The sequence below is a fragment of the Ranitomeya imitator genome, chromosome 3 (genome assembly GCF_032444005.1).
Source record: "Ranitomeya imitator isolate aRanImi1 chromosome 3, aRanImi1.pri, whole genome shotgun sequence".
In the NCBI taxonomy this organism is placed as follows: Eukaryota; Metazoa; Chordata; class Amphibia; order Anura; family Dendrobatidae; genus Ranitomeya; species Ranitomeya imitator.
The window spans coordinates 766,481,396-766,553,484 of NC_091284.1; the positions used below are offsets into that span (position 1 = coordinate 766,481,396).

The 72,089-nt window shown below is 45.3% G+C and overlaps 1 protein-coding gene across 1 annotated transcript; it reads right to left on the reverse strand.

The window, feature by feature from the left end:
* Positions 1–1,909: 1,909 nt before the first annotated feature.
* POLR1D (RNA polymerase I and III subunit D) lies at positions 1,910–23,575 on the reverse strand. The gene is made up of 3 exons (XM_069759034.1): positions 23,499–23,575; positions 7,648–7,722; positions 1,910–3,993 (listed from the first exon to the last, which is right to left on the reverse strand). The coding sequence occupies exons 1-3, from the start codon at positions 23,519–23,521 to the stop codon at positions 3,726–3,728; spliced, it is 366 nt and encodes a 121-aa protein (XP_069615135.1). The 5' UTR covers positions 23,522–23,575; the 3' UTR covers positions 1,910–3,725.
* Between the last annotated feature and the right edge of the window lie 48,514 nt (positions 23,576–72,089).

Here is a 72,089-nt window from a genome sequence, read left to right on the forward strand (position 1 = left end):
ATTTGCTGGAAAGACAAGTAGGATTCATTGTAAGCCCCAACTCACAGCTTAGGCTGGGTTCACATTGCGTTAAACCCGTCCGTTAGACGGACTACGTTACACCGCGGCATAACACGGTGTAACGCAGTCCGTTAACGCCGCCACTGAATCCAATGTCGGACGCATCGCTAGTGCACGCCCACAGTGATGTGCCGTCATTGAGTGACGGACTCGGAGACGCGGGCTGCAGAGTTTCCAGGTCCGTCACTGCTAGTGCAGATAGAGCTAGCAGATGCTCTATCTGCGCTAGCGCGCTGCCATACTGGCACTTGCGTTAACACAATGTGAGCCTGGCCTTACAGGATCTGCAGGTAACATCTTAGCCTACATTCATGCATCCTTGTGACAGGTCTCAGGAAAAAACAGACCGCACATGGACCCATAGATTGTCATTGATCCATGCACCTGTAGAATGTCATTGATCATCCACACACCAGTTCTAAAAGCGGATCCTTATCTTCGGTCCATGAGTCTTACACCACATCTGTTTTGCAGATCAGACTATGCTATTATAGCTTATATGTATCCCTATCAGTTTTTCATCCGAGTTTTATCCATTTTTAACAGATCCATTGCTAAGAGTCAATAGGTGAAAATAGTTCTGACAGCTTACATACTTCAGTGAAAAAAAAAAAGGATGAGTAAAAAGAAAAAAAAACGGATGCAACTAGGAGGATACCTGAGAAGAAAAAAAAAAAAAAGATTGTTCTGTTTCTCCCGGATGCCGTAATGCAGCCTTAGTGCCACATTCCACAAGCTGTTTTCGGAGGTCTTGTAGGGTTCATGCCTTGAAGGGTAAAGTGCGGCTGGTGCAATCCAAAAACAAAGATAGGAAATGTGCACACATTCAGTTTTTGCAGCAGATGTTTTGAGTTTTTGAGTGAATTTTTCCCAATCAATTGAATGGGTGAAAAACGCTGTAAGAATTGACGATGCAGATTTGAAAAGAAAAAAAAAGAAATAAATGATGGTTCCAATCCACAAGGTAAAAATGAGCGGCTTGTGCATGTGATTTAAGAAATCTCATTTACTTTGCTGATACTATGAAATGCTGGCTTTTTTTCCATGGAAATAAAAAGTGTAAAAAATGTGGCATAAAACACCATCATGTGAACAAGCCCATACATTGTAAACTGACTTATCCATGTCCTTCTCAGGGAGATAGAAATACTGCACACATACAGTACAGACCAAAAGTTTGGACACACCTTCTCATTTAAAGATTTTTCTGTATTTTCATGACTATTCACCAGACCTGAACCCAATCGAGATGGTTTGGGGTGAGCTGGACCGTAGAGTGAAGGCAAAAGGGCCAACAAGTGCTAAGCATCTCTGGGAACGCCTTCAAGATTGTTGAAGCTCATCAAGAGAATGCCAAGAGTGTGCAAAGCAGTCATCAAAGCAAAAGGTGGCTACTTTGAAGAACCTAGAATATAAGACATATTTGTTTCACACTTTTTTGTTAAGTATATAATTCCACATGTGTTAATTCATAGTTTTGATGCCTTCAGTGTGAATTTACAATTCCCATAGTCATGAAAATACAGAAAAATCTGCGTGTCCAAACTTTTGGTCTGTACTGTATATTCTTCAGCTCTTGTTTCTATCTATTTAAAATATTTTTGCTTTGTAAAACATAAAGATGCACTCAGTGCCTGAGGTCTAGGTCCAGAACTGCAGCACCGTCCCACTCATCTGAACAGGACTAAACTGCAGTACCAGACACAGCCCATGCACAACGGGGGCGTCGTTTTCAGAACAGCCCCGTCTCTCCGTTCTCATACATCCCTCTTTATGAACAGTTACACAACTTCTCAGCGTGTTTGAGCAATCCGCAGTTATTCAGAATAAATCACTGCTCATAAAAAGATGGGAAAAGAAAAGGCTTTATTACTATCAGAAGATGGGAAAAGAAAAGGCTTTATTACTGTTATTAGTAAACAACATATAGATAAAAAACAAAGAGAAGCCATATACAAACAAATCATTATTTAATGATTTCCAGAAACAGCGTCACTATGGTTTACGGGCTGTGAGGAGGCAGAGCTGTAATACCAGACACAGCCCAAGGACAGGAGTGGCGCTGTTTCTCCAAGAAAGATCACTAATTTTTTTTTAGATCACTGGACAATACCTTTAAATAAAACACTCCGAAATGTACATTTCTCTTAGACATGGTATAGAATTGCATTTACAAAGAAACTTTAACCCTTTCAACGATATTCCGAGAAAAATAAGATGACACAAGTTGGTCTTGTGCTTTATGGCTCAGTTACACGTGCAGGGTTACGACACACGCAGACCACGTGGGGCCATTTTTCTGTGTTGGGAGTGCAAGCCTTTTGTCCTGATTGCACTGCACTTTGTCAAGTGTCCCCCAACCCGCGGCTCTTCTGTTCGCGGAAAACAACAATTCCCATCGGGCATGTTAGGAGCTGTAATTTTCATTGCACAGGAGAGCCTCAGCTCGGGCAGCACTTCCAGCTCAACGCTCCTTACATCTGCCAGGACATCCCAAGTCATTTTCATTTAACACAACCCTTCGCCCCAAGATCTTGACAATTATGCATTACTCAGGGTGCCTTTACATTGTATTCACACGTAGCGGGTCACGTCGGGGCTCGCGTCCAAACCCCCCCACGGCAAAACGGGATTCGGGCATAGGCACCGACGTGGCCATAGACTATAATGGTGCTGTCAGAGTGAACGTGAATTCTGCTGTGCGGAAAAGTGTACTGGAGGCAGACACTCAGTCACAGTCTACTACGTCTGCGTGTCCTATACGCCCGAAAATTATGCACAGCGGAGGGAACGTTTGCTCTGGCGGCACCATTATCATCTATGGCCTCATTGGCGCATACACCCGAATCCCGTTTTGCCAGAGGAGTTTGGATGCCTCAGCGGGACCCACGAACATGTAACCAAATGCAATGCGAAAGCTCCTTACACCCATTTACTGAGTGGTTTTAGGAGGCCATATAGCTTTGATGGTTATCAGTCACCTGACGATTCCCCCTACCTATGCACGCTCAGACGAGCGTCCATGCATCCATATTGGGGAGAAGGGTACTACACTGATGTCAGATACCACTGATGGCAGCTCATCTCCAGTGAGAATAAAACAAGGATTGGGCATGCTGAAATTCCAACATGCCCAATTAGACAAGAGCAAAAAAGATTCAGACTACCCTGGTCTGGAGTCCAGTTCAGTCCTACATGGCAGCGTTCACGTCAATCCTGCGCCCCCTATATCCAGGGCACCTCTGCCATTTAATAGGCCCCCACGATGTCATATGAGGGCAAATGCCTACGTGTCACGTTATGGGGGCCTAGTAGCGGCAGGAGCGCCCAGGATGCCCGACATAGGTCCGCCAGCATGGAAGTGAACACTGCCGTGGTCTGCCGGCCATGAAAAACCAAACTGCACCCGGAGAATTGTTTTGATTATTATTTGCTGTCAGGATCCCCCATAGCTGGTAAATAATAGCTTAGCCAGACATTCATACAACGTGTATGGCCACCATTACTGTCCCATTATAATCCAGCAGTGTGCGCAGTAATGATTGCAGAGTACGTGTGTAACATATAACAGTCATTGCCGGAGGCAGATGAGACCGAGTATTAACACCCTGCATATTGCAAAACGATAACAGTATGAGCCTTATTGCTGCACCCCTCCCCCGCGGCTATCGTCTCTTGCCCTCGCCCTTGGACTGACTATGTCGTGTGCTCTTGCTTGAAGACTGCGATCCCTTTTTATCTTTTCTGGAGTCGTCGCTCCTCTTATAGGGATGTGCGCTGTGCTTTTCGGAATGCCTCCTTTCCCTGCTGTGGTCCCCGGTCTCCTTTTCATCCTCCGATCTCCTGCTGTGCTTCTCCCTATCGGGGGGCAGCGTGTTTTTAATGGTATTGATCAGAAATCGCTTATTGGTGCTGGCGAGGGGACACTTCATCCTGCAACAGAACAGACAGAGGGGCTGCAGTCAATCAGCGTGTCTTGTGCGCCACCTAGTGGCCAAAGTAAGAACAATGCAAGGAAGGCAAGAACCTGCTTGGATTGAAAACTACTTATTGAGAACGGCTTTTACATCTATTTTATGTTATTCTGGCAATTTCTGCTACTTGTAAATCATGATGACCTTGTAAATGCTGATCTATACGTCACTGGGCAACATACTACGTGGCTGGGCAACATACTACGTGGCTGGGCAACATACTACGTGGCTGGGCAACATACTACGTGGCTGGGCAACATACTACGTGGCTGGGCAACATACTACGTGGCTGGGCAATATACTACGTGGCTGGGCAATATACTACGCGGCTGGGCAATATACTACGTGGACATGCATATTCTAGAACACCCGATGCGTTAGAATCGGGCCACCATCTAGTATATAATATATATGCAATTAATTGTTAAAGGGATGGTGTTCATGACTTTCTAAGCTTCACATGTTTAAGGTACGTTTCCACAGGCAAGGGCAGGGATATATTGCAGAATTGCAAGAATACATGGTATTTTCCTCTGCGAGTTTGATGGGGCAAGTCAGAATCCACAATAGACCCCATTTATCACACTTTATACTATTTGCAAACACGTATATACTCACCTTCCCTCGCCCGGTACCCACCATGCCGGTCTCCTGTGATGATGTTTTGTCCTATACGACTACTGATATCATCATCACAGTGGGCTGCGATGTACAAAGGCCGGCAGAGGACCAGGACAATATTACCTGGGGAGTTAAGCATTTCACCTATGTACATAAGCAGGTCTGTACACCCAAGGTTTCTGCAGCAATTCCGCCCAGTGTGTCAGCTCCAAAATTGATATCAAAGTACATGTAAGTCCAGGTCTTTGTAGGAGACTTCTAAGAAGAGTCACATGATTACCTTAAAAATCTGCTGGATAATTTTAGATAACCCATATAAAAGAAACAATTGCACGTAACAGAGTAAGTGAGTAGTCAGTACAACATGCTGCTCCAAACATCCAAGTGTACATATAATATTATGAATAAATGTCATACCATTTTAGAGTTAAATAAAGCCACTTTTGAACCACACCAAGTAAGTGGTAAGGCGATGAAGGGGCAAGTAAACCAGAAGTATTCAAAAGTTTCCTCAGACCTCCGATGCCACGACCCCTACGCGCGTTTCGGCTTATGTGCCTTCTTCCGGGGGATTTCTGGTTTACTTGCCCACTCATCGCCTTACCACTTACTTGGTGTGGTTCACCAGTGGCTTTATGTAACTCTAAAATGGTATGACATATGTTCATAATATTATATGTACACTTGATGTTTGGAGCAGCATGTTGTATTGACTATTCACTTACTTGCCTCTGATCTGCGGTGCCATTTTCTGGTATTTTTCACTATCTTGGCATTCCCTATTAATATTATGGCTATAGGTTTTTTAATAAATTATCTAATAAAATTATAACTTTTTAAATAATTTTCAGCTTTGTTACGTGCAATTCTTTCTTTACATGGGTCATCAGTCTTTTTTGCACTGAACTTCTTACAGCCAATTCCCTGCATGGGCACAGGTGTTTTCAATTGTATAACACTGCATTGTTGTCTGTATCTGCTTCATGGATCATTTTAGAAAAGACCTTCTTCATGAAGAGGTGCGCTGATGGAAGGCGGTGCGGTAAGAAGCTCCCTTCCTCCAATGGTTTTGCAGGCTGGCTCAGTGATCTCAATGTAACTGTGGGGAGCATGCCAGCTGGAGACATATACTAAAAATGTCTTTACCACTCATAGGGCAAGAACCATACGGATCTTCGGCTAGTTGTGCCCTAAATGTTTGCTCCAGCGTTTGCTGGGTTATCTGGAGGTCACTTTTCAATGTAAGTTTATGAGAGCCACACTGTGGATAGAACGGGGCCAGAACAGGGCCAGGACGCAGAGCTCATAGACTTACAATGAGAGCCCGTGACCGTTATCACTGATTTCCGGTCAGTCAGAGGTTATGGTCACAAGAAGGAGGACTGGGACCGGAGTGGCGCTGGGAAGAGCTGAAGATGGCGGCTAATGGGTATATTACTGGGGGCAGGGAACTTGCATTAGTATCATCACTCCAGCGATAAAATAAAAAAACAAAAAGCTAGAGTAAAAAAAAAAAAGTACAATTTAGTTTCTTAAAAGGGGATGGCCCACTATATCCTCAGTATAGCAGATGCAAAAGCTAGGACCTCTGTTGTGAATTCTGTGGCAGAGTTCACTCCTGTGGTCACAAGTGGTACTTCGGCTGATTCTCTCTGGGAGCTTCCGTTTGTGGAGGAAAGTGGTACTGCAGCTTCTGAGTTTCCTCCCTCAGGTGATCTGGTGAGGTCGTTAGCTGCTTCTCTACTTAACTCCACCTAATGCTTTGATCCATGCTTCCTGTCAATGTTCCAGTGTTGGACTTGCGTTTCTCTGGATCATTCCTGTGGCCTGCTGCTCTGCATAGCTAAGTGCTTCTTTGCTATTTGTTGCTATTTTTTCCGTCCAGCTTGTCTATTTGTTTTGCTGGAAGCTCTGGGACGCAAGGGGTGTACCTCCGTGCCGTTAGTTCGGTACGGAGGGTCTTTTTGCCCCCTTTGCGTGGTTTTCTTTAGGGTTTTGTGTAGACCGCAAAGTTATCTTTCCTATCCTCGTTCTGTCTAGAATATCGGGCCTCACTTTGCTGAATCTATTTCATCCCTACGTTTGTCTTTTCATCTTACTCACAGTCATTATATGTGGGGGTCTGCCTTTTCCTTTGGGGTATTTCTCTGAGGCAAGGTAGGCTTATTTTTCTATCTTCAGGCTAGTTAGTTTCTCAGGCTGTGCCGAGTTGCATAGGGAGCGTTAGGCGCAATCCACAGCTGCCTCTAGTTGTGTTTGGAGAGGATCAGGAATTGCGGTCTACAGAGTTCCCACGTCTCAGAGCTCGTTCTGTTATTTTGGGTTGTTGTCAGATCACTGTGTGTGCTCTGATCGCTATGTACATTGTGTTCCTGAATTGCCTATCATAACAGACCTCCACCAATCCTAAGAACAGGACTCTGGAGTTACCCTGCTGAATAGAGTGAAGGTCACACATGCGCAGCCCCTCCTGTCATTGTCTATTGGACTGATGGAGATAGTGGAGCGCTGTACTCACTAGCTCGGTAACTCCTGCTGCCAATGAACATATCGGTGGTGAACATCGCTCTTTTCAAACAGGTGACTCCAGAGCACCATTTTTAGGCTTGTTCGGGGGGAAGGGGGTTCTTGGTAATAGGAGCCCCATCAATAAGACACTTATCACCTACCTAATAAATAGGGGGTGTATACCAGAATAGAACACTAAAAGATACCATAAGAAAAAGCAGATGCTTCTACGACTGCTGTGTAGAATTGTGAGCCCATATTGGTGGTGTTGTTACAGAGTGCGCCCTGTCTGCCAACTTATCGTCCTGATTAGCCAATCTGTCACAAGACGAATATGAATGGAGGCACATATAAAGGCGATACCCTGATTGGGAATATGTGAGGGATAGAGAAGTGGAAACCCCAAATACCACTGATCTGGCGCTATACTCCTCAGGTATCATTGCCTGCAAAGAAAGTATACTCCCGGCATAGAACAACGTACCAGCCCATTGGCCCCATAGTCTCGGCTCGATCCTTTCCCCTTTTGGCTTCTTTGAGAAGCTCTTCTACTGCTTTCCTGCAAAAAAAAAATGAAATTTTTTTTTATATACAAATGTAATTAGATAAAGGGCCATAAAATGTTGTAGCAGATAGCGAGACGCTGTTGCAGACAGAACAGTGGAGACGGCGGTGATCATTGAGTCTTATCAGCTCCGGCTGCAATCACAGCGGACAGGAGGGCCCAGGCGTCCTGATTACGACTTCTAGACGGAAGAGAACATTGCTGACAACCACAAGTCTGCGAATAAAGGGCACCAGACTGAGCGGCTGCTCCTACTCCGTCCATAGTCACAAGTGCTCTGACACTTCAAGACGACACGCAACCAGATCAAAAGTGCTCAGTTTCCACTACAGTTTTATTCACACTGAGTCCTGTGTTTCTTTTTTGCTTTTTTTTTTTAAATTCGCCATATGGATGCAGATATATGATCATTTTATTTAATGCTAAGTTTATGGTCTTTACCAAGGGGGCGATGATAACGAGCCTCTCTGGAGGCGTTTCTATAGATTGCACTGTATAATTACCCAGCAGCACCGCCCCTCTGTAAGGACCAACAAATAATAAAAAAAAAAGTCCCTATGTCTGAAACCATATAGCAGGTTTTTTTTTAAACAGAATACTTAGGGGAGTAGCGGGAATAAAATAGGAGGATACGGACCAGGGCTGTGGAGTCGGAGACGTGCAGTCGGAGTGGAGTCGGTGGAGTCGGTATAAAATGGACAGACTCCGACTCCTAAAATATATAATGCATTGGGTGCAGTAGTACAATGCAGGATGTGCCGTAAATGTTTTCATAATAATTTGGGAAAGTTCTGAAATATCCGATAAATGTCTGTTCTGTTCCTGATCTGAGGATCTGGGCTTTTAGCTGAGATAAATCTGTGCTGCACTTTATGCACATGCTCAGTAGTGAGGCAGTGCTGTGAGGTCAGAGTTAAGATGAATCTGTGCTGCACTTTATGCACATGCTCAGTAGTGAGGCAGTGCTGTGAGGTCAGAGTTAAGATGAATCTGTGCTGCACTTTATGTACATGCTCAGTAGTGACCAGTGCGTGTGGGGTCGGAGTTGAGATGAATCAGTGCTGCACTTTATGTACATGCTCAGTAGTGACCAGTGCGGTAGGGTCGGAGTTGAGATGAATCTGTGCTGCACTTTATGCACATGCTCAGTAGTGAGACAGTGCTGTGGGGTCAGAGTTGAGATGAATCTGTGCTGCACTTTATGTACACGCTCAGTAGTGACCAGTGCTGTGTGGTCGGAGTTAAGATGACTCTGTGCTGCACTTTAAGCACATGCTCAGTAGTGAGGCAGTGCTGTGGAGTCGGAGTCTGGAAAATTGAGGAGGAGTCGGAGGTTTGGCGCACTAACTCCACAGCCCTGATACTGATACTTCCCGTTCTGTCATCAGAGGCAGGATTACAACTGTATGTAACAATTCTACATAAATAATCCTGGATTTACCATTCACCATAGATGAAGTCACAGCTCACCTCCTCCCCCTCTCTGCACTAATCAGCGATCATGCCCACAATACCGTTGCATTGAAGTCAATGAGTCATCCTATGCATCGCTTCCTGTAGGTGGTTGCTGTAAGACATACAGCTCAGACAAGGTGAAGGCCTCAGTAATCATGTAAATAAAATAGAATAAAAATAATATCTACAATCAAAGTTAAAATAGATTACAAAGAAATAATACACACTCCTCAACACTGAAATTGCAACACCAAGAAGAAAAAGATATGGAATTATGGAAATCACAGGATGGAAAGACATGTTAGTAATATACAAATGATGAAAAAAAAAAAAAAACTCTTTTCAATACTGAGTATGAGGGTCGTGTGCAGAAATCCCGACACTTAAAGCCTTGGTTGCCATCAGTGATGTTATCAATGGCTGTCTGAGGAATGTTCTGCCACGTTGAATGCACTTGGGAAGAAAGTCATCAAGATCTGCTGATGGCAGCTCACTTAGCAATTGCCAACCAATAATTTTTCAGATGTACTTGATGGAGAACAAGTCCGGAGACGCTGCACGCCATGGTAGCACGTTTAGGCCATGCAGGCTGCCCACAGCAGCACAAGCAACATACGGCCTGGTGAGGTCCTGTTGAAAAACGGCTCCTGGGAACATTTGGAAAAATGGCGGTACAAATGGTTCCCCCAATAGAACAATGCGCTATTAGTGTACCTGTGTCCTGTAATCACAGGAGTAGTGTGACATTCCCTTATGAAGTCATCTTCAGTGACCTCACATCACCGCTCTCAAAAGATGCAGAGCAAGACTGCAAAAGAGGTCTAATGATGATGGCCAGAGATTAGTCTGGAGAACAAGTGGGTAATGTCATGAAGAGGACTTCAAAAGGGAGCTGCCAGCAGTGGATCTTGAAGATTGCTGCTATGCACACCTATTTATACGGACCGTGTGTCAGCGTAAACCACACGGAGACATGTCCGTTTTTACCGGCAGCATGGATAGCAAAGGCCAAAACAAGCCTATGGGTTCGTGTAAAACGCGTACAGCACATGGGTGGCATCCGTGTATTATCCGTGTGCTGTACGTGTTTAACATTGCAAAGTATAAGAGAAGCTTTGTCATTCCTTTTATTTAGCCATAATGGAAAAACGGAAAGCGTGCTGATGACACGCAGATCCAAAACGTCTTAATGTTGCAATTTCAATGTTGAAAAATGTATGAGTCAAAAAAATCATGCCACTATAAAAATTACTTGGCCCAAAAAAACATGACCTCATTACAGGAAAATAAAAAATGTCTATTGTAATGTGAATATGCTTAATTCTGTATTGGGAGGTGAGCGGCACCAGCGACATCACATCTACATATCAGGACAAGTATTCTGCAGTCATCCTATCTAATAAGACAGGTGAACTACACCTACCAGTCCTGCCCTTGTCCCGCCAGCTACATGTAGAAATCACGTCCCTGATATTGCTCACCTCCAAAGGGAAAAGTGAGCAGCACCAGAATTACCCTTTAAGCCTGTTACTATGGGGTTAATGCTATTGACCAGCCACAATACAGCACCATTGTACTATTATTAAGTTAGAGACTAAAGGTACCTTCACACTCAGCAACTTTCCAACGATCATGACCAGCGATACGACCTGGCCGTGATCGTTGGAAAGTCCTTGTGTGGTCGCTGGAGAGCTGTCACACAGACAGCTCTCCAGCGACCAACGATGCCGAAGCCCCCGGGTAACCAGGGTAAACATCGGGTTACTAAGAGCAGGGCCGCGCTTAGTAACCCGATGTTTACCCTGGTTACCATTGTAAATGTAAAAAAAAACAAAAAAAAAAAACAGTACATACTCACATTCCGGTGTCTGTCACGTCCATCGCCGTCAGCTTCCCGCACTGACTGTGAGCGCAGAGCACAGCGGTGACGTCACCGCTGTGCTTTACGGCCGGCGCTCACAGTCAGTGCGGGAAGCTGACGGCGAGGGACGTGACAGACATCTGAATGTGAGTATGTAGTGTTTTTTTTTTTTTTTTACATTTACAATGGTAACCAGGGTAAACATCGGGTTACTAAGCGCGGCCCTGCTCTTAGTAACCCGATGTTTACCCTGGTTACAAGTGAAGACATCGCTGAATCGGCGTCACACACGCCGATTCAGCGATGTCAGCGGGTGATCCAGCGACGAAATAAAGTTCTGGCCTTCTAGCTCCGACCAACGATGGCACAGCAGGATCCAGATCGCTGCTGCGTGTCAAACACAACGATATCGCTATCCAGGACGCTGCAACGTCATTCTAAAGTGTGAAGGTACCTTAATAAACGACCCCTATACCTAATCTCCAGGTGGGTGTTACATACATTACTATAGGGGCAAAGCTAGACTAATAAATGACCCCCTATAACGGATCTCCAGGGGGGTGTTACATACATTACTATAGAGACACAGCTAGACTAATAAACTACCCCCTATACCTAATCTCCAGGTGGGTGTTACATACATTACTATAGGGGCAAAGCTAGACTAATAAATGACCCCCTATAACGGATCTCCAGGGGGGTGTTACATGCATTACTATAGGGGCACAGCTAGACTAATAAACGACCCCTATACCTGATCTCCAGGGGGGTCTTACATACATTACTATAGGGGCACAGCTAGACTAATAAACGACCCCTATACCTGATCTCCAGGGGGGTGTTACATACAATACTATAGGGGCACAGCTAGACTAATAAACGACCCCTATACCTGATCTCCAGGGGGGTGTTACATACATTACTATAGAGACACAGCTAGACTAATAAACGACCCCTATACCTGATCTCCAGGGGGGTGTTACATACATTACTATAGGGGCACAGCTAGACTAATAAACGACCCCTATACCTGATCTCCAGGGGGGTGTTACATACATTACTATAGGGGCACAGCTAGACTAATAAACAACCCCTATACCTGATCTCCAGGGGGGTGTTACATACATTACTATAGGGGCACAGCTAGACTAATAAACGACCCCCTATACCTGATCTCCAGGGGGGTGTTACATACATTACTATAGAGACACAGCTAGACTAATAAACAACCCCAATACCTGATCTCCAGGGGGGTGTTACATGCATTACTATAGAGACACAGCTAGACTAATAAACGACCCCTATACCTGATCTCCAGGGGGGTGTTACATACATTACTATAGAGACACAGCTAGACTAATAAACGACCCCTATACCTGATCTCCAGGGGGGTGTTACATGCATTACTATAGAGACACAGCTAGACTAATAAACAACCCCTATACCTGATCTCCAGGGGGGTGTTACATACATTACTATAGGGGCACAGCTAGACTAATAAACGACCCCTATACCTGATCTCCAGGGGGGTGTTACATACATTACTATAGGGGCAAAGCTAGACTAATAAACGACCCCCTATACCTGATTTCCAGGGGGGTGTTACATGCATTACTATAGAGACACAGCTAGACTAATAAACAACCCCTATACCTGATCTCCAGGGGGGTGTTACATACATTACTATAGGGGCACAGCTAGACTAATAAACGACCCCTATACCTGATCTCCAGGGGGGTGTTACATGCATTACTATAGAGACACAGCTAGACTAATAAACGACCCCCTATACCTGATTTCCAGGGGGGTGTTACATGCATTACTATAGGGGCACAGCTAGACTAATAAACGACCCCTATACCTGATCTCCAGATCTCCAGGGGGGTGTTACATACATTACTATAGAGACACAGCTACACTAATAAACGACCCCTATACCTGATCTCCAGGGGGGTGTTACATACATTACTATAGAGACACAGCTAGACTAATAAACGACCCCTATACCTGATCTCCAGGGGGGTCTTACATACATTACTATAGGGGCACAGCTAGACTAATAAACGACCCCTATACCTGATCTCCAGGGGGGTGTTACATACAATACTATAGGGGCACAGCTAGACTAATAAACGACCCCTATACCTGATCTCCAGGTGGGTGTTACATGCATTACTATAGGGGCACAGCTAGACTAATAAACGACCCCTATACCTGATCTCCAGGGGGGTGTTACATACAATACTATAGGGGCACAGCTAGACTAATAAACGACCCCTATACCTGATCTCCAGGTGGGTGTTACATGCATTACTATAGGGGCACAGCTAGACTAATAAACGACCCCTATACCTGATCTCCAGGTGGGTCTTACATACATTACTATAGAGACACAGCTAGACTAATAAACGACCCCTATACCTGATCTCCAGGGGGGTGTTACATACATTACTATAGGGGCACAGCTAGACTAATAAACGACCCCTATACCTGATCTCCAGGTGGGTGTTACATACATTACTATAGGGGCACAGCTAGACTAATAAACGACCCCTATACCTGATCTCCAGGGGGGTGTTACATACAATACTATAGGGGCACAGCTAGACTAATAAACGACCCCTATACCTGATCTCCAGGTGGGTCTTACATACATTACTATAGAGACACAGCTAGACTAATAAACGACCCCCTATACCTGATCTCCAGGTGGGTGTTACATACATTACTATAGAGACACAGCTAGACTAATAAACAACCCCTATACCTGATCTCCAGGGGGGTCTTACATACATTACTATAGAGACACAGCTAGACTAATAAACGACCCCCTATACCTGATCTCCAGGGGGGTGTTACATACATTACTATAGAGACACAGCTAGACTAATAAACGACCCCTATACCTGATCTCCAGGGGGGTGTTACATACAATACTATAGGGGCACAGCTAGACTAATAAACGACCCCTATACCTGATCTCCAGGGGGGTGTTACATACAATACTATAGGGGCACAGCTAGACTAATAAACGACCCCTATACCTGATCTCCAGGTGGGTCTTACATACATTACTATAGGGGCACAGCTAGACTAATAAACAACCCCTATACCTGATCTCCAGGTGGGTGTTACATACATTACTATAGGGGCACAGCTAGACTAATAAACGACCCCTATACCTGATCTCCAGGGGGGTGTTACATACAATACTATAGGGGCACAGCTAGACTAATAAACGACCCCTATACCTGATCTCCAGGGGGGTGTTACATACAATACTATAGGGGCACAGCTAGACTAATAAACGACCCCTATACCTGATCTCCAGGTGGGTCTTACATACATTACTATAGGGGCACAGCTAGACTAATAAACGACCCCTATACCTGATCTCCAGGGGGGTGTTACATACATTACTATAGAGACACAGCTAGACTAATAAACGACCCCTATACCTGATCTCCAGGTGGGTGTTACATACATTACTATAGGGGCACAGCTAGACTAATAAACGACCCCTATACCTGATCTCCAGGTGGGTGTTACATGCATTACTATAGGGGCACAGCTAGACTAATAAACGACCCCTATACCTGATCTCCAGGTGGGTCTTACATACATTACTATAGGGGCACAGCTAGACTAATAAACGACCCCTATACCTGATCTCCAGGGGGGTGTTACATACATTACTATAGAGACACAGCTAGACTAATAAACGACCCCTATACCTGATCTCCAGGTGGGTGTTACATACATTACTATAGAGACACAGCTAGACTAATAAACGACCCCTATACCTGATCTCCAGGGGGGTGTTACATACATTACTATAGGGGCACAGCTAGACTAATAAACGACCCCTATACCTGATCTCCAGGTGGGTGTTACATGCATTACTATAGGGGCACAGCTAGACTAATAAACGACCCCTATACCTGATCTCCAGGTGGGTGTTACATGCATTACTATAGAGACACAGCTAGACTAATAAACAACCCCTATACCTGATCTCCAGGGGGGTGTTACATGCATTACTATAGAGACACAGCTAGACTAATAAACGACCCCTATACCTGATCTCCAGGGGGGTCTTACATACATTACTATAGGGGCACAGCTAGACTAATAAACGACCCCTATACCTGATCTCCAGGTGGGTCTTACATACATTACTATAGAGACACAGCTAGACTAATAAACGACCCCCTATACCTGATCTCCAGGTGGGTGTTACATACATTACTATAGAGACACAGCTAGACTAATAAACAACCCCTATACCTGATCTCTAGGGGGGTCTTACATACATTACTATAGGGGCACAGCTAGACTAATAAACGACCCCTATACCTGATCTCCAGGTGGGTGTTACATGCATTACTATAGGGGCACAGCTAGACTAATAAACGACCCCTATACCTGATCTCCAGGTGGGTGTTACATGCATTACTATAGGGGCACAGCTAGACTAATAAACGACCCCTATACCTGATCTCCAGGGGGGTGTTACATACATTACTATAGAGACACAGCTAGACTAATAAACGACCCCTATACCTGATCTCCAGGGGGGTGTTACATACATTACTATAGGGGCACAGCTAGACTAATAAACGACCCCTATACCTGATCTCCAGGGGGGTGTTACATGCAGTACTATAGGGGCACAGCTAGACTAATAAACGACCCCTATACCTGATCTCCAGGTGGGTGTTACATACATTACTATAGAGACACAGCTAGACTAATAAACGACCCCCATACCTGATCTCCAGGGGGGTGTTACATACATTACTATAGGGGCACAGCTAGACTAATAAACAACCCCTATACCTGATCTCCAGGGGGGTGTTACATACATTACTATAGGGGCACAGCTAGCCTAATAAACGACCCCTATACCTGATCTCCAGGTGGGTGTTACATGCATTACTATAGGGGCACAGCTAGACTAATAAACGACCCCTATACCTGATCTCCAGGTGGGTGTTACATACATTACTATAGGGGCACAGCTAGACTAATAAACGACCCCTATACCTGATCTCCAGGTGGGTGTTACATGCATTACTATAGGGGCACAGCTAGACTAATAAACGACCCCCTATACCTGATCTCCAGGGTGGGTGTTACATACATTACTATAGGGGCACAGCTAGACTAATAAACGACCCCTATACCTGATCTCCAGGGTGGGTGTTACATGCAGTACTATAGGGGCACAGCTAGACTAATAAACGACCCCCTATACCTGATCTCCAGGTGGGTGTTACATACATTACTATAGGGGCACAGCTAGACTAATAAACGACCCCTATACCTGATCTCCAGGGGGGTGTTACATACATTACTATAGGGGCACAGCTAGACTAATAAACGACCCCCTATACCTGATCTCCAGGGGGGTGTTACATACATTACTATAGGGGCACAGCTAGACTAATAAACGACCCCCTATACCTGATCTCCAGGGGGGTGTTACATACATTACTATAGAGACACAGCTAGACTAATAAACGACCCCTATACCTGATCTCCAGGGGGGTGTTACATACAATACTATAGGGGCACAGCTAGACTAATAAACGACCCCTATACCTGATCTCCAGGGGGGTGTTACATACAATACTATAGGGGCACAGCTAGACTAATAAACGACCCTTATACCTGATCTCCAGGGGGGTGTTACATACATTACTATAGGGGCACAGCTAGACTAATAAACGACCCCTATACCTGATCTCCAGGTGGGTGTTACATACAATACTATAGAGACACAGCTAGACTAATAAACGACCCCTATACCTGATCTCCAGGGGGGTGTTACATACATTACTATAGGGGCACAGCTAGACTAATAAACGACCCCTATACCTGATCTCCAGGTGGGTCTTACATACATTACTATAGAGACACAGCTAGACTAATAAACGACCCCTATACCTGATCTCCAGGTGGGTGTTACATGCATTACTATAGGGGCACAGCTAGACTAATAAACGACCCCTATACCTGATCTCCAGGGGGGTGTTACATACATTACTATAGGGGCACAGCTAGACTAATAAACGACCCCCTATACCTGATCTCCAGGGGGGTGTTACATACATTACTATAGAGACACAGCTAGACTAATAAACGACCCCCTATACCTGATCTCCAGGGGGGTGTTACATACATTACTATAGAGACACAGCTAGACTAATAAACGACCCCTATACCTGATCTCCAGGTGGGTGTTACATACAATACTATAGGGGCACAGCTAGACTAATAAACGACCCCTATACCTGATCTCCAGGGGGGTGTTACATACATTACTATAGAGACACAGCTAGACTAATAAACGACCCCTATACCTGATCTCCAGGTGGGTGTTACATACAATACTATAGGGGCACAGCTAGACTAATAAACGACCCCTATACCTGATCTCCAGGTGGGTGTTACATACAATACTATAGGGGCACAGCTAGACTAATAAACGACCCCTATACCTGATCTCCAGGTGGGTGTTACATACAATACTATAGGGGCACAGCTAGACTAATAAACGACCCCCTATACCTGATCTCCAGGGGGGTGTTACATACATTACTATAGAGACACAGCTAGACTAATAAACGACCCCTATACCTGATCTCCAGGTGGGTGTTACATACAATACTATAGGGGCACAGCTAGACTAATAAACGACCCCTATACCTGATCTCCAGGGGGGTGTTACATACAATACTATAGAGACACAGCTAGACTAATAAACGACCCCCTATACCTGATCTCCAGGGGGGTGTTACATACATTACTATAGAGACACAGCTAGACTAATAAACGACCCCTATACCTGATCTCCAGGGGGGTGTTACATACATTACTATAGGGGCACAGCTAGACTAATAAACGACCCCTATACCTGATCTCCAGGTGGGTGTTACATGCATTACTATAGGGGCACAGCTAGACTAATAAACGACCCCCTATACCTGATCTCCAGGGGGGTGTTACATACATTACTATAGAGACACAGCTAGACTAATAAACGACCCCCTATACCTGATCTCCAGGGGGGGTGTTACATACATTACTATAGGGCAGGGGTCCCCAACACCAGGCCTCGAGGGCCGCCAACAGTGCAGGTTTTCAGGATTTCTTTAGTATTGCATCGGTGGTAATGTGATCATCTGCACAGGTAATGATTCCAAATCCTGTGCAATACTAAGGAAATCCTGAAAACCTGCACTGTTGGCGGCCCTCGAGGCCTGGAGTTGGGGACCACTGCTATAGGGGCACAGCTAGACTAATAAACGACCCCTATACCTGATCTCCAGGTGGGTGTTACATACATTATTAGTCTAGCTGTGTCTCTATAGTAATGTATGTAACACCCCCCTGGAGATCAGGTATAGGGGTCGTTTATTAGTCTAGCTGTGTCTCTATAGTAATGTATGTAACACCCACCCTGGAGATCAGGTATAGGGGTCGTTTATTAGTCTAGCGGTGTCTCTATAGTAATGTATGTAACACCCCCCTGGAGATCAGGTATAGGGGTCGTTTATTAGTCTAGCGGTGTCTCTATAGTAATGTATGTAACACCCCCCTGGAGATCAGGTATAGGGGTCGTTTATTAGTCTAGCTGTGCCCCTATAGTAATGTATGTAACACCCCCCTGGAGATCAGGTATAGGGGTCGTTTATTAGTCTAGCTGTGCCCCTATAGTAATGTATGTAACACCCACCTGGAGATCAGGTATAGGGGGTCGTTTATTAGTCTAGCTGTGCCCCTATAGTAATGTATGTAACACCCCCCTGGAGATCAGGTATGGGGGTCGTTTATTAGTCTAGCTGTGCCCCTATAGTAATGTATGTAACACCCACCTGGAGATCAGGTATAGGGGGTCGTTTATTAGTCTAGCTGTGCCCCTATAGTAATGTATGTAACACCCCCCTGGAGATCAGGTATGGGGGTCGTTTATTAGTCTAGCTGTGCCCCTATAGTAATGTATGTAACACCCACCTGGAGATCAGGTATAGGGGGTCGTTTATTAGTCTAGCTGTGCCCCTATAGTAATGTATGTAACACCCCCCTGGAGATCAGGTATGGGGGTCGTTTATTAGTCTAGCTGTGTCTCTATAGTAATGTATGTAACACCCACCTGGAGATCAGGTATAGGGGTCGTTTATTAGTCTAGCTGTGCCCCTATAGTAATGTATGTAACACCCCCCTGGAGATCAGGTATAGGGGTCGTTTATTAGTCTAGCTGTGTCTCTATAGTAATGTATGTAACACCCCCCTGGAGATCAGGTATGGGGGTCGTTTATTAGTCTAGCTGTGCCCCTATAGTAATGTATGTACCACCCACCTGGAGATCAGGTATAGGGGTCGTTTATTAGTCTAGCTGTGCCCCTATAGTAATGTATGTAACACCCCCCTGGAGATCAGGTATAGGGGTCGTTTATTAGTCTAGCTGTGCCCCTATAGTAATGTATGTAACACCCCCCTGGAGATCAGGTATGGGGGTCGTTTATTAGTCTAGCTGTGCCCCTATAGTAATGTATGTAACACCCCCCTGGAGATCAGGTATAGGGGTCGTTTATTAGTCTAGCTGTGCCCCTATAGTAATGTATGTAACACCCCCCTGGAGATCAGGTATGGGGGTCGTTTATTAGTCTAGCTGTGCCCCTATAGTAATGTATGTAACACCCCCCTGGAGATCAGGTATAGGGGTCGTTTATTAGTCTAGCTGTGCCCCTATAGTAATGCATGTAACACCCACCTGGAGATCAGGTATAGGGGTTGTTTATTAGTCTAGCTGTGCCCCTATAGTAATGTATGTAACACCCCCCTGGAGATCAGGTATGGGGGTCGTTTATTAGTCTAGCTGTGCCCCTATAGTAATGTATGTAACACCCCCCTGGAGATCAGGTATGGGGGTCGTTTATTAGTCTAGCTGTGTCTCTATAGTAATGTATGTAACACCCCCCTGGAGATCAGGTAAAGGGGTCGTTTATTAGTCTAGCTGTGCCCCTATAGTAATGTATGTAACACCCCCCTGGAGATCAGGTATGGGGGTCGTTTATTAGTCTAGCTGTGTCTCTATAGTAATGTATGTAACACCCCCCTGGAGATCAGGTATAGGGGTCGTTTATTAGTCTAGCTGTGCCCCTATAGTAATGCATGTAACACCCCCCTGGAGATCAGGTATGGGGGTCGTTTATTAGTCTAGCTGTGCCCCTATAGTAATGTATGTAACACCCCCCTGGAGATCAGGTATAGGGGTCGTTTATTAGTCTAGCTGTGCCCCTATAGTAATGTATGTAACACCCCCCTGGAGATCAGGTATAGGGGTCGTTTATTAGTCTAGCTGTGCCCCTATAGTAATGTATGTAACACCCCCCTGGAGATCAGGTATGGGGGTCGTTTATTAGTCTAGCTGTGCCCCTATAGTAATGTATGTAACACCCCCCTGGAGATCAGGTATAGGGGTCGTTTATTAGTCTAGCTGTGTCTCTATAGTAATGTATGTAACACCCCCCTGGAGATCAGGTATAGGGGTCGTTTATTAGTCTAGCTGTGCCCCTATAGTAATGTATGTAACACCCCCCTGGAGATCAGGTATAGGGGTCGTTTATTAGTCTAGCTGTGCCCCTATAGTAATGTATGTAACACCCCCCTGGAGATCAGGTATAGGGCTCGTTTATTAGTCTAGCTGTGCCCCTATAGTAATGTATGTAACACCCCCCTGGAGATCAGGTATAGGGGTCGTTTATTAGTCTAGCTGTGTCTCTATAGTAATGTATGTAACACCCCCCTGGAGATCAGGTATAGGGGTCGTTTATTAGTCTAGCTGTGCCCCTATAGTAATGTATGTAACACCCACCTGGAGATCAGGTATAGGGGGTCGTTTATTAGTCTAGCTGTGCCCCTATAGTAATGTATGTAACACCCCCCTGGAGATCAGGTATGGGGGTCGTTTATTAGTCTAGCTGTGCCCCTATAGTAATGTATGTAACACCCCCCTGGAGATCAGGTATGGGGGTCGTTTATTAGTCTAGCTGTGTCCCTATAGTAATGTATGTAACACCCCCCTGGAGATCAGGTATGGGGGTTGTTTATTAGTCTAGCTGTGCCCCTATAGTAATGTATGTAACACCCCCCTGGAGATCAGGTATAGGGGTCGTTTATTAGTCTAGCTGTGCCCCTATAGTAATGTATGTAACACCCCCCTGGAGATCAGGTATAGGGGTCGTTTATTAGTCTAGCTGTGTCTCTATAGTAATGTATGTAACACCCCCCTGGAGATCAGGTATGGGGGTCGTTTATTAGTCTAGCTGTGCCCCTATAGTAATGTATGTACCACCCACCTGGAGATCAGGTATAGGGGTCGTTTATTAGTCTAGCTGTGCCCCTATAGTAATGTATGTAACACCCCCCTGGAGATCAGGTATAGGGGTTGTTTATTAGTCTAGCTGTGCCCCTATAGTAATGTATGTAACACCCCCCTGGAGATCAGGTATGGGGGTCGTTTATTAGTCTAGCTGTGCCCCTATAGTAATGTATGTACCACCCACCTGGAGATCAGGTATAGGGGTCTTTTTTTAGTCTAGCTGTGCCCCTATAGTAATGTATGTAACACCCCCCTGGAGATCAGGTATGGGGGTCGTTTATTAGTCTAGCTGTGTCTCTATAGTAATGTATGTAACACCCCCCTGGAGATCAGGTATGGGGGTCGTTTATTAGTCTAGCTGTGTCCCTATAGTAATGTATGTAACACCCCCCTGGAGATCAGGTATAGGGGTCGTTTATTAGTCTAGCTGTGTCTCTATAGTAATGTATGTAACACCCCCCTGGAGATCAGGTATGGGGGTCGTTTATTAGTGTAGCTGTGTCCCTATAGTAATGTATGTAACACCCCCCTGGAGATCAGGTATGGGGGTCGTTTATTAGTCTAGCTGTGTCTCTATAGTAATGTATGTAACACCCCCCTGGAGATCAGGTATGGGGGTCGTTTATTAGTCTAGCTGTGTCCCTATAGTAATGTATGTAACACCCCCCTGGAGATCAGGTATGGGGGTCGTTTATTAGTCTAGCTGTGTCTCTATAGTAATGTATGTAACACCCCCCTGGAGATCAGGTATGGGGGTCGTTTATTAGTCTAGCTGTGCCCCTATAGTAATGTATGTAACACCCCCCTGGAGATCAGGTATGGGGGTCGTTTATTAGTCTAGCTGTGTCTCTATAGTAATGTATGTAACACCCCCCTGGAGATCAGGTATGGGGGTCGTTTATTAGTCTAGCTGTGCCCCTATAGTAATGTATGTAACACCCCCCTGGAGATCAGGTATGGGGGTCGTTTATTAGTCTAGCTGTGTCTCTATAGTAATGTATGTAACACCCCCCTGGAGATCAGGTATAGCGGTCGTTTATTAGTCTAGCTGTGCCCCTATAGTAATGTATGTAACACCCCCCTGGAGATCAGGTATAGCGGTCGTTTATTAGTCTAGCTGTGCCCCTATAGTAATGTATGTAACACCCCCCTGGAGATCAGGTATAGGGGTCGTTTATTAGTCTAGCTGTGCCCCTATAGTAATGTATGTAACACCCCCCTGGAGATCAGGTATAGCGGTCGTTTATTAGTCTAGCTGTGCCCCTATAGTAATGTATGTAACACCCCCCTGGAGATCAGGTATGGGGGTCGTTTATTAGTCTAGCTGTGTCTCTATAGTAATGTATGTAACACCCCCCTGGAGATCAGGTATGGGGGTCGTTTATTAGTCTAGCTGTGTTTCTATAGTAAACGACCCCTATACCTGATCTCCAGGTGGGCGTTACATACATTACAGCAGGTCTATCCCCTATTATTTCCCAGACCAGTGTGGCCCCTCTGCTCTCAGCCCTGTGTCCCCTCGCCGGTCTCCTGCAATACACAATGTACAGTGACTGCTGCACCATTACACCCGAGCAGTAGGACAGCGCTCCTCTCATCATGCAACATTGCTTATATCAGGGGAGGACCGGAGAAAAGTCATGGAGTAAAGATTTTTTCTTTTACTATATTAATGCCGCATCCTAGGAGACATAGGACAACCCCTTTAAGGATAAATGTAACCAAACTTCTCACTGCTCTAGCAGAATTAAGAGTGCAGCTCTGAAGCAACATACAAGCTCAATGTTTAGGCTGGAGGCACAGTCCCTAGCATCCATCATGTACAGCAGCAACATGGAGCTTACAGCGCAGGTGCATGTCGGTGTGTGGCTGCATGTGGGGCACTATGGCTGTAAATGTGGGTGGCTATGAACTGTGGGGACACCTGGCAGCACAACCATGCAGCTGGCACCTTTCAGGGCTTTGCCCCATTCACACGTCCAACTGCAATGGTGATAACATGCACACAATAAGTACACGGTGTCCTGCAGGGGTCACACAGAAATGCCACAGCAGAGTCCCTACCGCTCCAGCTCTTCCTCCTTCATTGCGCCTCCACTCGTAAAAATCCGGAACCACGAACCGGAAGCTGCCAACCAAAGCTTCACAACGTAATGCCAACCATGAATAGCGACTTCCGGCGCCGGGACGTAAGCACGCTGAGACGCGGCTGGAATGCTGCGCTGCGTTTACGTCACACGCCGGGCTGGTCAGGTGATGTAGTTGTAACTACTGAGTGCTGAAGTTGTCACCAAGCAGTTAGTGGCCTGGGAATAATTGTCATTTATTATTACACAGCAACCTATCTGGAATAAATGGACACGGATAGAACATGTGCCGCCATATTGGTCACATGCTTCTTCTGTGGGGTCTAGGAAGTTTCAGACTGTTTGTGACAGGGACATTTAATGGGGGTCTCCACTCTCAGAAAAGTGCTCCCTGAACTAAAATAACATAGTAAACAGAGCGGCTACTTACCCTCCCCGGGTCCAGCATCACCGCTGCAGCCCATCACTGAGCGTAGATAGATCTGTCGACATGACGTCACTGCTGCAGCCGGAGCTGGACCGAAGTGAGACTATTAGGTATTTTTGGGATTTTACAGCACGTGGGGGTCTCTAGTCTAGAGGTTGAGAATAATGAAATAATGCAAAACTTCATGTCGAAATCAGTGACCATGAAAGGTTGGATGGAACGCAGGATATAGTGGACAATGAGACTTCATTCAAAGTCAATGGCACGATGTCCACACACAGCTCTGAAAGAGGGACGTGTACCGTGGCGCACTGAGCCCCTCTAAGCGCATCCGTGTCCCCATCCATGCAGAAATAGTGCCTCTAGTATTATGCCTTCTGAGCGCCCCCTCCTGCCAACTACTTTGCACTCTGCCCCACACACACTATCATTTATTCATGAGTTTAAAAAAAACTTTTTAGGGCGGGACCCTTTAACAAATCATCATTGTCAAAATAAAATGCAACACTCCCAGGAAAGTGTAGATACAGTGGGTACGGAAACTATTCAGACCCTTTTAAAGTGTTGACTCTTTGTTTCATTGCAGCCATTTGGTAAATTCAAAAAAGTTCATTTTTACACATTAATGTACACTCTGTACCCCATCTTGACTGAAAAAAACTGAAATGTAGAAATTTTTGCAAATTTAATAAAAAAGAAAAACTGAAATCTCACATGGTCATAAGTATTCAGACCCTTTGCTCAGACGCTCATATTTAAGTCACATGCTGTCCATTTCCTTGTGATCCTCCTTGAGATGGTTCTTCTCCTTCACTGGAGTCCAGCTGTGTTTAATTAACCCCTTTACCCCCAAAGGTGGTTTGCACGTTAATGACCGGGCCAATTTTTACAATTCTGACCACTGTCCCTTTATGAGGTTATAACTCTGGAACGCTTCAACGGATCCTGGTGATTCTGACACTGTTTTCTCGTGACATATTGTACTTCATGATAGTGGTAAAACTTCTTTGATAGTACCTGCGTTTATTTGTGAAAAAAACGGAAATTTGGCGAAAATTTTGAAAATTTCGCAATTTTCAAACTTTGAATTTTTATGCAATTAAATCACAGAGATATGTCACACAAAATACTTAATAAGTAACATTTCCCACATGTCTACTTTACATCAGGATAATTTTGGAACCAATTTTTTTTTTTGTTAGGGAGTTATAAGGGTTAAAAGTTGACCAGCAATTTCTCATTTTTACAACACCATTTTTTTTTTAGGGACCACATCTCATTTGAAGTCATTTTGAGGGGTCTATATGATAGAAAATACCCAAATGTGACACCATTCTAAAACTGCACCCCTCAAGGTGCTCAAAACCACATTCAAGAAGTTTATTAACCCTTCAGGGGTTTCACAGGAATTTTTGGAATGTTTAAATAAAAATGAATATTTAACTTTTTTTCACACAAAATTTATTTCAGCTCCAATTTGTTTTATTTTACCAAGGGTAATAGGATAAAATGGATGCCAAACGTTGTTGTACAATCTGTTCTGAGTACGCTGATACCCCATATGTGGGGGTAAACCACTGTTTGGGCGCATGGAAGAGCTCGGAAGGAAAGGAGCGCCATTTGACTTTTCAATGCAAAATTGACAGGAATTGAGATGGGACGCCATGTTGCGTTTGGAGAGCCCCTCATGTGCCTAAACATTGAAACCCCCCACAAGTGACACCATTTTGGAAAGTAGACACCCTAAGGAACTTATCTAGATGTGTGGTGACCACTTTGACCCACCAATTGCTTCACAGAAGTTTATAATGCAGAGCCGTAAAAATAAAAAATCATATTTTTTCACAAAAATGATCTTTTCGCCCCCAATTTTTTATTTTCCCAAAAGTAAGAGAAGAAATTGGACCTCAAAAATTGTTGTCCAATTTGTCCTGAGTACGCTGATACCCCATATATGGGTGTAAACCATTGTTTGGGCGTATGGCAGAGCTCGGAAGGGAAGGAGCGCCATTTTACTTTTCAATGCAAAATTGACTGGAATTGAGATGAGATGCCATGTTGCGTTTGGAGAGCCCCTGATGTGCCTAAACATTGAAATCCCCACAAGTGACACCATTTTGGAAAGTAGACCCCTTAAGAAACTTATCTAGAGGTGTGGTGAGCACTTTGACCCAACAAGTGCTTCACAGAAGTTTATAATGCAGAGCCGTAAAAATAAAAAATCATATTTTTTCACAAAAATGATCTTTTCGCCACCAATTTTTTATTTTCCCAAGGGTAAGAGAAGAAATTAGACCACAAAAGTTGTTGTGCAATTTGTCCTGAGTACGCTGATACCCCATATGTGGGGGTAAACCACTGTTTGGGCGCATGACAGAGCTCGGAAGGGAAGGAGCGCCATTTGACTTTTCAATGCAAAATTGACTGGAATTGAGATGGGACGCCATGTTGCGTTTGGAGAGCCCCTGATGTGCCTAAACATTGGAACCCCTCACAAGTGACACCATTTTGAAAAGTAGACCCCTTAAGGAACTTATCTAGATGTGTGGTGAGCACTTTGACCCAACAAGTGCTTCACAGAAGTTTATAATGCAGAGCCGTAAAAATAAAAAATCATATTTTTTCACAAAAATGATCTTTTCGCCCCCAATTTTTTATTTTCCCAAGGGTAAGAGAAGAAATTAGACCACAAAAGTTGTTGTGCAATTTGTCCTGAGTGCGACGATACCCCATATTTGGGGTTAAACCACTTTTTGGGCGCATAGCAGAGCTCGGAAGGGAAGGAGCGCCATTTGACTTTTCAATGCAAAATTGACTGGAATTAAGATGGGACGCCATGTTGGTTTGGAGAGCCCCTGATGTGCCTAAACATTAAAACCCCCCACAAGTGACACCATTTTGGAAACTAGACCCCCTAAGGAACTTATCTAGATGTGTTTTGAGAGCTTTGAACCTCCAAGTGTTTCACTACAGTTTATAATGCAGAGCCGTTAAAATAAAAAAAAAATTTTTCGCAAAAATTATTTTTTAGCCCCCAGTTTTGTATTTTCACAAGGGTAACAGAATAAATTGGACCCCAAAAGTTGTTGTCCAATTTGTCCTGAGTACGCTGATACCCAATATGTGGGGGGGAACCACTGTTTGGGCGCATGGCAGAGCTCGGAAGGGAAGGAGCGCCATTTGGAATGCAGACTTAGATGGATTGGTCTGCAGGAGTCACGTTGCATTTGCAGAGCCCCTGATGTACCCAAACAGTACAAACCCCCCACAAGTGACCCCATATTAGAAACTAGACCTCCCAAGGAACTTATCTAGATGTGTTGTGAGAACTTTGAACCCCTAAGTGTTTCACTACAGTTTATAACGCAGAGCCGTGAAAATAAAAATTCTTTTTTTTTTTCACAAAAATGATTTTTTTGGCCCCCAGCTTTGTATTTTTACAAGGGTAACAGAATAAATTGGACCCCAAAAGTTGTTGTCCAATTTGTCCTGAGTACGCTGATACCCAATATGTGGGGGGGAACCACTGTTTGGGCGCATGGCAGAGCTCAGAAGGGAAGGAGCGCCATTTGGAATGCAGACTTAGATGGATTGGTCTGCAGGAGTCACGTTGCATTTGCAGAGCCCCTGATGTACCCAAACAGTACAAACCCCCCACAAGTGACCCCATATTAGAAACTAGACCTCCCAAGGAACTTATCTAGATGTGTTGTGAGAACTTTGAACCCCTAAGTGTTTCACTACAGTTTATAACGCAGAGCCGTGAAAATAAAAAATCCTTTTTTTTTCACACAAAAATGATTTTTAGCCCCCCAAATTTTTATTTTCCCAAGGATAACAAGAGAACTTGGACCCAAAAAGTTGTTGTCCAATTTGTCTCGAGTACGATGATACCCCATATGTTGGGGTAAACCCCTGTTTGGGCGCACGGGAGAGCTCGGAAGTGAAGGAGCACTGTTTTACTTTTTCAATGCAGAATTGGCTGGAATTGAGATCGGACGCAATGTCGCGTTTGGAGAGCCCCTGATGTGCCTAAACAGTGGAAACCCCCCAATTATAACTGAAACCCTAATCCAAACGCACCCCTAACCCTAATCCCAACTGTAACCCTAACCACACCTCTAACCCAGACACACCCCTAATTCTAATCCCAACCCTAATCCCAACCGTAAATGTAATCCAAACCCTAACCCTAGCCCTAACCCTAGTCCTAACCCTAACCCTAGCCCTAACCCTAGCCCTAACCCTAATGGGAAAATGGAAATAAATACTTTTTTTTAAATTTTATTATTTTTCCCTAAGGCTAGGTTCACATTGCGTTAGGGAAATCCGTTTAGCGCTAGCGGATTGCGCTAACGCAATGTCTTTTTAGGTGTCGTGTTTAGTGGTCGCGTTAACGTCCCCGCTCTGGAAGATCGGGGGTTCGGACCTCAGGCGCGCCGCGGACGCTGCAAGCAGCGTACGAGGCGCTCCACAAAAGAACGGCACCTTGCTAGCGCGAGCCGAAAATGGCACGCTCTAGCGATGCGCTACACCCGAAAATCACATTGCTGTCAATGGGTGTGCTAACGGACCCGTTGCACGGCGTTAATTGTGACATTTTCGCCGTGCAACGCTGTCCGTTAGCGTTAACCCATTAACGCAATGTGAACCTAGCCTAACTAAGGGGGTGATGAAGGGGGGTTTGATTTACTTTTATAGCGTTTTTTATATCGGATTTTTATAATTGGCAGCCGTCACACACTAAAAGACGCTTTTTATTGCAAAAAAGTTTTTGCATCTCCACATTTTGAGACCTATAATTTTTCCATATTTTGGTCCACAGAGTCATGTGAGGTCTTGTTTTTTGCGGGACGAGTTGACGTTTTTATCGGTTACATTTTCGGACACGTGACAGTTTTTGATCGCTTTTTATTCCGATTTTTTGTGAGGCAGAATGACCAAAAACCAGCTATTCATGAATTTCTTTTGGGGGAGGCGTTTATACCGTTCCGCGTTTGGTAAAATTGATGAAGCAGTTTTATTTTTCGGGTCAGTACGATTACAGGGATACCTCATTTATATCTTTTTTTTAATGTTTTGGCGCTTTTATACGATAAAAGCTATTTTATAGAAAAAATAATTATTTTGGCATCGCTTTATTCTGAGGACTATAACTTTTTTATTTTTTTGGTTATGATGCTATATGGCAGCTCGTTTTTTGCGGGACAAGATGACGTTTTCAGAGATATCATGGTTATTTATATCTGTCTTTTTGATCGCGTGTTATTCCACTTTTTGTTCAGCGTTATGATAATAAAGCGTTGTTTTTTGGCTCGTTTTTTTTTTTTTTCTTACGGTGTTCACTGAAGGGGTTAACTAGTGGGCCAGTTTTATAGGTCGGGTCGTTACGGACGCGGCGATACTAAACATGTGTACTTTTATTGTTTTTTTGTTTTTTTTTTTAGATGAAGAAATGTATTTATGGGAATAATATATTTTTTTTTTCTTCTTTATTTAGGAATTTTTTTTTTTTTTTTTTTTTTTTCCACGTGTGGAAATTTTTTTTTTTACTTTTTCACTTTGTCCCAGGGGGGGACATCACAGATCACCGATCTGACAGTGTGCACAGCACTCTGTTAGATCGGTGATCTGACATACAGCCGGGCAGGATTAGAGCTGCAGCTGCAGCCTGATCCTGACCCGGAAGTGCTCCCTGCAGGACCCGGATGCAGCCCGGCGGCCATTTTGGATCCGGGGACTGCAGGGAGAAGACGTTTGGTACACGGTGAGCACATCACCGTGTACCGATCGTCTCAGGGAAGCACGCAGGGAGCCCCCTCCCTGCGCGATGCTTCCCTGCACCGCCGGCACATCGCGATCATCTTTGATCGCGGTGTGCCGGGGGTTAATGTGCCGGGAGCGGTCCGTGACCGCTCCTGGCACATAGTGCCGGATGTCAGCTGCGATAGGCAGCTGACACCCGGCCGCGATCGGCCGCGCTCCCCCCGTGAGCGCGGCCGATCGCATATGACGTACTATCCCGTCACTGGGAATTAAGTCCCAGGTCACCTGGACGGGATAGTACGTCATATGGGATTAAGGGGTTAACAAATCATCATTGTCAAAATAAAATGCAACACTCCCAGGAAAGTGTAGATACAGTGGGTACGGAAACTATTCAGACCCTTTTAAAGTGTTGACTCTTTGTTTCATTGCAGCCATTTGGTAAATTCAAAAAAGTTCATTTTTACACATTAATGTACACTCTGCACCCCATCTTGACTGAAAAAAACTGAAATGTAGAAATTTTTGCAAATTTAATAAAAAAGAAAAACTAAAATATCACATGGTCATAAGTATTCAGACCCTTTGCTCAGACGCTCATATTTAAGTCACATGCTGTCCATTTCCTTGTGATCCTCCTTGAGATGGTTCTTCTCCTTCACTGAAGTCCAGCCGTGTTTAATTAACCCCTTTACCCCCAAGGGTGGTTTGCACGTCAATGACCAGGCCAATTTTTACAATTCTGACCACTGTCCCTTTATGAGGTTATAACTCTGGAACACTTCAACGGATCCTGGTGATTCTGACACTGTTTTCTCGTGACATATTGTACTTCATGATAGTGGTAAAAATTCTTTGATAGTACGTGCGTTTATTTGTGAAAAAAACGGAAATTTGGCGAAAACGTTGAAAATTTCGCAATTTTCAAACTTTGAATTTTTATGCAATTAAATCACAGAGATATTTCACACAAAATACTTAATAAGTAACATTTCCCACATGTCTCCTTTACATCAGCATAATTTTGGAACCAAATTTTTTTTTTGTTAGGGAGTTATAAGGGTTAAAAGTTGACCAGCAATTTCTCATTTTTACAACACCATTTTTTTTTTAGGGACCACATCTCATTTGAAGTCATTTTGAGGGGTCTATATGATAGAAAATACCCAAGTGTGACACCATTCTAAAAACTACACCCCTCAAGGTGCTCAAAACCACATTCAAGAAGTTTATTAACCCTTCAGGTGTTTAATAGGAATTTTTGGAATGTTTAAATAAAAATGAACATTTAACTTTTTTACACAAAAAATTTAATTCAGCTCCAATTTGTTTTATTTTACCAAGGGTAACAGGAGAAAATGGACCCCAAAAGTTGTTGTCCAATTTGTCCTGAGTACGCTGATACCCCATATGTGGCAGTAAACCACTGTTTGGGCGCATGGGAGAGCTCGGAAGGGAAGGAGTGCCATTTGACTTTTCAATGCAAAATTGACAGAAATTGAGATGGGACGCCATGTTGCGTTTGGAGAGCCACTGATGTGCCTAAACATTGAATCCCCCCACAAGTGACACCATTTTGGAAAATAGACCCCCTAAGGAACTTATCTAGAGGTGTGGTGAGCACTTTGACCCACCAAGTGCTTCACAGAAGTTTATAATGCAGAACCGTAAAAATAAAAAATCATATTTTTTCACAAAAATTATATTTTTGCCCCCAATTTTTTATTTTTCCAAGGGTAAGAGAAGAAATTGGACCTTTAAAAGTTGTTGTCCAATTTGTCCTGAGTATGCTGATACCCAATATGTGGCAGTAAACCACTGTTTGGGCGCATGGGAGAGCTCGGAAGGGAAGGAGCGCCGTTTGACTTTTCAATGCAAAATTGACAGGAATTGAGATGGGACGCCATGTTGCGTTTGGAGAGCCACTGATGTGCGTAAACATTGAAACCCCCCACAAGTGACACCATTTTGGAAAGTAGACCCCCTAAGGAACTTATCTGGATGTGTGGTGAGCACTTTGACCCACCAAGGGCTTCACAGAAGTTTATAATGCAGAGCCATAAAAATAAAACAAAATTTTTTTCCCACAAAAATTATTTTTTAGCCCCCAGTTTTATATTTTCCCTAGGGTAACAGGAGAAATTGGACCCCAAAAGTTGTTGTCCAATTTGTCCTGAGTACGCTGATACCCCATATGTGGGGGGGAACCACCGTTTGGGCGCATGGGAGGGCTCGGAAGGGAAGGAGCGCCATTTGGAATGCAGACTTAGGTGGAATGGTCTGCAGGTGTCACATTGCGTTTGCAGAGCCCCTAATGTACCTAAACAGTAGAAACCCCCCACAAGTGACACCATTTTGGAAAGTAGACCCCCTAAGGAACTCATCTTGATGTGTTGTGAGAGATTTGAACCCCCAAGTATTTCACTACAGTTTATAACGCAGAGCCGTGCAAATAAAAAATATTTTTTTTCCACAAAAATTATATTTTAGCCCCCAGTTTTGTATTTTTCCAAGGTTAGCAGGAGAAATTGGACCCTAAATGTTGTTGTCCAATTTGTCCTGAGTACGCTGATACCCGATATGTGGGGGGGAACCACCGTTTGGGCGCATGGGAGGGCTCGGAAGGGAAGGAACATCATTTGGAATGCAGACTTAGATGGATTGGTCTGCAGGCGTCACATTGCGTTTGCAGAGCCCCTAATGTACCTAAACAGTAGAAACCCCCCACAAGTGACCCCATATTGGAAACTAGACCCCTCAATGAACTTATTTAGATTTGTTGTGAGAACTTTGAACCCCCAAGTGTTTCACTACAGTTTATAATGCAGAGCCGTGAAAATAAAAAATCTTTTTGTTTTCCAACAAAAATTATTTTTTAGCCCCCAGTTTTGTATTTTCCCAAGGGTAACAGGAGAAATTGGACCACAAAAGTTGTTGTCCTATTTGTCCTGAGTACGCTGATACCCCATATGTTGGGGTAAACCCCTGTTTGGGCACACCGGAGAGCTCGGAAGGGAAGGAGCACTGTTTTACTTTTTCAACGCAGAATTGGCTGGAATTGAGATCGGACGCCATGTCGTGTTTGGAGAGCCCCTGATGTGCCTAAACAGTGGAAACCCCCCAATTATAACTGAAACCCTAATCTAAACACACTCCTAACCCTAATTCCAACGGTAACCCTAACCACACCTCTAACCCTGACACACCTCTAACCCTAATCCCAACCCTATTCCCAACCGTAAATGTAATCTAAACCCTAACCGTAACTTTAGCCCCAACCCTAACCCTAGCCCTAACCCTAGCCCTAACCCTAACCCTATTCCCAACTGTAAATGTAATCTAAACCCTAACCCTAACTTTAGCCCCAACCCTAACTGTAGCCCCAACCCTAACCCTAACCCTAGCCCTAACCCTAGCCCTAACCCTAACCCTAGCCCTAATCCTAGCCCTAACCCTAGCCCTAACCCTAACCCTAGCCCTAACCCTAGCCCTAATGGGAAAATGGAAATAAATACATTTTTTTTTATTTTTCCCTAACTAAGGGGGTGATGAAGGGGGGTTTGATTTACTTTTATAGCGAGTTTTTTAGCGGATTTTTATGATTGGCAGCCGTCACACACTGAAAGACGCTTTTTATTGCAAAAAATATTTTTTGCAATACCACATTTTGAGAGCTATAATTTTTCCATATTTTGGTCCACAGAGTCATGTGAGGTCTTGTTTTTTGCGGGACGAGTTGACGTTTTTATTGAAAACATTTTCGGGCACGTGACATTTTTTGATCGCTTTTTATTCCGATTTTTGTGAGGAAGAGTGACCAAAAACCAGCTATTCATGAATTTCTATTCGGGGAGGCGTTTATACCGTTCCGCCTTTGGTAAAATTGATAAAGCAGTTTTATTCTTCGGGTCAGTACGATTACAGCGATACCTCATTTATATCATTTTTTTTATGTTTTGGCGCTTTTATACGATAAAAACTATTTTACAGAAAAAATAATTATTTTTGCATCGCTTTATTCTCAGGACTATAACTTTTTTACTTTTTTGCTGATGATGCTGTATGGCGGCTCGTTTTTTGTGGGACAAGATGACGTTTTCAGCGGTACCATGGTTATTTATAACTGTCTTTTTGATCGCATGTTATTCCACTTTTTGTTCGGCGGTATGATAATAAAGCGTGGTTTTTTGCCTCGTTTTTTTTTTTTTTTCTTACGGTGTTTACTGAAGGGGTTAACTAGTGGGACAATTTTATAGGTCGGGTCGTTACGGACGCGGCGATACTAAATATGTGTACTTTTATTGTTTTTGTTTTTTTTTTTAGATGAAGAAATGTATTTATGGGAATAATATTTTTTTTTTTTTCATTATTTTGGAATTTTTTTTTAATTTTTTTTTTACACATTTGGAAAATTTTTTTTTAACTTTTTTACTTTGTCCCAGGGGGGGACATCACAGATCAGTGATCTGACAGTTTGCACAGCACTCTGTCAGATCACTGATCTGACATACAGCGCTGCAGCCTTCACAGTGCCTGCTCTGAGCAGGCTCTGTGAAGCCACCTCCCTCCCTGCAGGACCCGGATCCGCGGCCATCTTGGATCCGGGGCTGGCGCAGGGAGGGAGGGAGGTAAGACCCCCGCAGCAACGCGATCACATCGCGTTGCTGCGGGGGGCTCAGGGAAGCCCGCAGGGAGCCCCCTCCCTGCGCGGTGCTTCCCTGCACCGCTGACACATCGCGATCATGTTTGATCGCGGTGTGCCAGGGGTTAATGTGCCGGGGGCGGTCCGTGACCGCTCCTGGCACATAGTGCCGGATGTCAGCTGCGATAAGCAGCTGACACCTGGCCGCGATCGGCGGCGCTCCCCCCGTGAGCGCTGCCGATCGCTATGACGTACTATCCCATCCAGGGTCAGATAAGCCCAGGGCACCTCGACGAGATAGTACGTCTAAGGTCACAGAGGGGTTAAACTTATAGGACTTGATTTGGAAAGACACACACCTGTCTATATAAGACCTCACAGCTCACAGTGCATGTCAGACCAAATGAGAATCATGAGGTCAAAGGAACTGGCCAAGGAGCTCAGAGACAGAATTGTGGCAAGGCACAGATCTGGCCAAGGTTACAACAGAATTTCTGCGGTACTCAAGGTTCCTAAGAGCACAGAACACTCCATAATCCTTAAATGGAAGAAGTTTGGGACCACCAGAAGTCTTCCTAGACCTGGCCGTCCAGCTAGACTAATCAATCGTGGGAGAAGAGTCTTGGTGAGAGAGGTGAGAGAGGTAAAGAAGAACCCCAATATCACTGTGGCTGAGCTCCAGAGATGCAGTAGGGAGATGGGAGAAAATTCCACAAAGTCAACTATCACTGCAGGCCTCCACCAGTCGGGCCTTTATCATAAAGATAAACAGTTGCACTCAGAAAAAACCATATCTTTAGTAAAGAAAAAGATTTATTTCAGTCACCTGGTGTTACTGCAGTGTTGCTGGGTCAGCTGATGTTGCTTGTGACCACTCCCACATCCTTTAAAAGATAGATCACCTAGTGTATCAGCTTACTGTTGGTGACACAGGTCCTTGTGGAGACCAACCGAGCTGGAGACGGGAGTTTCCTGGTGCAGTTGTGCTTCAGCTGAATGCTGTTATTTGGTGTCTTACTCTGCTGTGCGGTGCATTGCAGCAGAGAAAGCTAAGTGTGGTGTTTTTGTTACCTTATCCCTTTTGGTGTCTGTCTTACCTTACCTTGTGTTGTCTTAGTGCAGCGGTGGGACCAGTGTTCTCACTTGCCAGTTCCCTACTTAGGGATAGGAGCAGAGCAAGTGAGGGATTAGGTATCCCGCTCGGCGATGGGGTGAGTGCAGGAGGTGTCCATTCCCCCATTCCCTACCGACAGGGCCCACTGTTGTTAAAGTTTCCCCTGGTGTTTCCTGGTGTGTTTTTTGTTTTACCGTTTGGTGCCCGACCATCTGTTGGGTCGCGTCACACTGGGTCAGTCACTTCTTGAAATTATCACTAAATGTCCATTTTTTTTTTCTGGTGAGCCATGGCCCAAATGCAGGCCTTTGCTCAACTGCTCCAGACCCTCACCGATGAGGTCAGGGTGCTGCATGGTGAGGAGGTTGTGCAGCAGCTTCAGCAGTTGAAAGGGATCAGAGCCTCGGCTCAGTTTCAGGGTCTACCATAACCCATAGATATCTGTCCCTGACCGGTTCTCAGGAGGGAGAGATACATTTCTGGTATTTAAGGAGGCCTGCAAGTTGTACTTCAGGCTCTGCCCTCATTCAGCAGGGAGTGAGAAACAACGGGTGGGAATACATAGTAACATAGTTAGTAAGGCCGAAAAGACATTTGTCCATCCAGTTCAGCCTATATTCCATCATAATAAATCCCCAGATCTACTTCCTTCTACAGAACCTAATAATTGTATGATACAATATTGTTCTGCTCCAGGAAGACATCCAGGCCTCTCTTGAACCCCTTGACTCAGTTCGCCATCACCACCTCCTCAGGCAAGCAATTCCAGATTCTCACCGCCCTAACAGTAAAGAATCCTCTTCTGTGTTGGTGGAAAAACCTTCTATCCTCCAGACGCAAAGAATCATGATATCCCTTCTTCAGGGTGATCCCCAGTCCTGGGCTTTCTCCCTGCTGGCCAATTCACCATCTCTACGGTCAGCGGACGAGTTTTTCGCGGCTCTGGCGCGGGTGTATAGGGATCCTGATGGCGTTTCCCTGGCGGAATCCCGACTGCGCAAAATCAAGCAGGAGGGCCGGCTGGCTGAGGAGTACTGCTCAGAGTTCTGGAGGTGGGCCACTGACACACAGTGGAACGACCCTGCTCTTAGCAGCCATTTTCTGCAGGGTCTGGCTCCAAGGTTGCAGGATACTCTGGCGCAGTATGCCGCCCCCAGGTCGTTGGAGGCCACCACGTCCCTTGTCATTCAGGTGGATTGGCGCCTGAGGGAGAGACATACACCAAATGTTCCCCCTGTAATCCTTGCTAGGGAGGAGGACACACCTGTGCAGGCGGACAAACCCATGCAAGGGGAGGAGTTGTTTCCCAAATGGGGTTGCCTGCGGTTCGTTGTGGTGTGGCGGCATGTTTTTATTGTGGGCAGACTGGTCATTTTATCGGTGTTTGCCCAGCTGGCGCCAGAATATCTGACACATCTACGAAGCCGCACCCCCTGGTCGTGTGGAACTTTTTTCCTTTCAGGCCATTGTGGTTAAATGCAGTTTTTTTCCCCGCTGGCAACCTGGTGTTACTGCAGTGTTGCTGGGTCAGCTGATGTTGCTGGTGACCACTCCCACATCCTTTAAAAGGTCACCTGGTTTATCTGCTGACAGTTGGTTACACAGGTCCTTGTGGAGACCAACCGAGCTGGAGACGGGAGCTTTCTGGTGCAGTGGTGCTTCAGCTGAATTCTGTTATCTGGTGTCTTACTCTGCTGTGCTGTGCATTGCAGCAGAGAAAGCTAAATGTGGTGTTTTTGTTACCTTGTCCCTTTTGGTGTCTGTGTTACCTTACCTTTTGTTGTCTTAGTGCAGCTTTGGGACCAGTGTTCTCACTTGCCAGTTCCCTACTTGGGGATGGGAGCAGGGCAAGTGAGGGATTAGGTATCCTGCTCATCGACAGGACGATAGTAAGATCAGGACACATCCTCAGGTGAGTGCAGGAGGCGTCCATTCCCCCGTTCCCTACCGACAGGGCCCACCATTGTTAACGTTTCACCTGGTGTTTCCTGGTGTGTTTTTTGTTTTACCGTTTGGTGACCGACCATCTGTTGGGTCGTGTCACACTGGGTCAGTCACTTTGTGACACCTCAGTGCAAGACACATGAAACTCCGCATAGAATTTGCTAAAAAACACATGGACTCCCAGACTATGAGAAATAAGATTCTCTGGTCTGATGAGATGAAGAAAGACCTTTTTGGTGATAATTCTAAGCGGTATGTGTGGAGGAAACACTGCTTATCACCTGCCCAATAAAATCCCAACAGTGAAACATGGTGGTGGCAGCATCATGCTATGGGGGTGTTTTTCAGCTGCAGGGACAGGATGACTGGTTGTCATTGGAGGAGACATTGATATGGAAATTTGGCTTGGATAAATTTATCCCTGTGTGTGCTGCGGCCGTTCCCAATAAAACTGAGTATTTTGAGCGCTCATCAAGAATGGACTGTACACCATTGTGACAGAAAAGCATTCCATCAATACTGACACTTTATTGTACTTACATAGTTTTATAATTGCATATAGAAAGGGGTGGTTAGTTAATTAACATATTGTCTAGCTCCTCTGTTGTTGGTTATCTAAATATATATGGAATATTGTGATTAATTAACATATCAATGCTGATTAAGCAACTAAAATGAAGTTCTCTGCATCTAGGACAAAGTTGAGAAATCTCATCAGCACTTAAGACATCTGGAGTTCTTCTGCTTTTTTGGGTGGAAATCACCGAACAGTCTGTCTGGCTTATATCAGTTTATGTCAGCCATTTTAAGCAATTGATTATAATGTATATATTAGCTGTGAGTATATGAGTATATATGATTATAGAGGAGTATACATGCAAGTGAGATCTACATGATATAAATATTTCTATCTCAAGCCCCCCTTAGATATCACTTGCCCTAAACCTAGCCTCCTGTCCCAAAGCGCTGCAACTCTTTTGTGCTGCCGGTGAACTGACACAAGCCTAGTGCCTACGCCCCACTCCATACAGACTTTTCGCAAATGGGCGGTCAGGAGATCTGTCCCTAACGGGGGTTAGTTGCAATCAGTCTCTTAGTCAATAGCATGTGTAGTGTATTCTTTATCAGGTAGGTCATCTATTCGGTCAGGCAGGGCATCCACAACATCATTCTGGCTTGGGTGTCAACTTCTGGTAGGGGAGCGTTCTTGCAATGCGATGCGTGGATCCAAGTGGGTCTTCCCTCCAGCTTCACAGAGGTTGGTGTCATCAGCGGCACTTGGACAGGACCATCAGATCTGGGATCGAGTGGTGTTCTCCTTACAAACTTTTTTCACCAACACCCAGTCTCCTGGCTTCAAGGAGTGCGTACCGGACACTGAATCTGGATCTGGCAATAAAGAAAAAAAAAACTCGAGACTGGATGTCAGCAAGTTTCTTGGTGAGTTCAATTACATAAGCAGACAAAGTATCATATTGCATAATCAGCTGCTGAGGAAAAGAATACTCCTAACCTGGGGCTAGACTCAAACAAAATTTCATATGGTGACAGCTTTTCTGGGCCTCTGGAAGTGTGCCTTACACTAAGTAGTGTGATTGGGAGTGTCTCATGCCATGGTTTGCGTGTCTCTTGGGCAACTTTCAACATCCTGTTCTTAAGTGTCCCATTCAGTCTTTCCACTTTCTCGCTACTCTGGGGATTGTAGGGAGTGTGTAGGCCTAAGTCTGACCCTACTGCTGACCAGATCTCCCGTGTGAGATTTGCTGTGAATGCGGGTCCCTGGTCACTGTCTATCACTTCTGGGACCCCATATCTGCGTATCTCATCTCTGAGGGTAGTCTCTTTGCAGTAGTCTTTGCTGACTGGTTCCTCACTGGGAAAAACTTCTGGCCATCCTGAGAACACGTCCACGACCACAAGGGCATATTCAAAACCTCCACTTGGTGGCATCTGGATGTGGTCTATCTGGATCCTCTGGAAGGGGTACAGCGGGCTGGCAAGATGATGTGTGGGAACTTTCTCCATTCTTCCAGGGTTGCATTTGCCGCAGGTCAGACAGCTGCTAGTGAACTTGGCTGTTAGGGTGGAGATCCCTGGAGCGAACCAGTAAGCACCAATCAGATCATTCATCTGTGTCTTTGATCTGTGTGTGGGCCCATGTGCCCACTGGACCACCATAGGGTACATGCTTCAGGGTAAACAGGGCGGGGTAAAGAGGGTTTGGTAGTCCATTGCGTTTACCCTTCCTTCTTCATGTGTTGCTCCCTTCCGCATCCAGCATTCCTTCTTGTCCTTTTTTGGGGCTTGCTCTTGCAGCTTTTTGAGCAGATCCCAGGACGTCATCTGGTCAGGTTTCTTGTCTCCCACTTCTCCATTTTGCCTTCCTTTGGCTGCTTCTTTGGCTGCTATATCCGCCATGTTGTTACCCCGTGCCTCTACTGTGTTCAATTTTCCATGTGCTTTGACTTTTAGTACTGCCACCATTTTTTGGAAGTTGGAGTGCATCCAGCAGGTACTTGATGGCTCCATGATGCTTCACGGTTGTTCCGCTTCCTGTGATGAAGTCTCTTGCAGTCCAGACAGGTCCAGAGTCATGTGCTATGCCATGCGAGTACCTTGAATCGGTGTATATGTTCGCAGTTTTGCCTTCTGCAATCTGGCAGGCCTTCTTCAGCGCTATCAGTTCTACGTTCTGGGCTGACAGACTAGGCGGCAGGCTTCTGGACCACAGGATCTCTTGATTGCTGGTCACTGCACATCCTGTTTTCCTTCATCATCTGCAAATCTGGAGCCATCCACGTAGAGGATCAACTCTGGGTTGGTCAGTGGCTCTTCTGCCACCTTGGGTAGTCCTGCTGTTTCCTGTTGCATGATGCTGAAGCAATCATGGTCATCCATCCGGAGCAAATCCAGGTCCCTGCGGAAGGTATCATGCAGATTTTGATCAGAATTTTGATCTGAGGGTCCATATCTGTATCCCCCCTTGGGAGTGGCAGTAGAGTGGACGGGTTGAGGACTGTGCATCTGGAGATGGTGACATTGTCGGGCAGGAGTAGAGAGCACTGGAGGCGAAGATGCCTGGTGGTGGAGAGATGTTTTGGCTGGGTTTGGTTGAGGATTGCTGAGATGTCATGCGGAGCCAGGATTTCCAATGGATACCCAAGAATGATGACAGCAGTCCTGTCCAGGAGGGCGTATGCTGCAAATGCTGCTCTCATGCAGGAGGGGGCTTCCCTTGCAACTGGATCCAAGCAAGCTGAAAATTAGCCCAAAGGTCTCGGCTTTCCCCCCTGAAGCTGCGTCAGGACTCCAGTAGCAAGGCCTTCTTTTTCCATCAGGTAGAGACGGAATGGCTTCTCGTAGTCAGGTAAGCCTAGTGCTGGCGCTGAGACTACAGAGTCTTTTAACTTCTTGAACGAGCTGAAGGCTGCATCTGTCAGGAGGAACGGGGTTATGTTGACACAGTCATACAGAGGCTGCATTAGGACTGAAGCATCAGGGATCCAGACTCTGCAATACGAAACTAGACCAAGGAAGGCCTGTAGCGCCTTTGGAGTTGTTGGAGGAACCATCTTCTCCACTGTAGTCTTCTGGTCATATGTCAGGTGTTTCCTCTGGTAAGCAATACAGTGTCCCTGGAACGTAACTCGCTTCAGACACCATTTGACATGTTCTTTGAGACCTCGCAGTGCTGCTCTGCCAGGTAGAGTAGGAGAGACAAGGAATGGGCTTTACATGTGCACAAAGGAGTAGATTGTCCACGTATTGTAGCAGGGTTACTTCTGCATGTTCTGTGACCCAGTTGGTGAGGACTGTGGACATTGCTTTGCTGAACTGTGAAGGGCTGTTCTGGGCCCGCTGTGGCATCACTGTCCATGTGTGCTGTCCTCCCTGGTGCGTTAAGGCAAACAGGTACTGGTCTTCTGGATGAAGTGAACACTGGAGAAAGCATTAGCCAGGTCAGTCACTGTGAACACTTTTGCTGTGGAAGGCACATTTGAGAGCAGAGTGTGCGGATTCGGCACAATTGGAGTTTCAAACACCATGGCGTCATTCACATCTCTCAGGTCATGTACCATTTTGAACTTGGCTGGCTCTCCTTTTACAGTCTTTTATTTCTTGACCAGGAAAAGCGAGGTATTGCAAGGCAATGTGTAAGGAACAATGATTCCTATTTCCAGGTAGACCTTCAGTTGGTCAGAGGCAGCTTGACTCTAGGCCTGGCCTGGGCCTTACGAGGGTAAGGGGCACCTGGCTTGAGTGACACCCGTACTGGGGCAATTTGAGATTTTCCCACGTCCTGGGGTCCCTTAGACCAGGGGTGTCAAACTGCATTCCTCGAGGGCCTCAAACCATGCTTGTTTTCAAGATTTCCTTAGCATTGCACAGGTGCTGGAATCATTCTGTGCAGGTGATTAAATTATCACCTGTGCAACACAAGGAAATCCTGAAAACATGACCTGTTTGCAGCCCTCGAGGAATGCAGTTTGACACCTCTGCCTTAGACCATAGACTCTCTGGTACTACGTCCAGTACCTCCTTGGGTAGTCCTTATCGGTTGTTTGAGGTTCTTGTAGGGCCGCCAGTATGATTCTTCTTGGGTCAGGGATGAAGAAAGTGTCACAGTCCCATCTTCCTGAAACACTGTGTTTGCCTTCAGCTTCTGCAGTAGGTCCGCTCCCAGCAGGTTGAGTGGCAGGTTCTTGACACCACAAACTGGGACAGGATAGAGTGTCCTGGCTGAATGCACACGCTCAGAGGCTTTGTAAGCTGAGAATGTCTGACTTGACCATCAATGCCCATGCGAGACACAGAGGATTCTGATAGGCAGGTGGGATCGGGGAGTTCCACAGGTCTCATCACACTTCTGGTTGCACCGGTGTGCAGAAGAAAAGATTTGACAACGCCATCCACTTTGAGGGCAATTTGAGGTATTGGTCCTGCAGACGGGGTTTTACATGTCAGGAGCGTAGTGTCTTGCGGACCTGGCTTGCTTACCCCTGTCCCATGGACGGGGTACTTCCCTGCCTTCTGTACTTCTTCCTTGACCTGTTTCTCTGGACCAACTCTTGGGTTGCATGGGTGCTCTGCACTGGTTCCAGAAATGGCCAAACTTGCCATAGATGTAACACTTGACACTTCTTCTGTCTTTGTAGGGTGGTTGCGTTTCCAGGTCAGTGGTCACCATGAGAGCCGCCGTCTTCTGCACTCCTGGTTGGGACGCAATCCCTTTGGCTACTGTGGACAATGGCATGATGGGCACTGTAGCAGCAGTGGGGTCCGGCCTGCTGATTGAAGCTGCGGAGCCTGGTGGTAAGATGGGGCATGCAGGTGCGTCCATGGTGAGGCCCGGGGGTGCCATGAAACCGGTGGCTGCATCCAACCTGAGGTCTTGGAGCATTACAGGGGCTGCGGCTGCATCTGCCACCACTTCTTCCCCCTGGTTTGACATAACTTCTTCCCTTTGCTAACCTTATTGAGGTCGGTGTCTCCTCTCCGGAGTCTGCAGCGGTTCTCCCGGCGTGTCGCTCGACACTTTGCAGTGTCTTCACTTCTGGCTCCCCTTCCGGCGTTCTCCGCAGCGCGGCACCCGTTTTCTTCTTCGCACTCTTTGTGGCGCTATGATGGCGGCAGTTTTTGCGACAATTGGCAATAGACAGTCTCCCAAGCGCACATAACCTGTTTTGCTGGGTCAGTCCACTGCTATTGACCTGTTCTCGGGCCTAGCCATTATCAGTGGTTTCCTGATTGGCTGTCTCAGTCCATGCGCAAAAGCCTGTGCCAACATTTGCATGTGTATCTGGTCATGAATGGTGAAGCCCAAGTCTTGGAATACTTGCATTACTCTATGAAACTTCTTTACAGACTCTGTCTTCTCCTGACTCATGTCATGTAAGCTGATGGCCTGTCCAGCCAGCCTGCCTTTGGCCCACTCTCTGAGTTGTTCAATTAGCTGTGGTCCTGACTCCCAAGCGTGTACATTAATTCTGCTGGAAGTTTGAATTGTTCCTTCATGATTGACCAGAGTGCATCACCTGCTTTTATTTCCATTTATGGCCCAGAGATCATTCCATGTGGCTATATATGTTCGCTGGTTCTGCTACATTCTTCAGTAAAATGGCATGGGATGCATCCCTGGGTCTGAAAGATTGTCACCTGACTTGAAGTGCAGTGCACATAGTCTAATGGTGGTGCCTCTATCTGCCCCTGCATTCTTGGTGCCTGTGGGTTTCTTTTCCTAGTACTGGACAGCATGTATGATGTTCCCTCTTCATCTTCATCAGAGGAATACTTGTGATAGCATGTGCTGGGGTCATACACTGGCTGATTTTTGGACTTAGAAGCTGCCTTTTTGTGTGAGGATGTCTCCCCCCTTGCTGAAGCTGTGGTGGACTAGGCTTATCGCTCTATGTTGATGTGAATATAAGCAGCTCTGACCGTTGCTGAAGTTGCACATTATCAACAGATGATGATGATGATGATGTCAGTCCTCCCCCCTCTGCACCCAGGGCTGAACTGTCTACTGCCTACTGCAGCTTGGGGGGTGCCTACTGCATTGTGTGTAGGGGAATTTTCACCTTCTTTCCCCGATATCACAACTGGCAATGGCTGGACTGTATTGGGAACATATAATTTGCCTTGTGCTGTGAGCACCGGATACAGAGACACCTCACTGCTTGAATCTGGCATCTGCCCAACAGGCAACAAAGCAGGAGAAGGAGAGTGTGAAACAGAAGGAGAAACATGGTGCAGAGGAAAAGGAGGTAGAGATGTAAGGTGCGCAGAAGGCGGAACATGCGGAGGTGAAGAGTGAGGGAGGGGGGCTGATAGAGCAAAAGACAGGTGTTTTAGAGAAGGGGGAGAGAGAGAGAAGGAGGCAAAGGGTGTGGTGAAAGAGAAGGAGGAGGTGTGGAGTGTGATGTAGAAGGAGGGAGGAGAACAGAGGGAGGAGAAGATGGGAGGTGTGTAGGAGAGGAGGAGAAGAAGAGAGGTGTGGAGATGGGTGTGGAGAAGGAAGAGCAGGAGGAGATAGGTGTGGGGGAGTGAAGAAGGAGGAGAGAAGGAGGGTGAGTGAAGGAGGAAAGAGGTGTGGAGAAGGAGGAGTAGATGAGTAGAGGAGATAGAGAGGGAGAGGAAAAGAGTGAGAGAGGAGAAGGAGGAGAGAAAGAGTGACAGAGAAAAAGGAGGGTAGAGAGCAGAAAGATGGAGGAGAAAGACAAAAAAAAAGAAAATTCCTTCTTCTTTGATGGCAGATGCAGCCTGAGACTGCATGGTCAGAGCAACAGCGCCATATCCATGTACAAAGGTTGGGCGGGGCGCTCCACGTACTGTGCAAAAACTCCCTATACCATGGAATCTGTTGAGAGCATGGGGAGGCGCTGATGGCTTAATACCTTTCCCCATTTTATATACATAAAAATCACTTCCTGGTTTGCTCACATATCTCTCTGTACCACCTAAATGATGTAAGCTCTGCTGCTACTGTATACCATGTATCAGCATTCAGCAATGTAACATCAGCTAATTTCCCTTATTTTCCTTTCTATGTCATGCCATTCCGCAGCTTGAAGTCTGCCATTCTTATGGATTTCACATACTTTATACCTTCTAAAATTCTTCACATACTTAACACCTTCGTGTTCTGCTACTATTTGGGGAGCCGTTTTCTCATCAGGAAGTAAAAGACCCTCCTGTTGCTTGGCCACCTTATTCCCCATGGCAAAAATAAAAATGAAAAACAAACAAAAAAAGGAAAACAAAACAACAAAAAACCTTCAGAAAGATTGATATGTAAAAACAAAAAATGAAAGGAAAAGTAAGCTTTAAAAAAAAATAGATGCAAGAAGTTGAAACCAAAACAAAAGAATACCATCAAAAACCCTTGGTGCACGACCAAAAAGACCTTAAGATTTTGATACAAAAGTAAAAACCTTTTCTTCTATTTTTTTTTCCAAAAGAAAAATAAAGAGATAGAAAGGAAAACTTTTGGGAACTTAAAAAAAAAACTCCAAAAGACTTTAAAATGTCTTTCCTTTTTTTTTTCCTTCTGTGCTCAAACACAGACACACACACTTCCACTTTTCTTATGCTGCTATATCGAAAGATACCAAAATCATGTATCTAAAACAAGTAGCTAAGTAGCTCACAGCAAAAATGATAGATACCACTTAGTTTCACTTCTTCAAAAATGGCTACACTTTAGCACTAAAGTAAGATAATAGCACAGCACTCCGTATGTAGTGAGGTGCACGAATAGGGTACCAATCCCAATATAAAGTAAAGAAAATCCGGCATGCCGCCATTCCTCTAGCACGCTGTGTGCCCTTACTCTTCATGCACCTAGATGCGGCATTACATGTGATATCACTTGTCCAGCGATCCATGTACTCTGAAGATAAATAGTTCTGATGAAGGCCTAGATATTGGCCGAAACGTCAACATAATTATTTGTCACAGTGGATCAATAAAATTGTCAAACCTTCTTTTGCATACAAATTGAGAGTGCCGGATTTTCTTTACTTTACACTTTAGCACTATTCAGAATGTAGGAAAACAAAACAGAGGTGACAGTGTGGTTTATAATAAATATATCTTTTAGCAGCAGAAAAGAGGAAGTTCGAGGAAGGAAAAGAAAAAAAACTTTCCTTTTCAATTGTATGCACTGTTATCATTTAAAGCAGCAATACACAATATTGTACAGTTATCATTTAAAGCAACGACCACAATATTGTACAGTTTCACCTGTCTTTCACTAGGGGGACTTGTCAGGGAGTCACAAAAACACTGAACTTTAGGAAGGCAAAGTTTGACCAACTGAGAGATACCCTTAATCTGGTAGACTGGGACAATATCCTCAGAAATAAGAATACAGATAATAAATGGAAAATGTTTAAGAACATCCTAAATAGGCACTGTAAGCGGTTTATACCTTGTGGGAATAAAAGGACTAGAAATAGGAAAAACCCAATGTGGCTAAACAAAGAAGTAAGACAGGCAATTAACAGTAAAAAGAAAGCATTTGCACTACTAAAGCAGGATGGCACGATTGAAGCTCTAAAAAACTATAAGGAGAAAAATACTTTATCTAAAAAACTAATTAAAGCTGCCAAAAAGGAAGCAGAGAAGCACATTGCTAAGGAGAGTAAAACTAATCCCAAACTGTTCTTCAACTATATCAATAGTAAAAGAATAAAAACTGAAAATGTAGGCCCCTTAAAAAATAGTGAGGAAAGAATGGTTGTAGATGACGAGGAAAAAGCTAACATATTAAACACCTTCTTCTCCACGGTATTCACGGTGGAAAATGAAATGCTAGGTGAAATCCCAAGAAACAATGAAAACCCTATATTAAGGGTCACCTTAAAATAGATAAATCTCCGGGTCCAGATGGCATACACCCACGAGTACTAAGAGAACTAAGTAAATGTAATAGATAAACCATTATTTCTTATTTTTAGGGACTCTATAGCGATGGGGTCTGTTCCGCAGGACTGGCGCATAGCAAATGTGGTGCCAATATTCAAAAAGGGCTCTAAAAGTGAACCTGGAAATTATAGGCCAGTAAGTCTAACCTCTATTGTTGGTAAAATATTTGAAGGGTTTCTGAAGGATGTTATTCTGGATTATCTCAATGAGAATAACTGTTTAACTCCATATCAGCATGGGTTTATGAGAAATCGCTCCTGTCAAACCAATCTAATCAGTTTTTATGAAGAGGTAAGCTATAGGCTGGACCACGGTGAGTCATTGGACGTGGTATATCTCGATTTTTCCAAAGCGTTTGATACCGTGCCGCACAAAAGGTTGGTACACAAAATGAGAATGCTTGGTCTGGGGGAAAATGTGTGTAAATGGGTTAGTAACTGGCTTAGTGATAGAAAGCAGAGGGTGGTTATAAATGGTATAGTCTCTAACTGGGTCGCTGTGACCAGTGGGGTACCGCAGGGGTCGGTATTGGGACCTGTTCTCTTCAACATACAGTTAGGTCCATATATATTTGGACAGAGACAACATTTTTCTAATTTTGGTTATAGACATTACCACAATGAATTTCAAACAAAACAATTCAGATGCAGTTGAAATTCAGACTTTCAGCTTTCATTTGAGGGTATCCACATTAAAATTGGATGAAGGGTTTAGGCGTTTCAGCTCCTTAACATGTGCCACCCTGTTTTTAAAGGGACCAAAAGTAATTGGACAGATTCAATAATTTTAAATAAAATGTTCATTTTTAGTACTTGGTTGAAAACCCTTTGTTGGCAATGACTGCCTGAAGTCTTGAACTCATGGACATCACCAGACGCTGTGTTTCCTCCTTTTTGATGCTCTGCCAGGCCTTCACTGGGGTGGTTTTCAGTTGCTGTTTGTTTGTGGGCCTTTCTGTCTGAAATTTAGTCTTTACCAAGTGAAATGCTGCTCAATTGGGTTGAGATCAGGTGACTGACTTGGCCATTCAAGAATATTCCACTTCTTTGCTTTAATAAACTCCTGGGTTGCTTCGGCTTTATGTTTTGGGCCATTGTCCATCTGTAGTATGAAACGACGACCAATCAGTTTGGCTGCATTTGGCTGGATCTGAGCACACAGTATGTCTCTGAATACCTCAGAAGTCATTCGGCTGCTTCTGTCCTGTGTCACATCATCAATAAACACTAGTGACCCAGTGCCACTGGCAGCCATGCATGCCCAAGCCATCACACTGCCTCCGCCGTATTTTACAGATGATGTGGTATGCTTTGGGTCATGAGCTGTACCACGCCTTCGCCATACTTTTCTCTTTCCATCATTCTGGTAGAGGTTGATCTTGGTTTCAGCTGTCCAAATGTTCTTCCTGAACTGTGATAGCTTTTTTAGATGTTTTTTAGTAAAGTCCAGTCTAGCCATTTTATTCTTGATGCTTATGAGTGGCTTGCACCGTGCAGTGAACCCTCTGTATTTACTTTCCTGCAGTCTTCTCTTTATGGAAGATTTGGATATTGATACGCCGACCTCCTGGAGTGTTGTTCACTTGGTTGGCTGTTGTGAAGGGGTTTCTCTTCACCATGGAGATTATTCTGCGATCATCCACCATTGTTGTCTTCCGTGGGCGCCCAGGTCTTTTTGCATTTATGAGTTCACCAGTGCTTTCTTTCTTTCTCAGGATGTACCAAACTGTAGATTTTGCCACTCTTAATAATGTAGCAATTTCTCGGATGAGTTTTTTTCTGTTTTTGCAGCTTAAGGATGGCTTGTTTCACCTGCATGGAGAGCTCCTTTGACCGCATGTTTACTTCACAGCAAAACCTTCCAAATGCAAGCACCACACCTCAAATCAACTCCAGGCCTTTTATCTGCTTAATTGAGAATGACATAATGAAGGGATTGCCCACACCTATCCATAAAATAGCCTTGGAGTCAATTGTCCAATTACTTTTGGTCCCTTTAAAAACAGGATGGCGCATGCTAAGGAGCTGAAACTCCTAAACCCTTCATCCAATTTTAATGTGCATACCCTCAAATGAAAGCTGAAAGTCTGAACATCAACTGAATCTAAATTGCTTTGTTTAAAATTCATTGTTTTAATGTCTATAACCAAAATTAGAAAAATGTTGTCTCTGTCCAAATATACAGTTAGGGCCAGAAATATTTGGACAGTGACACAATTTTCGCGAGTTGGGCTCTGCATGCCACCACATTGGATTTGAAATGAAACCTCTACAACAGAATTCAAGTGCAGATTGTAACGTTTAATTTGAAGGGTTGAACAAAAATATCTGATAGAAAATGTAGGAATTGTACACATTTCTTTACAAACACTCCACATTTTAGGAGGTCAAAAGTAATTGGACAAATAAACATAACCCAAACAAAATATTTTTATTTTCAATATTTTGTTGCAAATCCTTTGGAGGCAATCACTGCCTTAAGTCTGGAACCCATGGACATCACCAAACGCTGGGTTTCCTCCTTCTTAATGCTTTGCCAGGCCTTTACAGCCGCAGCCTTCAGGTCTTGCTTGTTTGTGGGTCTTTCCGTCTTAGGTCTGGATTTCAGCAAGTGAAATGCATGCTCAATTGGGTTTAGATCTGGAGATTGACTTGGCCATTGCAGAATGTTCCACTTTTTTGCACTCATGAACTCCTGGGTAGCTTTGGCTGTATGCTTGGGGTCATTGTCCATCTGTACTATGAAGCGCCGTCCAATCAACTTTGCAGCATTTGGCTGATTCTGGGCTGAAAGTATATCCCGGTACACTTCAGAATTCATCCGGCTACTCTTGTCTGCTCTTATGTCATCAATAAACACAAGTGACCCAGTGCCATTGAAAGCCATGCATGCCCATGCCATCACGTTGCCTCCACCATGTTTTACAGAGGATGTGGTGTGCCTTGGATCATGTGCCATTCCCTTTCTTCTCCAAACTTTTTTCTTCCCATCATTCTGGTACAGGTTGATCTTTGTCTCATCTGTCCATAGAATACTTTTCCAGAACTCAGCTGGCTTCTTGAGGTGTTTTTCTGCAAATTTAACTCTGGCCTGTCTATTTTTGGTATTGATGAATGGTTTGCATCTAGATGTGAACCCTTTGTATTTACTGTCAAGGAGTCTTCTCTTTACTGTTGACTTAGAGACAGATACACCTACTTCACTGAGAGTGTTCTGGACTTCAGTTGATGTTGTGAACGGGTTCTTCTTCACCAAATTAAGTATGCGGCGATCATCCACCACTGTTGTCATCCGTGGACGCCCAGGCCTTTTTGAGTTCCCAAGCTCACCAGTCAATTCCTTTTTTCTCAGAATGTACCCAACTGTTGATTTTGCTACTCCAAGCATGTCTGCTATCTCTCTGATGGATTTGTTCTTTTTTTCAGCCTCAGGATGTTCTGCTTCACCTCAATTGAGAGTTCCTTTGACCGCATGTTGTCTGCTCACAGCAACAGCTTCCAAATGCAAAACCACACACCTGGAATCCACCCCTGACCTTTTAACTACTTCATTGATTACAGGTTAACGAGGGAGACGCCTTCAGAGTTAATTGCAGCCCTTAGAGTCCATTGTCCAATTACTTTTGGTCCCTTGAAAAAGAGGACGCTATGCATTACAGAGCTATGATTCCTAAACCCTTTCTCCGATTTGGATGTGGAAACTATCATATTGCAGCTGGGAGTGTGCACTTTCAGCCCATATTACATATATAATTTTATTTCTGAACATGTTTTTGTAAACAGCTAAAATAACAAAACTTGTGTCACTGTCCAAATATTTCTGGCCCTAACTGTATATAGACCTAACTGTATTCATTAATGATCTGGTAGAAGGTTTACACAGTAAAATATCGATATTTGCAGATGATACAAAACTATGTAAAGCAGTTAATACAAAAGAAGATAGTATTCTGCTACAGATGGATCTAGATAAGTTGGAAACTTGGGCTGAAAGGTGGCAGATGAGGTTTAACAATGATAAATGTAAGGTTATACACATGGGAAGAAGGAATCAATATCACCATTACACACTGAACGGGAAACCACTGGCTAAATCTGACAGGGAGAAGGACTTGGGGATCCTAGTTAATGATAAACTTACCTGGAGCAGCCAGTGCCAGGCATCAGCTGCCAAGGCAAACAGGATCATGGGGTGCATTAAAAGAGGTCAGGATACACATGATGAGAGCATTATACTGCCTCTGTACTAATCCCTAGTTAGACCGCACATGGAGTACTGTGTCCAGTTTTGGGCACCGGTGCTCAGGAAGGATATAATGGAACTAGAGAGAGTACAAAGGAGGGCAACAAAATTAATAAAGGGGATAGGAGAACTACAATACCCAGATAGATTAGCGAAATTAGGATTATTTAGTCTAGAAAAAAGACGACTGAGGGGCGATCTAATAACCATGTATAAGTATATAAGGGGACAATACAAATATCTCGCTGAGGATCTGTTTATACCAAGGAAGGTGACGGGCACAAGGGGGCATTCTTTGCGTCTGGAGGAGAGAAGGTTTTTCCACCAACATAGAAGAGGATTCTTTACTGTTAGGGCAGTGAGAATCTGGAATTGCTTGCCTGAGGAGGTGGTGATGGCGAACTCAGTCGAGGGGTTCAAGAGAGGCCTGGATGTCTTCCTGGAGCAGAACAATATTGTATCATACAATTATTAGGTTCTGTAGAAGGACGTAGATCTGGGGATTTATTATGATGGAATATAGGCTGAACTGGACGGACAAATGTCTTTTTTCGGCCTTACTAACTATGTTACTATGTTACATGACAAGGACAAAAAAACAGATACAGACGTCCGGGAGACTCGATATGCCCTCTTTAATTATTCTGTGACACGTGCAGGTTGCGCTGGGAACAGACTACTGCCAATCGCACTGGGCACACCTGTGCCCGGGCCACCTGAGTGAGAAACACAACAAGCGGGAAATCTACCACCCCGGTCCGGTCATCCTGACTGGCTTGCCGGCACTATGGGAATCTGCAGTAGCCCTCTAAGTTATCACTACCCGTGCCTGGATTCTGGAGCCACCTGCCCCGGAACTACCTGTTCCTCCTATGCACGGGATTCCTGCAATAACTTATCGAGCGATTTGACCTCCTGCGGTCTGTTACTCAGCAACCACAAGCAAAACAGTCACCGTCCCAACTGTCTCCCGGATCTTACACAAACATGGAACACATACACGGCACACAGCAGACACCTTGATCCCAGGGTTTTGGATACGGGCTTTGGACTTTTTACACTACCCGGGAATGCGGTGGTGACCACACCTGACCGGCAAGAGGTATATACCCGGACTGGGCACAGGGGACTTTCAGGTAAGATGATAACATTTTCTTACCTTACTTATGGAGCTGCACAGTCTCCGTCCCGTGAACCAAGGCCGTGGCCAACACCTCCGTCTCTCTGGTCAGCGGGGTCGCCGTGTGTTTCGTCCACTACTCGCTATTGGGCGCCATTTGATATGGAAATTTGGCTTGGATAAATTTATCCCTGTGTGTGCTGCGGCCGTTCCCAATAAGACTGAGTATTTTGAGCGCTCATCAAGAATGGACTGTACACCATTGTGACAGAAAAGCATTCCATCAATACTGACTCTATTGTACATACATAGTTTTATAATTGCATATAGAAAGGAGTGGTTAGTTAATTAACATATTGTCTAGCTCCTCTGTTATTGGTTATCTAAATATATATGGAATATTGTGATTAATGCACATATGAATGCTGATTAAGCAACTAAAATGAAGTTCTCTGCATCTAGGACAAAGTTGAGAAATCTCATCAGCACTTAAGACATCTGGAGTTCTTCCGTTTTTTTGGGTGGAAATCACCGAACAGTCTGTCTGGCTTATATCAGTTTATGTCAGCCATTTTTAGCAATTGATTATAATGTATATATTAGCTGTGAGTATATGAGTATATATGATTATAGAGGAGTATACATGCAAGTGAGATCTACATGATATAAATATTTCTATCACAACATGAAAGCAGCCGAGTACAGAGACATTGAATGCAGCCTGTACCACAACATTGTTTTCTCAAGACATATTGTACTTCATGATCGTGGTAAAAATTCTTTGATAGTACCTGCGTTTATTTGTGAAAAAAAACGGAAATTTGGCGAAAATTTTGAAAATTTGAATTTTTATGCAATTAAATCACAGATATGTCACACAAAATACTTAATAAGTAACATTTCCCACATGTCTACTTTACATCAGCACAATTTTGGAACCAAAATTTTTTTTTGTTAGGGAGTTATAAGGGTTAAAAGTTGACCATTAATTTCTCATTTTTACAACACCATTTTTTTTTACGGACCACATCTCATTTGAAGTCATTTTGAGGGGTCTATATGATAGAAAATACCCAAGTGTGACACCATTCTAAAAACTGCACCACTCAAGGTGCTCAAAACTATATTCAGGAAGTTTATTAACCCTTCTGGTGCTTCACAGGAATTTTTGGAATGTTTAAATAAAAATGAACATTTATCTTTTTTTCACCAAAAATTTACTTCAGCTCCAATTTGTTTTATTTTACCAAGGGTAACAGGAGAAAATGGACCCCAAAAGTTGTTGTACAATTTGTCCTGAGTACGCTGATACCCCATATGTTGGGGTAAACCACTGTTTGGGCGCATGGGAGAGCTCGGAAGGGATGGAGCTTGACTTTTCAATGCAAAATTGACAGGAATTGAGATGGGACGCCATGTTGCGTTTGGAGAGCCACTGATGTGCCTAAACATTGAAACCCCCCACAAGTGACACCATTTTGGAAAGTAGACCCCCTAAGGAACTTATCTAGAAATGTGGTGAGCACTTTGGCCCACCAAGTGCTTCACAGAAGTTTATATTGCAGAGCCGTAAAAATAAAACAAATTTATTCCCACAAAAATTATTTTTTAGCCCCCAGTTTTGTATTTTCCCGAGGGTAACAGGAGAAATTGGACCCCAAAAGTTGTTGTCCAATTTGTCCTGAGTGCGCTGATACCCCATATGTTGGGGTAAACCCGTTTGGGCACACGGGAGAGCTCGGAAGGGAAGAAGCACTGTTTTACTTTTTCAATGCAGAATTGGCTGGAATTGAGATCGGACGCCATGTCGCGTTTGGAGAGCCCCTGATGTGCCAAAACAGTGGAAACCCCCCAATTATAACAAACCCTAATCCAAACACACCCCTAACTCTAATCCCAACCCTATTCCCAACTGTAAATGTAATCTAAACCCTAACCGTAACTTTAGCCCCAACCCTAACCCTAACTTTAGCCTCAACCCTAACTGTAGCCTTAACCCTAGCCCCAACTCTAGCCCTAACCCTAGCCCTAGCCCTAACCCTAGCCCTAATGGGAAAATGGAAATAAATTTTTTTCATTTTTCCCTAACAAAGGGGGTGATGAAGGGGGGTTTGATTTACTTTTATAGCGGGTTTTTTAGCGGATTTTTATGATTGGCAGCCGTCACACACTGAAAGACGCTTTTTATTGCAAAAAATATTTTTTTGCGTTACCACATTTTGAGAGCTATAATTTTCCATATTTTGGTCCACAGAGTCATTTGAGGTCTTGTTTTTTTGCGGGGCCAGTTGACGTTTTAATTGGTAACATTTTCGGGCACGTGACATTTTCTGATCGCTGTTTATTCCGATTTTTGTGAGGCAGAATGACCAAAAACCAGCTATTCATGAATTTCTTTTGGGGGAGGCGTTTATACCGTTCCACGTTTGGTAAAATTGATAAAGCAGTTTTATTCTTCGGGTCAGTTCGATTACAGCGATACCTCATTTATATCATTTTTTTATGTTTTGGCGCTTTTATACGATAAAAACTATTTTATAGAAAAAATAATTATTTTTGCATCGCTTTATTCTGAGGACTATAACTTTTTTATTTTTTTGCTGATGATGCTGTATGGCGGCTCGTTTTTTGCGGGACAAGATGACGTTTTCAGCGGTACCATGGTTATTTATATCTGTCTTTTTGATCGCGTGTTATTCCACTTTTTGTTCGGCGGTATGATAATAAAGCGTTGCTTTTTGCCGTGTTTTTTGTTTTTTCTTACGGTGTTTACTGAAGGGGTTAACTAGTGGGCCAGTTTTATAGGTCGGGCCATTACGGATGCGGCGATACTAAATATGTGTACTTTTATTGTTTTTTTTTATTTCGATAAAGAAATGTATTTATGGGAATAATATTTGTTTTGTTTTTTTCATTATTTAGGAATATTTTTTTTTTTTTTACACATTTGGAAAAATTTTTTTTACTTTGTCCCAGGGGGGGACATCACAGATCGCTGATCTGACAGTTTGCACAGCACTCTGTCAGATCAGCGATCTGACTTAGAGCACAGCAGGCTTACCAAGCTCCTGCTCTGAGCAGGCACTTGGTAAGCCACCTCCCTCCCTGCAGGACCCGGATGCCGTGGCCATCTTGGATCCGGGCCTGCTACAGGGAGGGAGGTAAGGAGACCCTCGGAGCAACGCGATCACATCGCGTTGCTGCGGGGGTCTCAGGAAGCCCGCAGGGAGCCCCCTCCCTGCGCGATGCTTCCCTGTACCGGCGGCACATCGCGATCATGTTTGATCGTGGTGTGCCGGGGTTAATGTGCCGGGGGCGGTCCGTGACCGCTCCTGGCACATAGTGCCGGATGTCAGCTGCGATAGACAGCTGACACCCGGCCGCGATCGGCCGCGCTCCCCCCGTGAGCATGGCCGATCGCGTATGACGTACTATCCCGTCGGTCATACAGACCCACCCCACTTCGACGGGTTAGTACGTCTAATGTCAGAAAGGGGTTAAATAATGGAAGGGAGTGACAGCAAGCTGCAGCAACTTAGATTAGAGCCATACAGAATCCCAGCAGCATAAAAAAAGGAACTCTTACCCTCGTCACCACTAAGTGAAAATCAATCCGCCCCACTCAAGTTAATCACCAAGCAGACTCCAAAGAGGACCTGTGATCTGCCAATTGTTGCGACCTTCTCATCCCAGATACCCCAAAGGTCTCAGACGGACACGGTACATTCCTGAAAATCATGCTGCTCTCAGAACACATAACAATAACCTACTGACAGATTTCCTTTAATTAGGTTTCCATATTATAAACTGTGCGCAGTATGTAATAGACCTTTTGTAGCTGATGAGGCCTGCATATTTACTATCAAAATCTGTCATAATGGCTGTATAATCCTAATTTCTCCTACGCCTCATTGGGGGACACAGGACCATGGGTGTTATGCTGCTTGCCACTAGGAGGACGCTAAGTAAACACATAAAGAATTAACTCCTCCTCTGCAGTATACACCCCTTGACTGGCCAGTAATGACCCAGTTCTTGCTTAGTGTCTGTAGGAGGCACTTGGGTCTGTTTTCAGACCCCACCGTTTTTATTTTTATTTTCTGTAAATTTTTATTTTTTAATTAACGGAGTGAAGGGGGCGATGGATTCCTTTCTAGGGTCCGCTCTCCCCCAAACCATCAACAGGCGAGCACGGCGAGTATACCTCCCCGTACCTCTCCTGCAACAACTGGGGCACGCCTAATCTACGCCAGGGCGACGGTTCCTATACGGTCCCGATCTCCCCCCTGTAAGATGGCGAGCACATAGAGTATACCTCTTATGTGCATCTCACGGGCGTCATGTAGTCCCGGGAGATGCACCTAAGAGGTATACTCACCTCGGCGTCATGTAGTCCCCATGGTAGTCGTAAGTCCCCTGCAGCAGGCACAGCCGTAAGTCCCCTGCGGCAGGCACATCTGAAGATGCATTTGCTCTCCATCCCCCAGCAAGGGATCAATTGAGCTGGAGGCTGCATCTCTGCTCGGTGGTGGTGAGTAGTACCCTTCCTCACGCTGCCTGCGTGGGAAGGTGCAGTCCGGGTCCCTGGGGAGAGGCGATCATTCGGCGCTATGTCGCTGTCGCTGGCGCGTTCCGCCGGCAGGCTCCATAAATTTAGTCCCCGCCTTCTTCAGCCGGAATAGGCCGCACTTGAAATTCTCGCCCACCGCCGGAGCCCCGCCCACTACTCAGGCGCTTCTCGCTCTGAACGAGAAGAGCCCTGCAAATCTTGGGCGCCATCTTGGGACGCCACTTCTGCGGGGAAATCAGCTGAAAACGCTAGTTTCCCTCTCTTCCTCCCTGGGGACACCAGCACAGGACCATGGGTAAGCTGCTCCATTCTATAGGGAAAAGCTTAACCCCTTCTCTGCACCCATAGCCCTGCTATCGCAGTTTATTGGAGAAATAGACATACACTGTCTCAATATAAGGAGGCTAAAAGGGGCAATAAAAAGCACACTGTGTTTTTTACTTCATGTACCACTTGCAATTTTGCTTTCCCATGTGCCCACAATACTCCTTTGTGCCAGAACTGTGACCCAGCCTGTGCGCAGCCGCCTTCTGCCCACCTCCAATGTTTCCACCGACCCCGCCGAGCCTAACCCTCCTGAGTGGGCCGCTTCCTTGTCACGTTCTATGGATTCTTTAGCCAAGGCATTGGACTCTTTCCCGGGATCCTCCCTAAGCCAGGACTCCCCTCCATCGACCGCAACGGAATCTGGCTTCGGTACGGGGCCGTCCGACCACAGGGTGGCGTACTGTACTACGGGAATCTCGGGGTTCCAGGAAAAGAACCCATCCCTCGTCCCCTGTACACTCTCGTGCTTCAGCATCTGCGAGCTCAACTTCTCGCTCCCCCTCCCCCGAGGGTCGCAGCATACATGACTCGGAATACGAGTCGGAGGAATCTTTAACCCAAGACTCCTCGATCGGTCAGGAGACACTTGACTCCCTTTATTGAGGCAGTCAACAAAACACTAATGGTGGACGAGAAATCTGTATCCACTCAGGAACACGTTGTGTCTTTTAAAAAGACTAAACGCGTCCAAAAGATATTTGCTAATCACCCTGAGTTTCAGGACATTGTCCAAAAACACAGGAAACACCCGGATAAGTGATTTACGGCTCAAAAGGCCACGGAAGCGAAATATCCTTTCTCCAAGGACCTGATGAAGGAGTTGCTTCTGTCTCCTTCTGTGGATCCTGCCGTATCGCGACTCGCATCCGAAACAGTCCTATCTCTGTTCGACGGTTCATCAGTGAAAAACCCTTCTGACTGTCAAATTGACAACTTGGCTCGCTCAGTCTTTGAGGCCTCAGGAGCAGCACTCCTTCCATCTTTTGCTGCTACCTGGTTAGCTAAGGCAATGGTTGCCTGAGCAGAGGTGTTAACCTCTACCGTCCACGACAGTAATCTTTCCCCAGAGGCGGCCAGACTCTCTAACCAGATAGCTCAGGCCAGAGACTTCGTAGTTAACGCTTCCTTAGATGCGGCTAATTGTGCAGCGCAAGTGGCTGCAAATGCAATCTCCATCAGGAGGGCCTTGTGGCTCCGTGATTGGCGAGCAGATTCTGCTTCTAAAAAGTTGCTGACTGCTTTACCTTACCAAGCTGGCCGTTTATTTGAGGAGAAACTAGACCAAATCATTTCTGATGCTACCGGAGGGATGAGTAAATTTCTTACTCAGCAAAAACCTACCCTGCCCTTTCGGAATCAACAACAGTTTTGATTCCGTTCCTTTCGTAACAACCTCAGTTGGTCATCCACTTCCCCTGGTTCGGGACGGCGGGAAAACAGGAATCCCCAGGTCTCATACAGACTTAACCATTCCTGGAAACCCAGACTGAGATCTTCTGGCCCTAAGGTATCCGCTTCCCTTAAACCTTCTACACAATGACTCGTTGACGTGTCCGGCGGACACCTACAAAGTATGCGGACGTCTTCTTTCGTTCCGTCAAAATTGGCTCTCGGTCATTCACGACGAGAGGGTCAGAGAGCTCGTGTCCTCCGAATACAAAATCGAATTTTCTTCAATCCCCCCCCCCCGACGCTTACTCCAGTCCTCTCCCCCAAATCAAGAGTGTCACACCTTCTTCAGGCCTACAGGTGCTTCAAAGGGACGGTGTCATCGATCCGGTCCCTCGAGACTAAAGATTCAAGGGGTTTTACTCGAACCTATTCGTGGTCCCAAAGAAGGGTGGGACTCTACAGCCCATACTGGACCTCAAGCTGCTAAACAAATTCGTACGGGTTCGACACTTCAGGATGGACTCGCTCCGTTCCGTTGTCGCATCCCTGGAAAAAGGAGAGTTTCTAGTGTCCATAGACATCAAGGATGCTTATCTCCACATCCCGATTTGTCCCTCTCATCAGCAGTTTCTGCGCTTCACAGTCCAGGATGAACACTTCCAGTTTGTGGCCTTGCCTTTTGGACTCGCCACTGCCCCCAGAGTCTTCACGAAGGTCATGGCAGCTGTCATGGCCATTCTTCACGCTCAGGGAGTGGTAGTTCTTCCGTATCTGGACGACCTATTAATCAAGGGTCCGTCCCATTCTGCCTGCGAGGAGTCTGTAAGTATCACCGTGGATTCTCTTTCTCGCCTGGGTTGGAAAATCAACTTCAAGAAATCATCTCCAGTGCCGGCTCAGCAAATCTGCTTCCTGGGCATGATTTTGGACTCTTCCCGTGGGTTAGTCATTCTCCCTCCAGAGAAGGTATTGTCCTTACAACAGGGAGCGCGCAAGCTCTCCCGCCCAGTCCCTCACTCCATTCGCTTCACGATGCGCATCCTCGGGAAAATGGTTGCGGCGGTGGAAGCCGCTCCGTTTGCGCAGTTCCATCTCTGTCCCCTGCAACAGGCGCTGCTGTTAGCTTTGGACAGGAGTCCGTTCTCCCTCGCCTGTCCCCACAGGTCAAACAGACCCTCAGGTGGTGGACGCTACAGTCCTCCCTGAACCAAGGGAACTCCTTTCTATCGGTGCACTGGTTAGTAGTGACCACCGATGCCAGCCTTTTTCAATCGCCACACGGCACAGGGTCGATGGTCCACACGAGAGTCGCATCCCCCAATCAATATCTTGGAGATTCGAGCGATCACACTTGCCTTATGCAATTTTCACCACCTTCTCGCAAGCTATCCCATCAGAATCCAATCCGACAACGCCACGGCCGTGGCGTATATCAACCTGCAAGGGGGAACCCGCAGCAGGGTAGCCATGCGCGAAGTCACCCACATTCTACGCTGGGCCGAGACCAATCATTCGCTCATCTCTGCAATCCACATACCGGGTGTGGAGAATTGGGAAGCGGACTTCCTCAGTCACCAAGGTCTTGCCTCGAGCGAGTGGTCACTCCATCCGGAAGTTTTCAAGCAGATTTGTCTTTTCTGGGGGACGCCGGATGTGGAACTCATGGCCTCAAGGCAAAACAGCCAGGTTCCCCAGTTCATTGCTCGATCCCGCGATCCTTGCACCATCGGAGCAGATGCTCTGGTTCTGTTGTGGCATCGGTTCCAGCTGCCGTACGTATTTCCTCCTCTTCCTCTGCTCCCGAGGGTCATCAAGATCAGGGCAGAGGGGAGACCGGTGATCCTTGTTGCGCCGGACTGGCCGTGCCGAGCATGATACGCGGAACTTGTCCAAATGGTCGCCGACATCCCCTGGTGGCTTCCAGATCGCATGGATCTTCTCTCACAGGGCCCGATTTGCCACCAGAACTCCGGGGCCCTGTCTTTGACGACGTGGCTGTTGAATTTTGGATTTTAGCCCAAGCCGGATTCTCTCCAGGGGTTTCTTCTACCATGATTCGTGCTAGGAAACCCGTAGTCATGCGTATTTATCATCGCACCTGGCACACTTTTTCATGGTGTTTTCCATTCTGTCCATTCTGGAGTTCTTCCAGTCAGGTTTAGAGTCAGGCCTTGCCCTAGGCTCGCTCAAGGGACAAGTGTCCGCATTCTCAGTTCTATTCCAACGAAAGATTGCTTCCAGACTGCCAGTTAAGCCGTTCATCCAAGGAGTTTCCCGGGTGGTCCCTCCCTATAGAATGCCATTGGCTTCATGGTATCTTAAAGAAGTTGTCCACTAAAATAATTTTTTTTTCATAAATCTTGCTATTATGTGCCACTGAAAACATTCACTGCGTTTATTTTAGCAATATTACCTCTTATCATACTGTAGCAGCACATCTTCAGTGCTGGATCCAGCTCTCATGGGGTTAATCGACAACTTCCTTTCTCCTGAATTATTGTGCTCTAATACTACAAGTTCCATGATGCATTGCACTGGCCACTAAGCTCGAACCTACCACACCCACTCCAAAACACACCCAAACCCCTCCCTCCTCTATCTTCAAAAAGATTTGTGATGTCATTTCTGTCCAACCTCCTCTTTTGCATTTGTCCAACCCACACTCCATTACACACAGATAGATAGACAGATATGTATCTACTAGATGGTGGCCCGATTCTAACGCATCGGGTATTCTAGAATATGCATGTCCACATAGTATATTGTCCAGCGACGTAGTATATTGCCCAGCGACGTAGTATATTGCCCAGTGACATAGTATATTGCCTAGCGACGTAGTATATTGCCCAGCCACGTAGTATATTGCCCAGTTACGTAGTATATTGGCCATTTACGTAGTATATTGCCCAGCCACATAGTATACAGCACAGAGCCACGTAGTATACAGCACAGAGCCACGTAGTATATTGCCCAGCCACGTAGTATAAAAAAGCAAAAAACCGTATTCACTAAATACCCTGTATTTTTTTCATTTTTTGACTAGCACTTGCTTATTTACTGTGACAACAGAGTATTTTTTTACCTCTCTCTGCGCTTTTGTGTCTTCAAGTTCTTTGGTAGTGTGAACAGGTTTCTACAGACTTGTTCACTGTGCAAGTAGCCCATGTGTTTTTGTTCTCTTGTTTCTACAAGACTGGGGAGTCCACACTCCTCTGTGGGTCATTTGCATTGTAGCTGTTCCATCCTGCAAGTTCCACATGGATATTTTCTCTCTGAACCCTGCTCATACAGGTACTATACAGATGATCAGGTTTTTTAAATACATCAGATAGGGATTATATACATTAGATAGGACTGCTCTATTATGGGTATACCTTGGCGATTGGTGGAGCAGCTTAACATACTTTTTTTGCAAAAAAAGTATTAACTAAATACCCTGTATTTTTTCATTTTTTGACTAGCACTTGCTTATTTACTGTGACTTTTTTTTACAACAGAGTATTTTTTTTACCTCTCTCTGCGCTTTTGTGTCTTCAAGTTCTTTGGTAGTGTGAACAGGTTTCTACAGACTTGTTCACTGTGCAAGTAGCCCATGTGTTTTTGGTTTTATAGTATACAGTAGTATACAGCACAGAGCCACGTAGTATATTGCCCAGTGACGCAGTATATTACCAAGCCAAGTATGTCACAGGTTAAAAAAATAAACATACCTAATGATCCAAGGGCCCCTTGTAGTTGAACATACTCACCATTCTGGTCACTGCTCCTCAGCGTCCCGTCTCTCCACAACCTGGGATCCAACGGCGCTGTGCAGATGGGAGACCGCTAGGTCTTCTGGGTAATTTCGCAAAGCATCGCGGGGAAAGGAAGATGGCGGCAGGCGCGAGCGGCTCAATGGACAACGGAGGGTGAGTATAGCAGGTTTTTTGTTTTTTTACTATTTTTAACATTACTTTCTTTTACTATTGATGCCGCATAGGCAGCATCAATAGTAAAAGGTTGGGGACACACAGGGTTAATAGCGGCGGTAACGGAATGCGTTACCCATGCCGCGGTCCGTTACCGCCGGCATTAAACCTGTGTTAGCGGTGACCGGAGGGGAGTATGGAGCGGGCGCCAGGGACACTGACTGCGGCGAGCGGAGCGCCGGGGACACTGAATGTGGGGAGCGGAGCGCCGGGGACACTGACTGCAGGGAGCGGAGCGCCGGGGACACTGACTGCGGGGAGCGGAGTGGCCATTTTCTTCTGGACTGTGCCCATCGCTGATTGGTCGTGGCTGTTTTGCGGCGACCAATCAGCGACTTGGATTTCCATGATAGACAGAGGCCACGACCAATGAATATCCGTGACAGAAGGACAGACAGACAGACGGAAGTACCCCTTAGACAATTATGTATATAGATGTCTATTTACATAGATATGTCCATATCCATGTTTCTAAACCCCTTCACCCCTGGAGCTTTTTTCATTTATCGCTCCCCTTCTTTCCAGAGCCATAATTTTTCCGTCAATATGGCCATGTGAGGGCTTATCTTTTGCGGGACAAGTTCTACTTTTGAACGACACCATTGGTTTTACCATGTCATGTAACAGCAAATGTGAAAAAAATTCAAAGTGCGATGAAATTGCAAAAAAAGTGCAATCCCACACTTGTTTTTTGCTTGGCTTTTTTGCTAGGTTCACTAAATGCTAAGGCTGTGTGCACACGTTGCGGATTTGATTCCAGATCCGCAGGGTTTTTTACTGCACAGAATTGCATCAAATCCGCAGTGTAGTGCACAATCAATGTAAGTCTATGGGAGCCGCAGACTTGTTGTGCACATGCTTCGGAAAAAGCAGCACCGAAACGCAGCTTTTTTTTTTCCCGCAGCATGTCACTTCTTTTGTACCGAACTGCAGCGTTTCTGCACCCTTAGACTTTCATTGAGTCGGGCACATCCGCAGCAAAACCGCAGATGTAAAAAAGATCTGTAGTTTTGCTGCGGATGTGGGTCTGAGAAACGCTGCAGTTCGGGAGGAGGGAAGTGTGTGGGCGTCACTGTGTGCGTGTATGTGTGTCCGGGCGGTGTCTGCGGGCTGTTCGGATGTGTGCGGGACTGTTCGGGTATGTGCGGTGTTATGGACCTGGTGGTTAGGAGCACCCGGCACGACCTGATAGTTAAACTCACACAGGACAAGCTCTGGGATGTGGGAGCTCTGCTGACCGCAACCCCTAATCCTATCACAACAACTAGAAATAGCCGTGGAGCGTTCCTGACACTCCCTAGACGCCTCTTCACAGCCTAAGAGCTAGCTAGCCCTAGAGATAGAAAATAAAGCCTACCTTGCCTCAGAGAAATTCCCCAAAGGAAAAGGCAGCCCCCCACATATATTGACTGTGAGTAAAGATGAAAGTTACAAATGCAGAAATGAAACAGGTTTCAGCAAAGGGAGGCCAGACTTACTAAACAGACAGAGGATAGGAAAGGTATCTTTGCGGTCAGCACAAAAAACTACAAAATACCACGCAGAGTGTGCAAAAAGACCTCCGCACCGACTAACGGTGCGGAGATGCTACTCTGCATCCCAGAGCTTCCAGCTAGCAAGGCAGAATCATAATATGCAGCTGGACAAGGAAACAATGAACAAATAATAACAAGCAGGAACTTAGCTTCTGCTGGAGTAGACAGGTCACCAGAAAGATCCAAGAGCGAACTGAACCAATGCAGGAACATTGACAGCTGGCAAGGAGTAACGATCTGAATGGAGTTAAATAGAGCAGCCAACCAAAGGATAAACCACGTCACCTGTGTAAGGAACCTCAGAAGCAGCAGCTCCACTCACAGCCACCAGAGGGATTCCATGGACAGAACTCGCCGAAGTACCATTCACGACCACAGGAGGGAGTTCGACAACAGAATTCACAACAGTGCGGGCGGGGTCTTCGGGCTGTTCGGGTGTGTGCGGGACTGTTCGGATGTGTGCGGGGCTGTTTGGGTGTGTGCCTGGCTGTTTGGGTGTGTGCCTGGCTGTTTGGGTGTGTGCCTGGCTGTTCGGGTGTGTGCAGGACTGTTCGGATGTGTTTGGGTGTGTGCGGTACTGTTTGGGTGTGTGTGGGGGGTCTTTTGGGGTGTGTGTGCAGGCATCATCCGATGGGACTACAAGTACGCAGCATCCAATCTGCAGCTAATTCGTATGTAATCCAGACAGTGGACACGCACCCTACACTAGCCATACATCTATCAATAGATTTATCTATCCAGATATATCTATAGATAGATATATGAATAGATAGATGTATGCATCTATAGATCTATCTATATGTAAATCTGTCTATTCATTTCATCTATCATCTATCTGTGTGCAATTGAGTGTGGGTTGGACAAATGTAAAAGAGGAGGTTGGACAATAATGACATCACAAATCTTTTTTTTTGTTCAATAATACATCTTTATTTAGCTTTCAAAAACGCATACAAAAACGCACAAAAACTGTGCAAAAACCGCACCAAAAAAATAAAAAAATGCATCAAAACCGCGCAAAAAATCCACCAAAAATGCATCAAAACTTCACCAAAACCGCAGCAAAAACCGCATCAAAAACACATCAAAACCGCACAAAAAACTGCATCAAAACCGCACCAAAAACTGCATCAAAACCGCACCAAAAACTGTATCAAAACTGCACCGAAAACTGCATCAAAACTGCACCGAAAACAACATCAAAACCGCACTGAAAACTGCATCAAAACCACACCAAAAACTGCATCAAAACTTCACCAAAAACTGCATAAAAAAAGCATCAAAAACCTGAATCAAAACCATGCAAAAAACCGCACCATATACTGCAGCAAAAACTGAATCAAAACCGCGCAAAAAATGCAACAAAAACCGCACCAAGAACTGCATCAAAACCGCACAAAAACCTGCATCAAAACCGCGCAAAAACCGTGAAAAAAATGCATAAAAAACGCAGCTATTTTGTGCAGAAAATTCTGCACCCAAATCTGCAATGTGTGCACACAGCATAAAACTGACCTACCATTATGATTCTCCAGGGGATTACGAGTTCATAGACACCAAACACGACTAGGGTATTTTTTTATCTACGTGGTGAAAAAAAATTCCAAACTTTGCTAAAAAAAAAAATAATAATTGCGCCATTTTCCTATACCCATAGCGTCTATATTTTCTGAGATATCGGGTTGGGTGAGGGCTAATTTTTTGCGTGCCGAGCTGACATTTTTAATGATACCACTTTGTGCAGATACGTTGTTTTGATCGCCCGTTATTGCATTTTAATGTAATGTCGCAGCGACCAAAAAAGCATAATTTTGGCTTTTGAGGTTTTTTTTTCTTGCTACGCCGTTTAGCGATCATGTAAAAAATTTTTTGTTGTATTGAAAACAGCTGACATGTTGCTGCTTTGAAGTGGGCTCACCGCCGAAGCCAACCTCAAAGCGGGGGATACTGCCAGCTGACGTAGTATTCCATCAGCTGGCAGAAAGGGGTTAATGAACAATATGTTTCAGTGAAAAAAATAAAAAAAAATTGGTGTGGGCTCCCGCGCAATTTTCTGTGCAAGAGGGGGAAAGCCGACGGCCGGGGGCCAATATTTGTAGCCTGGGAAGGGGGTAATATCTATGGCCCCTCTCTAGGCTATGAATATCAGTCCGCAGCTGTCTGCGTAGCCTTTACTGGCTATTAAAATAGGGGGACCCCCCAAAAAAAATGATGTGGGATCCCCCTATATTTTATAGCCAGAAAGGCTACGCAGACAGCTGCGGGCTGATATTCATAGCCTAGAGAGGGGCCATGGATATTGGGCCCCCCTGGCTACAAATACCACTCCGCAGCCACCCCAGAAATGGTGCATCTGTGAGATGTGCCAATTCTGGCACTTAGCCTCTCTCTTCCCACTCCCGAGTAGCGGTGGGATATGGGGTAATAAGGGATTAATGTCACCTTGCTATTGTAAGGTGACATTAAGCCGGGTTAATAATGGAAAGACGTCAATATGATGCCTATCCATTATTAATCCTAGAGTAGTGAAAGAGTTAAAAAAAAAAATAAGACACAGCCAGAGAAAAGTATTTTAATTTCTTAATTTAACCATACTTACCATACTTCAGCGCCTGCAAAAAACGTAAAATAAACTATACTACCTGTCCACCGTAGTCCAATTAATAACGAGTGTCCCACAACGATCTCCCCTATAGAACAGTGACATCGGGTGATGTCACTGCTCTATAGGACCTTCAGTGATACACTGACAGGAGACAATGGCTCCTGCAGTGTATCACTAAAAGGTTAATATAGTTCACTGGTCTCACTTTATGGCATTTGCTGCGAGGGAACTTTCTCACACAGCAATGCCAAAAGTGAGACTAGGGACTATTTTCTCACAGGGGCGTAGGAATACATTGTGAGGAATACATTGAGGAAGGATACCCTCCATCACTGTATTCCTGGAGCGCCTGGAGAGCAGTCACGTCAGCTGATGCTGCTGCTCTCCACGGGAGATCGTCGTGGGACACTCATTTTAATTGGATTTCTGTGGATCAGGGAGTATAGTGTTTATTATTTTAATATTTTTTACAGATGACACTTGCTTCGGGGATCAAAGTGAAAAGTGATGGTGAGTATGTACTCTGTTATATGTACTGTATATGTATATGTATGTTGTATGTATGTACTGTACGTGGCATGTTGTATGTCGCATGCCGCATGTTGCATGTCGTCGCATGTTGTCACATGTCGCATGGTGTATGTCGTCGCATGGTGCATGTCGCATGCTGTCACATGTCGCATGCTGTCACATGTCGCGTGCTGTCACATGTCGCATGCTGCATGTCGCATGATGTTGCTGCATGTTGGTGCATGTTGCATGGTGCATTTCATCGCTTGGTGCATGTTGTCACATGCCGTCGCATGCTGCATGCAGCATGTCGTCACATGTCGCGTGCTGCATGTCGCATGTCATCGCATGTCACATGTTGTTGCATGTGCATGTCGTCGCATGTTGCATGTCACATGCTGCATATCGCATGCTGCATGTTACATGTTGTAACATGTTGCATGACACATGATGTAACATGTTGCATGTCGTTGCATGTCACATGCTGCATGTCGCATGTTGTCGCATGCTGCATGTCACCTGTCGCATGTCAATGCATGTTGTCGCATGTCCCCTGGTGCATGTCATCGCATGCTGCATGTCACATGTAACATGTTGCATGATGTTGCATGTCGCATGTTGTCACATGGTGCATGCTGCATGTCACATGTCGTCACATGTCGCATGCTGCATGTCATCGCATGTTGTCAAATGTCGCATGCTGCATGTCACATGATGTCACATGTTACATGTTACATGGTGTGTCTATGTTCTGTATATGTGTGTATGTTTGTGTTTGTTTCTTTTTACATTCAACACATTAGCCAGATGATGGGACTACTACTGTCCCATTATTGGCTAATGTGTCACTCACTGTCATCACTGTAGCAGGCAGAGCCCGATAGGACTTGTAGTCCCATCGGACGATGCCTGCACACAGAGACACACACACACCAATGACCACCCCCTTCCCCGCAGCAGACCCCAGCACGGCCAGCAGACCCACCGCACACACCCGCAGACCCCAACACCGCCCGCACATCCCCGGCACTGGCACGCAGACCCCAGCCCCGGCACGCAGACCACCGGCGCATCCCGGCACGCAGACCCACAGCGCAGGCACGCAAACCACCAGTACCCGCACATCCCGGTGCCGGCATGCAGACCACCGGTACCCGCACATACCGGCACGCAGACCCCCGGCACCCGCACATCCCTGCCTAGCCCCGCCCGCTCCCAGCACAGCCCTGTAGCCCCCAGCGCCGCCCACAGCCCAGTCACTCCTGACCGCTGTCTGTGGAGGCTGCTCACGCCTGCTGCTGACGTCACGTCAATTTCCAGAGTCTGGAAATTGACATGACGTAGGCGGAAATTAGTGGCGGCTGCAGCCTGGGGGTCACGTGACCCAGACTCAGCCACTGGCATAGCGCCGCTCACAGGTGAAAACGTCAACGGAAGGTATTTACACAATTCATTAGAGGCCCCGGGGGGGATACATTGCGGGGTTAACTGAAAGTAGTGGACAACCCCTTTAACTTGGTTCTCGGAGTTCTTCAGGAGGCCCCTTTCGAACCATTGCAGGACATCTCTCTCACCCTCCTTTCATGGAAGGGTTTTTTTCTAGTGGTGATTACGTCACTCAGGCGAGTCTCTGAGTTGGCGGCTCTCTCTTGCTGCCCCCTTTTCTGATTTTTCACCCAGACAAGGAAGTTTTGAGGACTTCTCCCTCTTTACCTAAAGTCGTCTCCTCTTTTCAGCTAAATGAGGACATTGTCTTGCTGTCATTTTGTCCGGCACCAACCCGTATCAAGGAAGCTCTCCATACTCTTGATGTAGTTAGGGCTCTTTGGCGGTACATCTCTTGGACGGCTCCCTTCCGTAAGTCGGACATTCTCTTCGAGCTTCCAGAGGGACATAGGAAAGGTCTAGCCGCCTCAGACGCCACTCTAGCCAGGTGGATTCGCTCAACTATCCAGGAATCCTACCGCGTCAGGAACACCCCTGTCCCAGCAGGGATTAAGGCACATTAGACTCGGTTGGTGCCTCTTGGGCCATTCGTCACCAGGTGTCAGCACAGCAGCTTTGCAAAGCTGCGACTTGGTCCAGTCTGCATAGTTTTACAAAGCACTATCATGTTCATACCCAGGCAGGCGCATTCTGCAGACAGTGGTACCTCAGTAAGCCAGTGGTACATGGGGTTTTAGCAGTGCAATTGCTCCCCACCCAAGGACTGCTTTAGGACATCCCATGGTCCTGTGTCCCCCAATGAGGCGTAGGAGAAAAGGATATTTTTGTGTACTCGCCGTAAAATATTTTTCTCCGAGCCAATCATTGGGGGACACAGCACCCACCATGTTAGCCTATTGGCTGATTGTTGTTGTTGGTCGTTCCTCAGTTTTGACATAGTTTACTTGTCTTGGTTTTCTTATACTCCTACTGATTTACTACCGAACTGGGTCATTACTGGCCAGTCAAGGAGTGTATACTGCAGAGGAGGAGTTAATTCTTTATGTGTTACTTAGTGTCCTCCTAGTGGCAAGCAGCAGAACACCCATGGTCCTGTGTCCCCCAATGATTGGCTCGGAGAAAAAGATTTTACAGTGAGTACACAAAAATCTTCTTATTATATTTTATCAGTCTTCTATTATATTTTATGAGTCTCTGCCCAACCAGCTTGACTGACAGCTACAGCTTGTACTGAACAGGGTGAGATCTCAGCAGGGAGGGGGGACACGGAAGGATTTTCAAGTTAGGTGGCTGGAGAATAAACGTTCTAAAGGGTATAACCATTATGATGTAGATTTTAAAAGTAAATACAATAGCTTCATCAGATATACCAGATATATTTAGTAATACATGCAGCTTGTATTGTGAAAGCTGATGACAGATCCGCTTTAATAACAAATTCAGTTGTACTGAACAATCATTATCACATTTTGTTATATTCGAGCATCTTCTGTTCCCCACCGTTACTGCCTTCAACTGAAATATTGTGCCGTGAAAACTAGACATATTGACCAAATGTTAAGCAGCAGTGATGGATTATGTCCAAAAATCCTTTATTTTTACACCAAACACATTATAGATGCTGAATTTCCTGTCGGCTCCTGTTAATTCTGCGGTCAGACAAGCCAAATCACAAGCTTGTTATGATGATTTGATGTTAGGGTATTAATACGACCGGTGATTATGTGTTGGAGTTCAGAAATTGTACGTTGTGGTGGTTTTTGCAGAATGTAAATGACCAAATGATGAAGAAAAAGGTTCAGGCTTAGAGAAAGCAAATGCATGGTAATAAAAAAACACGAGGGAAAGGGGCACAATATGCTGCTCTATTTCTTGCCAAAAAAGCTCAGATTAATTACTGTCAAGTGAAAAGTGCTCACATTTATAGCTGAAGTCTTCAGTAGTATATGGTAACTAGATGGTGGCCCAATTCTAACGCATCGGGTATTCTAGAATATGCATGTCCACGTAGTATATTGCTCAGCCACGTAGTATATTGCCCAGCCACGTACTATATTGCCCAGCCACGTACTATATTGCCCAGCCACGTACTATATTGCCCAGCCATGTACTATATTGCCCAGCCACGTACTATATTGCCCAGCCACGTACTATATTGCCCAGCCACGTACTATATTGCCCAGCCACGTACTATATTGCCCAGTCAAGTAGTATACAGCACAGACACGTAATATATTGCGCAGTCACGTAGTATACAGCACAGGCACGTAGTATATTGCCCAGCCACATATGTAACAGGTTAAAAAATAAAAAAGAAACATATACTCACCATCCGAAGAGCCCGTTGTAGTTCCGGCGCTTGTGTGCGGTGCACCCGGTAGCTTCCGGTCCCAGGGTTGGTATGAGCGTAGGACCTGTGATGACGTCACGGTCACATGACCGTGACGTCATGGAAGGTCCTTCTCCCATAGCACCTTTGGTAGCGGAACCTGCCGCTTGCAGTGCCGAGGAGAGGACGTGACGGCGGAGGGTGAGTATAACGTTTTTTTTATTATTATTCTTATTTTTAACATTAGATCGTTTTACTATTGATGCTGCATATGCAGCATCAATAGTAAAAAGTTGGTCACACAGGGTTAATAGCTGCGTAACCGGAGTGCGTTACACCGCGGTCCGGTAACGCTGGCATTAACCCTGTGTGAGGGATGACTGGAGGGGAGTATGGAGCGGGCACTGACTGACTGCGGGTAGGAAAGAGCGGCCATATTGCCGCCGAACTGTGGGCGTCGCTGATTGGCCGTGGCAATGGTTGTGGGCGTTTTGCCACGACCAATCAGCGACTTGGATTCCATGACACAGAGGCCGCGACCAATGAATATCTGTGACAGAAAGACAGACAGACAGAAAGACGGAAGTGACCCTTAAACAATTATATAGTAGATAAGGCTGTGTTCACACATTGCGTTTTTATTCTGCAGGCAGTAAAGAACTTGCTTAAAAACAGGTTTTGCTGCGGTTTTCGCTGTGTTTTTGCTGTGTTTTTCAGGTACATTTGTCTCTTGTGCATGCTGATACAGTTTAGTGCCTGTTGTTCCTGAGTTTTCTGCGCCGAAAATGCAGCAATAGCCGATACCTGTGTTTTTTTGCTGTATTTTTGCACTTATTCACAGCTTTCTATGGGGGGAAAAACGCTGCAAAATTCCTAAAAAGGGACATGTGAGGGTATGTGCAGACGATCAGGAATTGGCAGTGTTTTGGACGTAGCTCATGTCTGCTGCGTACAAAGCACTTCCGTCTATTGAACACAGGTGAATCGCATGTGTTAATTGAACCGAGACTAGCTTCTCCGCAAGAGAAATTGACATGCTGCAGTCAGGAAAGACGAGCCTTACATTCGTGTCCGCAGGTAAGCTGCGGGCGTCCATGCACGTATAGTGGAGATGGGATTTCTTAAAATCTAAACCACTATGCTGTAACATTTGGCTGCTGCGGGTTGGACGCTGCACAAGTGCACAGTGTCCACCCCGCAGCATT

Excerpts from the sequence above, each read along its gene's own strand:
- POLR1D (XM_069759034.1), bottom strand. The coding sequence starts at position 23,521 with ATGAAGGAGGAAGAGCTGGAGCG. Across the intron at positions 7,723-23,498 it reads AAGGAGGAAGAGCTGGAGCG|GAAAGCAGTAGAAGAGCTTC; the intron begins GTAGGGACTCTG and ends TTTTTTTTGCAG. Across the intron at positions 3,994-7,647 it reads ACTATGGGGCCAATGGGCTG|GATGAAGTGTCCCCTCGCCA; the intron begins GTACGTTGTTCT and ends GTTCTGTTGCAG.